This window comes from Amphiura filiformis, chromosome 13 (genome assembly GCF_039555335.1).
Source record: "Amphiura filiformis chromosome 13, Afil_fr2py, whole genome shotgun sequence".
Taxonomy (NCBI): Eukaryota; Metazoa; Echinodermata; class Ophiuroidea; order Amphilepidida; family Amphiuridae; genus Amphiura; species Amphiura filiformis.
This window is the reverse complement of record NC_092640.1, coordinates 21238577-21310665: the sequence shown is the minus strand read 5'-3', so window position 1 is coordinate 21310665 and position 72089 is coordinate 21238577. Positions and strand designations below refer to the sequence as shown.

At 37.1% G+C, this 72089-nt stretch overlaps 2 protein-coding genes and 1 long non-coding RNA gene across 3 annotated transcripts; 1 reads left to right on the top strand and 2 right to left on the bottom strand.

Moving 5' to 3' along the window:
• Positions 1–31443: 31443 nt before the first annotated feature.
• LOC140167479 (uncharacterized) lies at positions 31444–60425 on the bottom strand. The gene is made up of 4 exons (XM_072190785.1): positions 60323–60425; positions 59116–59218; positions 58255–58413; positions 31444–31777 (listed from the first exon to the last, which is right to left on the bottom strand). The coding sequence occupies exons 2-4, from the start codon at positions 59148–59150 to the stop codon at positions 31444–31446; spliced, it is 528 nt and encodes a 175-aa protein (XP_072046886.1). The 5' UTR covers positions 59151–59218; positions 60323–60425.
• LOC140168103 (uncharacterized) lies at positions 35507–40364 on the top strand. The gene is made up of 3 exons (XR_011861147.1): positions 35507–35624; positions 36861–36979; positions 40256–40364. It is a non-coding gene; the product is annotated as an uncharacterized lncRNA (long non-coding RNA).
• LOC140168695 (uncharacterized) lies at positions 43180–47524 on the bottom strand. Its single transcript, XM_072192106.1, has 5 exons — positions 47519–47524; positions 47106–47268; positions 46573–46698; positions 45870–46200; positions 43180–44153 (listed from the first exon to the last, which is right to left on the bottom strand). The coding sequence occupies exons 1-4, from the start codon at positions 47522–47524 to the stop codon at positions 46073–46075; spliced, it is 423 nt and encodes a 140-aa protein (XP_072048207.1). The 3' UTR covers positions 43180–44153; positions 45870–46072.
• Positions 60426–72089: the final 11664 nt, after the last annotated feature.

Below are 72089 nucleotides of genomic sequence, written 5' to 3'. Positions count from 1 at the left end.
TTTAGATTCTAAACATTCAACATGATTACTTTCATATTGTTCGGAAAGTAAATGCACATGTGTTTACTTTGTAAACATTCTGTGTGTTTACTTTCTAAACCATTTTGAAAGTAAACATGTTGAATGTTTAGAATCTAATTACTCTCATATGTTATCTCTTTGTGTTTATGTGTTTACTTTGGTGTTTATGTGTTTAGCTATCCTATTCCTTTACTGTGTAAATGAAAAAATAAACACCTTGCAGTGTTTGAAAAGTGTTACAGAAACCCTAAACACTTGGATTTACAGTGAAGAGAGCACCCTCTAAGACTCTGAAATAGGTTAATATAAACACTACATCATCTCGTTTCAATTACAATACCAAATATGCCATTTGTATAACCCGGTTCCAAGTCAACTGTAACAAAAGAAATGACGCGTATCTGAAACAAAACTACATAGATTTCTGTGACGAATTAAAGTTAACAATGTTTGGCTTCGTCTAATATGACTTCATTTATGTGCAATAAAACTGACTTCTACTCAAAGTGCATGTTTAGCATACTTATTATGAAAGTACAATCCGAGTACAGAATAATTCGTAATAGGAGGAATACGTTGCACTTGATAGCATCGATTCGTCCTCTGTTTTGCGATGCAAAACAATACTACTTAATACAGTGAAAGCGTACTTAGTGAGCAATTTAATACAGAATGCATGTTATTTAACCCAAATTTCAAGTCTTATCGTACACAGCCAAACTCCAAGCTGCTAAGTGCATTAAACCTTATCTTCGGTACACCATAGAAAATAATGATGCATCAGTTCCCAATTGGGATGTCACATCTGCATTACCACTGATACCATCTGCCCGCACTTTACTAATTATCACTGTGGGCGAGTGTTGAATCGTGAATGTGCAGCCAATGGGTTAGGTTTAAGGATAGGGTTAGGGTTATAGGTTAATGTTAGGGTTATGGTTAGGATTAGGGTTAGGGTTATGATTAAGGATATAGGGATAGGGTTAGAGTCAGGGTTAGTGTTAGGTTAGGATTAAAGATATAAACACAGGGTTAGAGTTAGGGTTAGGGTTAAGGTTAGGGTTAAATTAGGATATAGGGTTACACGATTCGACACTCAGCCACCCTCCCTCGGGGTTAGGGTTACACGATTCGACACTCAACCACTTATATGAGACATTAACTTTGAATAACAAATTTTAACGTTTGCAGTAATGGATGTACGCACTCAATACAGACCATACCAGTGTATGCAATAAACAAACCGGAATAGGCCTAGTATAACAATACGAAAATGACAGCCATGTTAGATCCTTTACAGTTAATAACTACAAGCATTTCAGATTGTCAATTAAATCACCTATTTGAGTCATATTTTATGTATTTTTTCTTTGTAATCCATCTTGGCGGACAATGCTTTGATGACCTAGAGTTGCATATAGTTTCTGTAGGCTGTATCACATTGTAATCTACTTAAAGTGCTGGTTGTTCTTTCCCATAGTGTACAGCATCCCAATGCTGTTTATCCGTAGAGAGAACACGGGAAACTATATTCTATTATCGTATGACTATATGATTTTAACTGTAATGCCGTAACAATCACATGTTTATTGCATTTTCTACAACCTATAGATTAGCTGTTTTTTTATTGCAGAGGTACACCGTAATTACTGTAACAATAAACTATATACAATATAGTATATTATTGAAACTTCACCGGTTTTCCCTACTCGGGCATTGGGTATTTTCAAGTCTCGGGCTTTGGTTATCATTGGCCAGACATTAGAAATCAGGACATTATAAAGCGTTATATTATACTAGAAAGGTGGAGAACCCTACCATGTAGTTAAGCGGTTTGTTACAAAGATCATGAAGATATGGCACAATAGATTTGGTAATAACAGTTTGCACAGGCGGTGCAGGATACGATTTGTACCAATGTTTAATTCGCCATTGGTTAACACACTTAACACATGTGACTTTGAAATAAAAAAAAAAGTCAACGAAAATCTATGAATGTGGGATGTTGTGACAAAATATTTTTCCATTTTTAATCCGCTGGAGGTTGTTTGATGGGAAGTCATACTATCAAATCCATTTTTTGTGTAAGTTTTTTTTTAATTATTGATAACCACCTATTTTGAAGTGGCTTTCAGCCTAGTAGTTTCGTCAGCCTCGTACATGTCGTAGGTTACGTGACATGTGTCCTGTACAGGAGCTTAGCTACGATGGGAACCCACGTGACTAAAACTAAAAACCGCAACTAAAATCAGGAACTTTGAAAGGCTCAGTGCACCACAAAGGTACTACTGATGTGCACCACTCTACTTCGGATATGAGTTTATCTTATCAAGGCATGTTTATACATGCATCTGTGACAGTCCCGTCTCTTGGAGGAGTTTGGCTGTGTAACACATCATGCCATTCCCTTATCATACCACACGGCAGCTTTGTATGAATATACAATATGAATCATGATTCAGTATAAGAATAACATTTACTGATGCTTCAGTCAAGGCGCGTCATAACGCCCCATGGTATGTCTATGAGGAAGATTCTCAACTTCATTTTGTCTCTTCAGTTTTACCAATGACATATAGACTCTATCATCTATTTGGCGTCTCTGTAATTCATCGTATACTTTACCCATAGGTACCCCTGTATACTTAGTGGTAGCAGGCATCTTGCGATATTTTAGAAACAAAACAACAACTAAAATGAAAAACACAAATGCCAATATAATTGTAGCAATGGTTGACACGATCCAAAATACGGCAGGTGATTTTAAGAATGTGCATTGTTTTTCGCAATTTGTAGTGTTAAAAGTAACTGCTACTACATCGGTGTTAATAATAACGTCATGAGGCATGGTTACAGTAGGGTAAATGCTACCGGCTGGATTGGGTAAGACAACCACAGGGCCTACATGACAAGTACGTGTCTTGCTTGGAAATGCTTTGCTGGAAATCTGACACACAAAAATAACGCGCGAATGTTGTAATGCTACTCTTAAATTCAACACAGAAGTTAGAATATCGCCCGTTACGACTTCCTTCACCGATGTTAAAATTTCTTTCGATTTACTGTCATGCCATTGAATATCAACAGGCGGATTACCAACGCGCGATGAGCAGTTCATTTTAAGTAGCGTTCCCGCGTAAACTTGACGTAAGTTTGTATTTACCGCGCCACAATTCGGATCCGATGGCGGGAAATATAACGTCTGTAACGTTATGGTACCAGCCGGTAATCTCGCGGTCCCGTCAGTATCCATAATCTTACACGTGTATTCCCCTTCGTCCTCTTGTTTTACATCCATGATTGACAGAAAATAAACAGTTGATCCACTCTCCATCTGTCTTAGCGCCAAAAATACACGATCCTGACGCAGGTGAAGAACTTCATCTAAGAATATCCTCTCTTTATCCGCGTTGCGGATCAAAGTGACCTCTTGACCAGGCTTGACATTCCACACCTGGCAGTGGAATGCGAAGATCGAGCCGCGTTCTACAGGATTGACAGGCGCTGTCAATTGCAGTCTTGTTTCAGATGAGGAGTCCACATTCCTGACATAGTTGAGTAACAATAAAGCACATGTGCAAAATGATGTTATGAAGTACATGTTGGCGTTGAATGATGACATCATATAAAAGAAATTGATGTGCCCATATGGAACGTCAGGACATTGACGTGTTAAGCTGTTGACGCAAGAATTTCAAAGTTTAAACATCAAGTTGATAGTTAAACTCGTCTACAAAAGGCATTTGAAGGCGATTTCGAAGCAAGATTTCGTTTTCTTAAAGTCAAATTGTTGTCGCACTCATGTCCAGAAGAGTTAGATTTCGACTCTATACCAAGTGCAGAAGACACACATGATCCTATAGTGACACAAATGACAAACACTCGGATGCAGTTACCTCTGATGTTGCTCGAATCATGGAAGTAGAAGAATGAACACACAGGATGTAAATTTCACAATTTATTTGGTACAAAACCAGGCCACATTGTTGTTAACACTTCCTAAATTCACACAAGCTCATCAAGCATGTCAAAGCACCATCAGAGCCAAAGCACAACTGATATTTAAGTGCACATATACCTCCCAGGTTCTATAGATCCAAGTCTTGAAATTGACACAAAAAATAAACGCGATGCAATTTCAACGTACATATGGGTTTTTTTTCCTACCGTATAGTTGTTGACTCGGATGAGACACTTAAGTTCATGAGTACACACGGCGTGACTCTTACAAAGAGCACGCCGCCTTCTGGTGGCCTTTGGGCGCATTAATATTGATAAATCTAAAAGGTACCCAGAAACGATGTTCCACATAAAATATATTCCTCCTTGCATACACACCACTCTGGTATTTATTAATTTTAGTATTCATCTAAAATAGCATAATGGTATATATTTCAAGAACATCTAACTCAAAACTAGGCATGTTTATGCATTTTCATATAGATTTGGTATAACATTTAAATATGAAAATTATGAAATTTTTATGAAATGAACCAGTTGGATTGTCTTTCAGCAGAGTAAGAGTTAATGCGTAGGTAGGTGGAGTTGTGGGTAAACAGAAACGTTTTATAAATAAGATACACGACGCAGCAAAAAATGAATTATTACTACAACTCGCATAATGACATCAAAAAGGGGATCAAATTATGTGTCAGAATCTGTGGAAAGATGATCTATTATGTACTTTTGATTCTGATGTTGTGTTTGAAGTTGTCGCTCTTTGAAATGCATTGGTATATTAATATGTAAGTGTCTGTAAATCATTGATTGATCATGTTGATTGCATAAAAGTGCTTTTATTCGCGTCTATAGTGTATTTATAAAGTGTGTTTTAACATAAAAGCTTTCACTACAGGTAATGCACTTTCTGTGACAAGATACGACTTGTGAATAAAATATACAATTGAAATTGAAGTATTATCTTATTTGTTTTAGTATTATTATTGTCGGAAAGAAAGTCAATTTGGAGGAGCCAAAAACAATGATGTTAATGTTAAACATGCAGTGACGTGTTTTGAAGGTAAAGGAATATTACGTTATGTTAAGAGATATGTGATACGGCGCGGCACGTCGCTCAAATTTGGACTCCGTTTTAATGATATTATCACTCGTGTTTTTTTTCATCATGGTTCACACAGATCCAGGGCAACCATCTGGTTCATTTCTTTTAGGTAGTACAAAATGGTAATAAACATGAATCAATGTACCATTTCGTTAATGCAGATCTATAATTTGACGTAAGCAATGTATTACTTCATCAATACACAGATCTACAGAAGACGTAAGCAATGCACTACTTCATCGATACACAGATCTACAGTAGACGTAAGCAATGCACTACTTCATCAATACACAGATCTACAGTAGACGTTCATCAATACACAGATCTTCCGTAGGTGTAAGCAATGCATTACTTTTTATACATGAAAATATAGCTATTATATCACTGATCAATAATATAACATTTCCCACTTTCAAAAGTTGCACGTTACTGTGTAATTTAGGAGTTATTTGGGGTTAAAAATGTGTTTTTCGTGATTTTTTTCCATTTTGCCCAAAAATGTCAAATATTAAAATAGCTGTAACTTTCAAAATAAATTGAGTAGAAATTTTATTTCTATTGTAGATGTTACATATTACATAGATGTCTAACACTGGTGAATAAAAATGTCACAGCACAACTCTAAAATATAAAAAAAATGGCAAAACCATATTTTTGTGCTATTTCGGCCATTTTGAGCTAAAAATGTAATTTTTGCATGGGGAAAAAATAAATATAAATTTTATTGATTTAAAAAATATGTCATTATGTCAACCTAGTTATTCTGAACAAAAAAGTTAATGATGGTGAATGTCTGTGACCTATAGTTTTTGATCTATGGCCCTTTCAAATTCATATATGGACTAAAAGAGCATGTTTTTGTTCAATATTTCCAATATTACGCCAAAATGGTCCTTTATGGCCATTTTAACCAACTTGTTAGTTTTTGGAAAGTGGGAACTTCACTTAATAATATGAACATGTAATTGTACTTTAATGTTAAGCTATTTCAAGATCCACTAGTATGCCCACTACCGTGGTAGCTGCAATTTTATCTACTTTCAATGCAGTAAAATGATGACTAAAATGATTTTGCTGCATTGAAAGTAGTAAAATTGACGATATAATTGCTTCTGCCATGGAAACCGAGCTACCAGTGGATCTACAACTAGCTTAAAATGAAAGTACTATAATATATCCATAATATATGTGAAGTTCCCACTTTCCAAACACTGAAAATTTTGTTAAAATTACAAAAAAGTACCATTTTCCGCCTAATATTGGAAAAATTGACAAAAACATGCTATTTTAGTCCATATGTGAATTTGAAAGGGCCATAGATCAAAAACTATAGGTCACAGACATTCACCATCATTAACTTTTTTGTTCAAAATAACTAGGTTGATATAATGACATATTTTTCAATTCAAGAAAATATATATATTTTTTTTTCCCATGCAAAACTTACATTTTTAGGTCAAAAATGGCCAAAATAGCACAAAAATATGGTTTTTGCCATTTTTTTTATATTTTAGAGTTGTGCTATGACATTTTTATTCACCAGTGTTGGAAATCCATATGACATGTAACATCTACAATAGAAATGAAATTTCTACTCAATTTATTTTTAAAGTTACAGCTATTTTAATATTTGACATTTTTTTTTTAAATGGAAAAAAATCACGAAAAACACATTTTTAACCCCAAATAACTCCTAAATGAGTAAAGTAAAACGTGGGAATTTTTTGGATATTAATTCAGACATATATTTACTCTTGATTTGTTATGTTTTTATGTTCTGCCCAAGAGTGGACTACGGAAGTGAAAGATAAATGCCCATGTCCCATAGTCTATAATAGGCGTAAGCAATGAACTACTTCATCAATACACAGATCTTCCGTAGGCGTAAGCAAATCACTACTTCATCAGTGCACAGATCTACAATAGGCGTATATAAAGCAATGCACTACTTTATCAATGCACATATCTAATGTACTATAGGCGTAACTTGGCAATGCACTACTTTAAAAAGCATAGATCTTCAAGAGGTGTAAGCAATGCATTACTTCGTCAATGCACATATCTGCAGTAGCTGTATAGCAAAGCACTACTTCATCAACACGCATATCTCCAGATGTTAGCAATGTACTACTTCATCAATACACAGATCTACAGTAGACGTAAGTATGTACTACTTCATCAATACACAGATCTACAATAGGCGTAAGCAACGCATACTTCATCAGTCATGTCAGTGCACTTTATCAACTTTATTACTTTATCAATGCACATATCTATAATGTACAATAGGCGTAAGCAATGCACTCCTTTAAAGCATAGATCTACAATAGATGTAAGCAATGTACTACTTCATCAACACGCAGATCTACAGTAGACGTAAGCAATTAATGCACTACTTCATCAACACACAGATCTACAGCAGATGTAAGCAATGTTACTACTTCATCATCCCCAGATCTACAGTAGATGTAAGCAATGCACTATTTCATCAATACACATATCTACAGAAGATGTAAGCAATGCACTACTTCATCAGTACACAGATCTACAGTATATGTAATCATTGCACTACTTCATCAATACAGATCTACAGTAGATGTAAGTATGGCACTACTTCATCAATGTACAGATCTACAGTAGACGTAAGCAATACACTACTTCATCAATACACATATCTACAGAAGATGTAAGCAATACACTACTTCATCAATACACAGATCTACAGTAGATGTAAGCATTGCACTACTTCATCAATACACAGATCTACAGTAGATGTAAGCAATGCACTACTTCATCAATACACATATCTACAGTAGACGTAAGCAATGCAATACTTCATCAATACACTGACCTATAGTAGACGTAAGCAATACACTACTTCATCAATGCACAGATCTACAGTAGACGTAAGCAATGCACTACTTCATCAATACACATATCTATAGTAGACGTAAGCAATGTACTACTTCATCAATACACAGATCTACAGTAGATGTAAGCAATGCACTACTTCACCAATACACAGATCTACAGTAGATGTAAGCAATGCACTACTTCATCAGTACACATATCTACAGAAGATGTACCGTAAGCAATGCACTACTGCCTCAATACACAGATCTACAGTAGATGTAAGCAATGCACTACTTCATCAATACACATATCTTCAGTAGACGTAAGCAATGCACTACTTCATCAATACACAGATCTACAGTAGACGTAAGCAATGCACTACTTCATCAATACACAGATCTACATTGGACGTAAGCAATGTACTACTGCATCAATACACAGATCTACATTGGACATAAGCAATGCACTACTTCATCAATACACAGACCTATAGTAGACGTAAGCAATCCACTACTTCATCAATGCACAGATAGACAGTATACGTAAGCAATGCACAACTTCATTAATACACATATCTACAGTAGACGTAAGCAATGCACTACTTCATCAATACACAGATCTACAGTAGATGTAAGCAATACACTATTTCATTAATACACATATCTACAGTAGACTAAGCAATGCACTACTTCATCAACACACAGATCTACAGTAGACGTACATCAATTATTGACTACTTCATCAATTCAAAGATCTACAGCAGGCGTGTAAGCAATGCACTATATTTCATCAATACACAGATCTACATTGTTACGTCTATGTATAATAATTAATAATAAATAATTTTTAATCATTTGCCATAAAATATGTATTATATCGCGAATTTCAAAAAATCAACATTACTTGATATCAGAAGGACATTCTTCGTATTCAGAATGCAATTTGATATGTCGGATGTGCTCTCATGTCCCACACAAATACTGTTCAAACGTTCATACCCCAGCCCTTAAATCAACGAATTACATGGCCAGTAATCATAAACAGCCAATCATCTTAAGGGTTCGGTGACCCACCTTTGCACATTACTTTTTATGGGAAATGAGAGCACAGACATACTAAATTGGATTCTGAATACCAGAAATGTCCTTATGATATCAAAAATAATGTTAATAGTATTTAAATGTCGGGTTATATAAAAGTCATGTAAACGTTTTTATAACATTTTCTCTACAAAAACAATAAAAATCAACAACAAACAAACAAAAAACAACAACAAAAACACTACAGCAACATTTTAAAACTGTTGTCAAAATGCTATTGTAAAATATTGTTTGGCAAACATTATTGCAAAAAAAATTGTCAACTCTTAAATAACATTATGTTAGAATGTTTTGCATCACGTTTTCAAAATGTCTTCGGAACATTATTAAAATATTTTAACATTATTATACTCTATTAACACCAATATCAACAGTATATAGCTACTTCATTAACACCCAAATCGGCAGCAGATAGCTACTTCATCAACACCAATATCAGCAGTAGATAGCTACTTCATCAACACCAATGTCAGCAGTAGATAACTACTTTATCAACACCAATATCAGCAGTAGATAGCTTCTTCATCAACACCAATATCAGCAGTATATAGCTATATATTTCAACAACAACCAATGTCAGCAGTAGATAACTACTTCATCAACACCAATGTCAGCAGTAGATAGCTACTTCATCAACAGCACCAATATCAGCAATAGATAGCTACTTCATCAACACCAATATCAGCAGTAGATAGCTACTTCATCAACACCAATATCAGCAGTAGATAGCTACTTCATCAACACCAATATCAGCAGTAGATAGCTACTTCATCAACACCAATATCAGCAGTAAATAGCTACTTCATCAACACCAATATCAGCAGTAGATAGCTACTTCATCAACACTAATATCAGCAGTAGATAGCTACTTCATCAACACCAATATCAGCAGTAAATAGCTACTTCATCAACACCAATATCAACAGTAGATAGCTACTTCATCAACACCAATATCAACAGTAGATAGCTACTTCATCAACACCAATATCAACAGTAGATAGCTACTTCATCAACACCATGATCAGCAGTTAGATAGCTACTTCATCAACACCATCATCAGCAGTAGATAGCTACCTCGACAACACCAGTGTCCGCAGTAGATAGCTACTTCATCAACGCCAATGTCAGCAGTAGATAGCTACTTCATCAATACCAATATCAGCAGTAGATAGCTACTTCATCAATATAACAGTAGAAAGTTACTTCATCGATACCAATATCAATTATATAGCTCCTTCATCAAAATTAGTATCAGCAGCAGAGACCTAATTAAGTAATACCGATATCAGCAGTACATAGCTTACTTCATCAACAATAAATCATCATCATCAACACCAATGACAACCTTCACAAACGTATTCATCAACAATAGAAAAGAGATGAATTAAAAAAATCAACAAGGGCCTAAAACAGTGGTTTTGCTTATTCATTTGTAATGTAAAGAGGGTGATATGGGCTCCCAGTCGCAATGTCGTAAATCAAAATACAGAGGAAGGAATCAAACGAACAAATACCACAACCATTAAACCTAATGTTAAATTGATTTCACGTGATAAATAAACTAATTACTGTTTACCCAATTACATGCTAAAAGGAATTGCAGTATAGGGGCGCGTAAACTTTAAACATGCGTCATTCAGACACACCAATGACACATCAAACTTTTCCATCATTGTCCTCCTCGGATTGGCACACAAGGTATAGGAGTTATTAATGCTCTGGGTGCTAGGCATAGGCTTTAACATAAGAAGTCCAAGAACGATCTCACGAACTATACTGAAGCAATACTAGGCTTGTTTGTAGCTCATTTTAATGCATTTTCATGCTGATTTCGAATATGGTAATGAAAACGAACAATTCTGAAGTTTTTGAATTTTTAAAAACAAATTTGAAACTTGTCGTCTGCAGTCGACACCCAGGTGGCGGGTGGAGAGAGTTTAAAACGCACAACTCCTTTCGAACTCGACTGCTAGCTTTACATGCGTGTTATCTGTACACAACTTATGTTCCGTCAAACAAAGGTGTGGGATATTGGGATATTCTATTTAAAATCCACACTATCACTGTGGAAGATTTAGCTAAAGACTTACACAGAGGGAGTATGAGTTTTGAATACAAGACCCATCGGGTAACTTCCATTTGATATACTCACTCCAGTTGTAGAAGATGTAGATAAAGCTATAACACAGGAGATGTGTTTCAAAATGATTAACCCAATTACATTTGAAAAACATACTCCCTCTGTTGAAGATGTTTTCAAAATCTTCCACAGGGGTAGTGTGTATTTCAACTGAAATAGCCCTCATAGGGAGAGTGGACATATGAGCCTAAATTTACGATAATGGCTCCATCAGGAATTGAATCGTACCATCATGAACGATTACTGTTGTCGAGTAGATTTTTCATTGTCGACAATCGTCAAATCTCAAGATCCGATGTCGACAAAGTAATACTTCAGTACAGTCAAAATATTAAGGTCAGAGACCACCTTGTGCATCGTTCATTTACACAGAAATTTTACCATATACCACATATACGCATCATCAGAATATTGGGATTGTAATGGAAAGATAATATATAATCAGTACCACTTACGAATGAAATAGAAGACTGATGCAGTTATTTCATGGCAAATAATGGCGATGTTAAGCATAGCTATCTTAAGCTTTTCTCTAAATATTTTGATGATCAGATTTTGTCGACATTTGGTCCATACTTGTCGACAATCGGGAAAATTGTATTATATATATATCGCGAATTAAAAAAAATCCAAACTATTTGATATCGGAAGGACATTCCTTGTATTCAGAATGCATATGTCTGATGTGCTCGCATGTCCCACAAAAAATATTGTACAAACAATGCTATCCGAACCCTAAATGAAGATAGCCTATTAAAAAGAACGACAGAATTGGAAAAAGAGTCAAATAATTGTAAATTTAGTAAAAATCTGAGGAACAATGCTGCCTTTGCTAGAAGCAAACGATGGGAGACAACTCCTCCCCTCCTGTCTTGATATTAAGTGGACAACAATTTACATCAATATGATATCAACTGTTTTTCCACCACCCAAAGGGCAACTTCCAATTAGGCAAGACAACCTACCACAACACACCAATATCCACATGCACCAACAAGGATTGCATAAAAATGATAATTTGTGACTAAATATACATTTTTATTGATTCTTACAATATCAAACGCAAACCCGAGGTGCATTGGGCTATTCCATTTAAAATCTACACTACCCCTGTGGAATATTTTGGAAATATCTACAGCAGAGGGAGAATTAATTTCAAATAGAATGATCACTTAGCAGCTCCATTTGAAACTCACCCTCTCTCAGTGGAAGATTCAAGTTGAATCTTTCTCATAGGGTGTATGGAATTCAAATGGAGCTGCCTAATGTGTTCATTACATTTGAAATTCATCCTCCCCCTGTGGATGATATTTCCAAATTCTTCCACAGGGGTAGTGTGGATTTTAAATGGAATAGCCCATTGAGGCTATTGAACTTACTGACCAATGTGAGTGTCACTGAGGCTGAAGTAATAATAACGCTCTGCACTATGCCAATGGGGATGGGCGGTACACACGGCCATTACTTTTCGCCAGCCCATAGGGCTGGTATCTAATACTGAGATGGGATTTGTGTACACTAAAGATTAGCTAAGATTATAGCCTTCTTCTATTGGTATGAATTATTTTTTTTACTTCTTGTGGTGGAAATGTTTTTGATGTCTGCTAATTCGATTTGCAAGGAAAAGAAGGTATATTTTGCCGTTTCAACGAACGAAAACGATTGAGTATTGCCAAAGTTATGTTTGAATTAATTATGACTTAAAAAGTTATCATAGGTTAGGCCTACACATATAAACATAAACTTGTTCAGCAATCAGCATATCAAAAAAATGACATGGTCAACAATTAGTAATTAGCGGGGAATGATCACTGGAACAAGGTCATATCAGTGGACTACTGAGCATAGCATGATGTTTGGTTGCCTGTGAGTGCATAATTGATGTTGATAACAGATCTAATAATGTTGTAGAATCAAAATCTTCATTATATGGACCACATTGAAGTCAAAGTAATTATCTATCCTATCCTGTATCGTTTTATGGATAAAATTGACTCAAAATGTTATTGATGATATTATTGCTATCTTTAACATTAGTTTTGTCTTTTCAACGGGAAAAATCCGATGGAAAATAAAGTTTTTAGGTGTTAGCTATAATATTGAACAATATATCCCATATTTTGGCATGCACTTATAGAAAATAAATAAATTATTGTCTTACTTTATAAATTATAAATACTGTAAAATGACACATAACTAAAGTGAGGCCACTTTCTATCTTTTTTATTTGATTCATAAAATTACATTCAACAAAATGATTGAAGACTGAGAAAACACACAATGCAGACTATTACAGAATGGAGTAGGTAAGATGCCATGTCCATAGCTTTGCAGGAGTTTCGGACTAACAATTAACACATTCAAAAAATACAGTTTAAATGTGAAGATTGTAGTGAATGATCAGTCCTTTTATCATGTGCTTGCCACTATCTACTTTATAGTAAACTATACATTGCGAAATAATATAAAATCATTTTAAAATAAAATGTGCATGTAAGTTGAGTTTACATAGCGAATTAACTAACAACTGCAGTGTATTTCTTGATTTTAATAATAAGCATGGGTAAAAAGCAGTAAAGACAAAAATACAGAACAATTTGGAGTAATGAATTAAAGAGTTGACAGGAGTTATAGGAGTTAATGCTTTTTGCTGTTTCAGTGTGCATGTTCTCAGCATTGATGGTTTGGTGAACTGTCATGTAACATGGATGTAAGCGTGATCCTAAAAATGCCTTTCACGGTGACCCAAACTATTTACAAGACCTCTTCTGCATTGAGGCTGGCCTTCCCTTTTAAAGGGAATTTTTATTCAAAACTATTCAAATTTGCATGGCTATAATTATATCAAGAACCACTGCACCAATACGTGTCATGATTGTCCTCATCTGAATGCATTTCTTATAATGAAATCAAATATGGTTGTAAAAATGTGGATTTCTAAAATTGTTGACAAAATATTACAAAGGTGACCCACATTTTAATAACCTCACTTAGATAGCTACATGTATATTGCACGGATCGGGGCTGAAGGCTTCAAGGCTCAGGTGGTTGAAATAAGTGCGTTGCCTAAAGACATCTCAAAATGTTCCTGCTTGCCTTAATTAATTTATACAATATTAGTTATTTATTTGCTCAGTGTCTTAAGAAAGTACAATGGCTAACTGTACGATCATAATATAACAGGTTTGTCTGCTTGACATTATGAACGCTCGCGACCGGGAATGCAATTAATATGATATAGGCCTAAAATAATAAATGGTTCTTTTGAAAACTGTTTTCATCATGTCATGAAGCGACGGCTGTTCATTTGATATCAAATTACTTTCTGCAGAGGATTTAAGGGAAGGGGTATGGACGTTTGGACAGTATTTATTGTGGAACATTAGAGCACATCAGACATATCGAATTGCATTCGGAATACGAAGAATGTCCTTCTGATATCAAATAATTTTGATTTTTGAAATTCGCAATGTAATACACATTTTATGGCAAATCATTAAAATTGATATTTTTGATATTTAACAGTACTCGAAGTAAACTTTATAAATCTGATGATTTATATTTGAAGTGTATGTAGGTGGGATGAAAAGCCGACGATCAATTGAAAATCTTAACCTTTCGTATTGAAGATATGGATTTTTTTCCCAAAACACCAAAAAAAAATTAGGTCTTTTTGGGAAAAAATCCATATCTTCAATATGAAAGGCCAAAATTTTCAATTGATCGTCGGCTTTTCCTCTCCCAGCTACATACACTTTAAGAATATATCATTAAATTTATAAAATTTACTTCGAGGACTGTTATATATCAAAAATGTGAAAAATATCAAATTTTAATAATTTATCATAAAATTTGTATTATATCGTGAATTTCATAAAATGAAAATTATTTGATATCAGAAAGACATTCTTCGTATTCAGAATGCAATTCGATAGGTTTGATGTGCTCTTATGTCCCACAAAAAAACACTGTCGAAACGTTCAAAACGCTCATTCCAGTTCCCTTAATGCGTCTATACAAATAAAGGGTTCAAAAGAAATACCCCCCCCCCTTAAAATTACAAAACATTTCTTTGCATAACTTGACATACATTTGGTTGATTTGAAAAAACTTGTGAATAGAGGAATCATTTTGCTACCCTCCCAATTTTCTTCTTTTTTGAAAATCATTTTTGTTAGTCAAAAATTATCACATTTTCCAAAAATGATGCTTTCAGAAAAAGTTGCACTTTTCAACATCCTATTCATGTAGTGTACAAATCAACGTGATCAATGTTTTCAATGATTTAATTGTAAGGTTTATTTTCTTAAATTTTATGTATCCAATTACTCAGTCACCCATGCAATCACCATTCAGTATAAAACAATGATTCATTGACATGAATTTTGATATGAATGGGATTTTCAGTCGGTGTTTCAAAATTGGTAAAATCACTATAGGAGTAGAAATAAGGTTTGTAGTGTGATGCTTATTTCTTTCGTTAGCTAGAAGAGATGAAAAATTTACTTGTAAATGGCAGACTGAAACAGTTGCGAAGATCTATAGCAACGGCTCTCTTGAATAAAGGCGTACATGAAAAGAAGAAATGGCCAACATAAATTGGAGGTAGAAAGTCAGTATCCAGCCAAGTAACAGCCAATCTCTTGTGGCCACATCAGGAGTGTTACACATTTATCCACGAAAGCAGTCATTTTAAATCAAAATGTAAGATGGTTCAACCAACCCAATACAGGTAAATGTTCACCCTTTTGGTCAAATGTATGAGCGGAGAGCTCATTTCTCTTTCCTAGTGATTTGAACATTTTTGAAACAACTGCTGATTAAAAACTTCAAAGAAAATCGCATTTTACGTCAAAATTAAGTTCAACAAATCTTTGTTTTGCACTGAATTATGGTTGCATGGGTGCCTGAAGGATCAGAGACAGAAAGGTTAAGGAAAAAACCAAGAATTAAATCAACCTTAACATTAATATCGCAAATGTTTTGCACATAATTTCGTAAAGTGCAACTTTTTCTGAAAGCATCATTTTTGGAAATATGATTATTTTTGACCAAAAATATTGTTTTTGCAAATGAAACAACTCTTGGAGGGTTGCAAAACGATTCCTCTATTCACAGCTTTTTGAATTTTTCAAATCAACAAAATATATGTCAAGTTATGCAAAGAAATGTTTTGTTATTTTAGGGGGGAGTTATTTCTTTTGAAGAATACATTTAAAGGTGGGTAACCTGGTTGACAGCCTCATCCCCCACTTTACCCCATCAAAATGCAGATTTTGGTATCAAGTAAAAGCTCAATTTTGAGAGAAAAGAAATCAGGACTCAGCGGGAATTGAACCCCGGTCGCTGGAATACCGGTGCAGAGTCTAACCACTGCACTACCTGAGTTCACAGTGGGCACTCAACTTAAGTCCCCGGGATAACTCTCTCGTTGTGGCTGAGACACAACGAGAGAGTTATCAGTAGATATCAAAACTCGCATGCTCTATTATAAGTTATCTTCAGAAGCTATCAAGATTCGCACGCCCTTCACATTAATTTCTTAGTTTACTGTTTAAGATTTTTTTTTTAAAGGAAGGGGTAAATTTTAATGATTAGTTATCAATTATTTAATTTAAATATATTGCAATTATGGTTGATTTTATACAATGATAATAATGCAAAGGTGTTCTTTGTTTGTTCAGCATCATAGTTTGGATGATCAAAGTAAGAAAGTAGCAAATAAATGTAATTAAAATGTCATTTAACAAAGAAAATGTCAATTAAAAATATCAAATAATTAAATATTTTGCAATTCTCTATTTTGGATGCGTCCGAAACAGTAAACTCAAAAACAATTGTGAAGGGCCTTATAAGCTATCTTCATTCATGGACCCATGGTTAATTGAGCCACAATCTATGGCTAAAAAAGCTTCAGAAGATTTCATATCAAATGGAACATTTTCACATTTCCAATTTAACTGTCAATAAAATATACCACATTATCTGACCGACACCGTCGTCAAACATTTATACAATTATTTGATTTCTGTGCCCTCTATTTTATTTTCACGTTTAGTTGATACTATACTTTGTAGTTGTAAATCTCGCAAATATACCACGATGGCGTTTTTCATTCAATTGTATTACACAGCAGAGGAGAGAAGGGAAGTACGAGACGCAGCAGATTGAATAGGCCTACTATAATAGTAAGACAGTGGTGTGTCAGATCTTTGGAACTGTCGGGATTCTAGAATTCTGACGGGTGTCAGAATTCTGGAATTTCGATAGCTGTCAAAAAGTTGGAATTATTTTGTAACATCGGGTTCATGCTATTTTCTTTATCCACGTTAAAGTGATATTCTGAAGGGGAAAACCCCCGATTTAGTTGTATAAAATGTTAGAGGCGCACTAAGCTACCGTTTGGATTCGGGCAGCTAGGGTTGCAGGATGGTGGGGTGGGAGAGGGCGGCCTTCCCAGCTAGTGCCGTACGGAACATCATTGAAACGGATATGAGAACCACATAGGCCTAGGCCTAAAAGTGAATGACTGCCGCCCAGTGGCGTAACCAGCGGGGGGGGGGCTGGAGCCCCATTTTGAACCCTTGCCCCTGTTTGCCCCCCCCAAATGAAAAAGTTAAAGTAGGCCTACTTCTGAGAGTTATTAATTAACCTCATATCTGGTCATTTTAACCTTAAAAACACAAATTTTTGCACGCGAAGCGCATTTATTCCACTTTTTTACCATATGTCACCAGTTTAGCTTCAATATGCCAAAAATTTTCGCGCGCATTTGTACCATACACTTCTTTTGTCGCCAAAAGGTGCTGGATTCCTGCCCCCTCATTTATTATGTTTGCCCCCGCTTGCCCCCCCAAATGAAAATGTCTAGTTACGCCACTGCTGCCGCCTACAGTTTAATAATGTAGAGGGAGGGAAAGTAGGGGAGACCGGGGATGGACGATACAAAATTTACATTTTGCCCCATATAATTCCAATGAAAGAACTCAAACACTCCATCTTGGGTCTGTGGTTAGCACGTTATGTTTACTAAACCTTGGGGCATACAAAACATGAAAACATCAAACAACTAATTAACTACTAATTAACTAATGAAGGTAATTTTTTGTAACAACTTACCCCGCATACCGGGTAAGTTGTTACACCATGCGGGGTAAGTTGTTACAATGTTACAAAATTTTATGGACCTTTTATAGGCCTTTAGAATCATTTAGGTCATTTTTATTCTATAATAAGTTCATTTATATTAAACTATGATGCTCTTATATTATGGTCAGCCGCTGCAACTAGCAAAGAATCACCATATTCCAACACACGTTGGGCAGCAGCTTCCATTACATTAAGAGGTATCCCCCCCCCCCCCTCTCTCTCTTCCTTTTCCAGGTTCTTGGCATCATTAACAGTAGAGCAATTGCAGCTCTAGGTAAAGCAAATACACAGGAAACATATGAAATATTTAAACCTGAAAATTGAAACAAAATTTAGTTCAACACATGTAAAATGTAATTGGGGTAGGTTGTTACATGGGGTAGGTTATTACAGTGTAACAACTATCCCCAAAGGGAGTTTTGCACACATACGCCATTATAACACAACACTGAAGCAGAATTACAGATCATGACTCGGGGATATATTAGTGACCTATACACATACTATATTTACCATAACAAGCTAGCATTATGCACCACCTGTCGTTAGAGCTATTACAATATTACAGTTTTGTCAGAAAGTTACTAGGCAAGGACAAAAAGTTTTTTGACTGAACTTTTAGTAGAACAATGGAGAAAGCTCGCGATTGGCAGTATACCCCAGTGATGTGTAGGCAACATATGGATGTCAGTTAGCCTGCCCTCTCTTATTCCAGCTTGGCACACTGAGAGGTGTAACAACGTCCCCGTGTAACTTCCATCCCCGGTCTCCCCTATACTGGAATTTAGTCAATTGTTTTTTGTATGTTGTTAAAAAAACTATAGAACGATTTCGTCCATTGTTTAATTCAGTATTATGAACGTATGTTGAATATGTTTTACAATGCTTCCTCTGCATCAGATTCTTGGAATTTTGACAATTCCAAGATTCTGACGCAGCCTGTCAAAAACTTGGAATTGTCAAAATTCCAGAATTTCGATAGTTCAGGTTTCCGACGCAGCCTGTCAAAAACTTGGAATTGTCAGAATTCTAGAATTGCGACAGCGCCCCCTGTTGTAATTCTGGAATTTCGACAATTCCAAGTTTTTGACAGGCTGCGTCAGAACAACCTCTTGTCACACTTTCACGATATCTGACGGGTAGGCCTACCTGTTCAAGCGCTACGAAGCGTGCCTCTTCACACCTTACGAAATGCTTACTAGCGTTGCCTTGTGCTGCGTTCCATTGGAGGAGTTACTTAGGCTATTATTTCCTCTTATTTAATAAAAAGAAACGAAACAAGTTAGATTTTAAATTCTACCAAGGATCCACCGGGGTTCGAACCAGCAACCTTTCGATCCATAGTCGAGGCACTACACACTATGCTATAAAAGTAGTTGTGCTAGAAAGCCGTCTATTTATCATACTTATTGTTTACGGAATAAAGCGCGTGCACACGGTATACTAGTATAATGCCAATGAATAACCCTAACCCTAACCCTAACCCTAATCCTAACCCTAACCCTAACCCTAATCCTAACCCTAATCCTAGTCCTAGTGCTCGGATGCGGCGGGCAAAATAGGTAAGGCGGGCAAAACAGGCACCTGCTAAACGCTTGCAAGCGGGTTAGCCAGTGCCTTTTATAGCGTTTATATACACACTTAAAACTACGGGGTCAAAAAATGACCCAAACGGGGTCATTTTTGACCCCAGCATAGTTATCAACTAAACACCATACCACTAACGGGGTCATTTTGACCCCATTGGTCGGGGTCATTGCAATGACTACGTATTTGGGTCAAATAGTAACCCCATTGGGGTCAAAATATTACCACATTTCGGGGTCAAATGAAATGACCCCTTCAAAAGGGTTGCCTTATTGGGTTACTTAATGACCTCATTTCGGGGTCAAATGAAATGACCCATTTGAAAGGGTTGTTTTATAGGGTTACTCAATAACCACATTTAGGGGTTGTTTGGATTTTTTAGTAGGCCTATGGTCATGCTGGTCCCACCAGGACATAAGTGTGTTTCTGCACAGAGAAAGCATTACATAAACAGCAAACTGCAAAATGCATCTGTGTATCACACTCACACACAGTCAGTCACCGCCTATGACAGTTCACGTATTATAAGCTTAGGGGAAGGTGGGGCATAACGGACCCCCGGGGCAAAACGGAACCACCTGGAAAAATAGGCCTTCGCAATACTGCCGTCTTTGCAAATTATATTGAGGAACACAAGTATGGCTACGAGGATTTACAACAAAAATTTTATCTGAAACAATCCACTGACATTCGAGCAAGATCGAGTCAAAAAATTACTACCCGTCTGGTGTAAGATATGTAGATGTTTAATGCGCTGAAATTTTACTTCATTAATATCGGATTCCCAAATAATTGTGTATATTGTAAACACGAAGGTACTAGCCATGAGCTGTATTAAGTGCATGGCCTATATGCTACGATGTATTATACATGCAACCTATTTCTAAAAAATCGGGTATGGGGCAAAACGGAACCCTAGGTGTGAGCTGGTGTGGGGCATTGCCCCGGGCGTTTTGTCCCACAGATGGGTTCCGTTTTGCCCCAATTGGACATAACTTGTCTTCACTCAAGGAAATGTAGGCGTTATCTAGGGGCCTACTCGAACATGGTAAACACTTCGCTGAAACATAGACATATAACTAGACCTACAGATAGAATTAATGATTAAAAGTTAACCACTTACTCCACAGAGATGGTAGGCCTACTGAATATTTCTTTCTGATCAAATATTGGTCATACATATTATAGGCCTACTAGTCCTATAAGAAGTTAACCACTCACTCCACAGAGATGGTAGGCCTACTTAATATTGTAACTGAATATAGGCCATTAAGGACGTTTAGCTTATTTGCATAAAAACTAAAGAAGATATGCCCACAAGAGATTGTTATGATGAACAACCTGTCCTTTAAGATTAATAAAACAGGCAATGTTACCTTGTTTTTATGTTTGTTTGGACGCTATGACGTCAAAATGACGTCATCGTCAAATAGTGTCCCATATTACCTGCATGTGCAGGTAATATGGGACACTATGTTATCTCTATGGTGAAAATCAAAAAGTTCAGAAAATCACTCTTTTGTTCTAAAAACATTTTTGTTACATGATTTTGAATGTTAAATGCAAATTTCTACAAGAAAATTCAATTTTCTAAATAGTTTTGCTTTTCGCATTGACAATGCACACAATTTCCTATGTGTCCCATATTACCTGCACCCATTCAGTTGAAAATCAGAGAAAATAATCATTTATAAAGGAAAGTGCCACTTGTCAGTGGAATTTTACCTGCTGATAAGCTTAACCCATCACCTAAAGATCATAAAAATGACAAATGCCCCCTCAGTACCAGAGTTTTTGGATACACAATCATAAAATGTGACGTCATTGATTTTATATCAGGCCAAAAAAACGACATAATTTTTTGGGCAATTTCACTCTTTTTGGCATTGATTTCCAAGAGTTTGATACACAGACTCCAAAACTGCATTTCTAGAAGCACAATTGATGTCTCTAAAGACTTAACAAATCAACTTAAAGTGTTTACCTTCTCTAAGCTACTTTTTGTTAAAAATGAAAACAGGTGTCCCATATTACCTGCTGTCCCATATTACCTGCACATACCCTACATATAACTAGGCCTAGGGCCTACAGATGGAACAACTGATATAAGTTTACACCCAGGGTGCCGTTTTGCCCCATAGGGGGGTTCCGTTTTGCCCCGATAGTGGGGCAATGTGCTTATTTTATAAAAAATTGTAAGATTCAAGTTATATTGGTTAATGGTATATTAAAGGTAAATACAAACTTCAACTGAACATATAATTTTTACAGTCATATTACTTATGGTGACGTCACAGAGCATCCTCAAAGTTAAGTGTTCCGTTATGCCCCACCTTCCCCTACATGATATAAGCTTATAACAACTGCAGCCAAGACGCCAGCCACGACAGCATGAAATTGGAATAAATCTGCGTGCATAGACAAGGGTCTATGCATCCTTGCAGTCTCACTTTTCAATTAACTTTTCATATTCCATCATGCAGACAAGCACCCACGACAATCCGCTGAGCTGCACAATCAGAACAAATATGGCGCTGATGTGACCATGTGAGCCGATGCACACCGTGTGTGCAAATAGTTCCGAAATGCAAGTCATTATAAAGTTGACAAATTGGGTAACTTCGGTCAAAAAATTAGTTTTATTTATTAATCAACAAACATTAATTGCAGCTCATGTTTAAACTCATTTATGAATTGAGATTTTCAAAGCGGAAGATTGAAACTGATATCAATGCGCGACGGTATCGGCAAAATGACCACTAAGTTTTTTGACCACGTTCGTCGTGGCTAAAATGACCTCGTGAAAGTGGTCAAATTAAAACAGTACAACCCCCTTGAAGGGTCAAAACAACCCCAAACGTGGTCAATTCAAAATGACCCCGGAAAATATAACCCCGTAGTTGTTAGTGTGTAGACAAATCCAACGAGCCAAGTCATGGTCATGATGGTCCCCGCAACACCAAAAAGCCGCTTAAAAATCGATGTTAGATTCTTTTGTGTTGTAAACTGTCATCATTCTTTTGTCTACGTGTAACACGGGTGATAAAATGCAGTTTAAATATCCTCCAAGGCACATTTTAGGTAAGATTGAGCCGACGGGGACCCAACTTTGGCAGCCATTGAGATATAGGATAGGAATGTGTGAAACTGGATTCGTCTATAAGCGATAAAAAAAAAGTGTGACAACGGGGTGGTCAGAAACCTGGAACTGTCAGAATTCTGGAATTTTGAGAGAGGGCGCTGTCAATATCTTGGAATGGTGCCTATTCGTGTCATTTGACACGAAACAGGAACAAGTGACCTCCGTGCTGTTTGTGTAAATGCCAGTTAGAAGGACACTGATTGGTCCATGCTGCCAGACCGTGCTTGTCATAAATGATGTAGGATAAGTTCTTCTAATTATAAAAAGTACGCAAATAAACCTTATTCCTGCTATTCCTTCCTACCGATTCCTAAAATTTGACAGATGTTTTGAAATTTTGAAAATTGGTCAAATATTTGGGACAATTTTTAAATAGGCTTACTATTAAAATAAGTGACATTAAAATGCATCCTACTAATACTTACAATATATATATCCACTGTCAAATATTAGGAATTCCAGAATTCTGACAATATTCTCACTGTCAAAAATTAGGGATTGAAAATTTAGAACACTGAAATAAATAATAGAATATCTGTAGATAAATAAGTTAGGAGTTTTATTTATTTGTTTATTTATTTATTTATTATTTAATTAATTATTATTATTATTATTATATTATTTAATTAATTATTGTTTTATTTATTAACTTAATTATTGTATCTATTCATTTTATCACTTTTAAGTTGGAATTGTAAAATGTTTGGAATTTTGACAATAAAAGCTGTAAAATTCCTGAAATTTGACAGCTAATTAATTTTCTGCAACAAAGTAGAAATAAAACATCAAGACATTTCTGTGGCGCGTCACCAACACCAACTCAACTGAGTGCGGCTGCGTAGGATAAACGTTATAATATTATAATGAGGGATTTCAGTATTATCGATAAAATGATTTAAAGGGGGATTCTGCATGGCAATTTAAGTATCAGAAGCATGTAAAGAACCCTTTTCTTTAGGTGATCCAAGTATTTTACATGTTCAGCTTCTTCCACACTGTACATAGACCCCCACCAGCATATCCCTTTAAACGTTGATTAAGTAAATAGCATGAACCCGACGTTACAAAATTATTCCAACTTTTTGACAGCTGTCGGAATTCCAGAATTCTGACACCCGTCGGAATTCTTATAGAATTCCGACACTTCCAAAGATCTGACACGCCAATACTTTAGTGGTTCTAATCCCACAGGTGTTCTGATGCATGAGTTATCACAAATGAATGGAGAGATTGTTGATTTCAAAAGTCGCAAAAATGAGTATCCTTTTACAGGAGGATGGTCAAGCAGAATCGGGCACTTATAACCAGGTATCAGGAAAACTTGCATTAATCGGGCACCCAGTATTAGCAAGTACACTTGGATTATAATCGAGCACCCGGTATCATGAAAACGTGCATTATAATCGAGTACTTGATATTAACTTTTGCAACTTTTGAATTAGTGAACTTTTTCATTGAATGTGTGCTCATTCAAGCATGAAGTCAACTACAGATATGAAATCGGTGTCTTTGATGATATGAGTCTGGTCTCATGCATGCCATAAATTCGTTTTTAAATTCAATTGAAAACATGATTTTGAAAATATAGAAACCAATCCAACTGGGTAGTTATTTTTGTTTTACTCTTTATTTTTATCCCGGGATTTTTTATGGAAACTTTTCTGCAGGTAAATGGTGATGTTACTTTAAATGAAAAATGATACATGGCGTGTTGTAGGGTTAATAATCACATCACTTCCGACTCCATGTCGAAATTGTGTCGCGTGTCCTGATAATATACGGTTTTATACACACATTTTTAGTGACGTTTCACTACTACACTATAGTGGTTTTATGACTGGACTGTTTCCCCGGGATTGTTTCCTTTATTTGGGTCGCATGTCCTGTTAATATAGGTCTTTGTGTTTTCCAAGATAAATGACGGTTTTAGACTCACATATTTAGTGACGTTTCATTACATTACTACTCCCCATTCCAGAAAAATTCAGCACTAATTGTTTGGAATAAAAAAAAATATGATCTTGTTTTGCCAAATGAAACATAGCTAAATCCTAATCCTTAGTTAGTCTTATATAACTGGCAATAAAATTTAAATTCACTATTTGGCCAAATTTATGAATTAAGGGCCATAAGCATGCATTTTTAGGGTGTTTTTCACGTGCTGTGACAATTAAATCTAAAGATTTGTACAAAGTCTAATAATTTTAATTTACGTATTCTAATATAGGAAAAGACATGTTTCATTTTTATAACCAATCATTTAATTAAAATAACACAAAAAGGGACAGTTTGAGCAAAATGATGATGAATGCTTAGACTTATTGCAAGTATTTGCTTTTTGTGAATCAATATTCAGAAAACATGCCGAAAATGCATGTTTTTGTGGCTCTTTTTGCAGGACATTAGTAAAATAGTGAACTATTTCATTTATCTCCAGTTAGTACTAAATGAATGATTATGATTGAGCTATGTTTCATTTGGCAGCACTCGATAATATTTTCCCAAAAAATTATTGCTGTATTTTTCTGGAATAGGTAGTTGTTTCATCAGACTGGACTGTTTCCTGGGACTGTTTCCTTTCACAGGCAACAGGAATCGCCGTAAAAGCTGTATCGAAATGATTGGTACCCATCCGTTTCTGTAATTATGGACAAAACTATCATGACTACCACTTCAGCTACCTTATTTATAGGCCTACGTCGGAGTAGATGAATGTTATCTGAGGTCATAAAACTATAAATTCTGAGCATTCAAGAGCATCCAATCCTACTCATTACATTTCATGAGTATACAAATACGATATTTACTTCGCACGTCGAGTCGTGCGGACGATTCTTTTCGTGCTCATTCAACGCCCCTAATAGTTGAGAGCGGATTTCTCATAGCTAAGCGGGACGGGTGGGAAAAGAGCTTTATTAACGAATAACCGGCAACGGTCGCACAAAATGCATGTAACAAACGAACCTCAACATTGTTACTTCAATCCCTACTTTTCGCAAGTACTCATATCTGTACCAGAGGATGATTTAAACACTACCCAACACCCCATGCACTGGGTTAAGTGTGCAGCAGGTCAGCAGCATGAGTAACATGACACCACTGCTATGCTGCATAGAAGTGCATGGTTAAATTTGAATTTGTACAGTTATATTTACATTTAAAAAGCTATGAACATGCTGGTCGATTTCACATTTTATGTTATCTACAGAAGGTGTGAATTATCCTTTAAACACACGTCATTTTTAATCTGAAATCGACCAAGTAATAATGACACACACACAATTTTAAAACAACATCTTTTGCACAGAATTCAATGGGATTTGAAAAGTAAAGTGGCAGTTGAAACTCAAGTGATAATACTTTTGCAGTGCACGATGGGGCTTCCTTAAATCATCCTCTGTATCTGTACGTATTTCAAGTAGGCCTATATTTTTAAGCTTCGTTTAGCTTCATATATACAGTGGTTACGATTGTGAAATAAATATCACTTGAAATTATATAATAATCAATTAATCAGTTCAAGGAACCTCATGAATTAATAATTATAACAATAATGATATTTAATATTAGGCCAAATAAAATAAAAAACATGTTTCACGTCCGGATTTTTGAAATAAAGGAGGAGTATAGATTTCTTTTTGACACGTATGGATGTGGTTGAAAAAGTATCAGTGAATCCAGTACCTTTTGGCGACAGAATAAGTCTATTTTACAAATGCGCGCGAAGCGTGCGAAAAATTATGCAATTTTGAAGCTAAACTGATTAAATATGGTACAAAAGTTGAATAAGTGCGCGCGAAATTTGCACTTTTGGGGCTAAAATGGACAAATATGAGGTTAATTTGGTCAGAAACCCACATACAGGCGTCAACATTGGGGGGGATGATTATGTGGACCATCCTCCCTGGCAAAATATTGGGGGATTTACCCCCCATCCCCCCAGATCTACGCCTATGCCAGTAAGTTTCCTTTTCTGCCCTGTTTTCTGTTTCTCTTTTCGCCCCGTTTTATTTTTCCTCCCATTTGTTCTTTTTATCCGCTCTCATTTTTTCCCTTTTCTTTCTCCATTCCCGTATTTTCTTCTTTCGCCCTTTTTTTGCGCCCCTCTGCGTTTGCCGCCCCAGGCGACCGCCTTACCTGGCCTAATGGTCGGAACGGAACTGGGTGTCCATCACATAATGTAAGTGCCCCCCCCTGGGATTTAGAGTCAAATATTTGGAAGGTTATTTCGGAGTCATCCGAGGTCACCCAGTGGTCATCTGAGGTCAAATTACTAAAAACTGTCGTATGGGCATGAAACTTGGTGGGTATACAGTCAACATTTGGAGCCAAATTTTTGGAAGGTCATTTCGGGGTCATCCGAGGTCACCCAGGGGTCATCTGAGGTCAAATGACTAAAACCTGGCGTATGGGCATGAAACTAGGTGGGTACAGTCAACATTTAGAGCCATATTTATGGAAGGTCATTCAGGGGTCAGCTGAGGTCAAATTACTAAAAACTGTCGTATGGGCATGAAACTTGGTGGGTATAGTCACCATCAGCCAGGTAATCGCGCCCAGCCGAAAACCGCCAAATACGGGAATAACCCATACTGCAGTTACTGTCCGTTTTCCTATACACAATACACAGTGCTCTCACCATTGAGCTGTGACCTGTACAAATCGTGCCATGTTAGAAGAATAGGCATTTGTCTAGTTAACGTCAATGTGTGAAAAATAACCGGCCAATATTAAAAGTACTCTCAAAAACTTCTAGCAAATATATTCCTCTAACATGACCTAAAATTACAGCTAGGTTAGATGCTCAGAAATATTCGTACTTTGGTAAAATAGTGAGTGAGGGCAAGACATAGCTAGCCAACGTCCCGTGTTAATTGAATGGAGATTTGACCGAAAATTTTGGTAAACGGACCGCTCACTTCTGAAGAATGCCACACGAAAACGGTACAAGCTACATTTAAAGTACTCTCTGTTCGATCATCATGATGAGTTTCTTACATAGTATGCCGAAATTGGGTACTGTAGGTGGTTGAAAAAGGGTCGTACTTCGCTGATGAGTAAGTGACAGTGAACATGAAATTCAGCGCCCATAACCCAAGTTAGTAGCTAGTTAGTGGAGGCCGTCACGGACTGATTATTGATTATTGAAGTGCCTTATTAATAGATACGCACGATTTAGGGCAAGACAAAAAACCCGGGACACTTTTGGAGACATCATCATCATCATCATCATCATCATCATCATCATCATCATCATCATCATCATCATCATCATCACTTTCTACATTTTTCTAAACAACATAGGCCTACTGTTTTAATAAGATTTTTTTCTTAAAATGCATTTAACTATAATTATTGTTTAGAGCGTGGTGAAATAAAACATCACGATTTTCATCACAAAACAAATATAATGCATAAGAAATCGTTTGTTTTAGAGCGTGATGATGAAATAAAACATCACGGTTCATCATAAGAAATCAATTTTTCGTGAGTGATGAAATAAAACATGATTTTCATCACGAAACAAAGTAATACATAAGAAATCGTTTGTTTTAGAGCGTGATGAAATAAAACATCACGATTTTCATCACAAAACAAAGTAATAGGCCTACAAAAGAAATACTTTTTTCGAGAGTGATTAAATAAAACATCACGATTTTCATCACGGAACAAAGTAATACATAAGACATCGTTTGTTTGATTGCAATCAACCGCGACAGTTCGTCTCACACACATAACAATGCACTGCGATCAAATAGGTTGATGACAACATTTTAGTTAATGGACTGCACTGCGACATGATTACGGTGCACCGGTTCAAATCCTTTGTTTGGAGCCAATCAATAATTTCACGTACAGCCTCTATGCAAATTAGAGTTTACACACGCTGCAGCTGCCGGTAATCGACCGAAGCTGGTTGTCGTTAGTGATCGAATGCATGAGCTTATTTGCTTTACTGAATCGATTTACTGGATTAATCCCGGGGATTAATATCCTGTTAACTGGGTTTAATGCCACAAAGGTCGAATCGGGCTTCCCATGGACCATAAGTGCATCATGCACCAAGCAAACCAAAATACACCAGAGCACAAGAAGTGGTACCAGGAACTTTTGTTTTTCAGATGGAATGGGGGAGGAGTGGTGTAATTTGGGATGGAAGGACAAGAAATGGAAATTCGCCTAAAATGTATGCAATGTATGCCCAAAATAGAGGGATTTTCAGTGATTTGTGTCCTGACTGGGGGACAACATGGATGGAGTAGGGGTGCAAATCCAAGAATTTACCTGCCACTTGTATATCCCATGGAGACGGGGGGGGGGGGGGGAACTAGTGTACCCCTGGATATTTGACCATGCATCAAGCAAACTTTGATTTAAAGTGTGTTGCACTGTGGCAGAAAACTAAAGCTTATAGTAACGTGAAACCAAGCTACATCAAAGATTGTCATAGTCTATGTTGATCCCCATGTATTACATTCCAATATGGCTGATTTACCATACAATTACACAGGGTGCAATTTTGAGTCAAGACTCTCTAATCCAACCTCTTTGAAGTACACTATATTGGCCCCTCATTGTGACAATCCGATATGGCTGATTTATCATAGCAATACACAAGGTAGGGCCTACAATTTTGAGTCCAGACTCTCTAATCCAACCTCTTTGAAGTACACTATATTGCCCCCCCCCCCCCATTGTAACAATCCAATATGGCTGATTTACCATATCATTATACACAGGGTTCAATTTTGAGTTCAGACACTCTAATCCAACCTCTTTGAAGTACACAATATTGGTCCCCCATTGTGACAATCCTATATAGCTGATTTACCATATCATTACACAGGGTGCAATTTTGAGTCCAGACTCTCTAATCCAACCTCTTTGAAGTACACAATATTGGTCCCCCATTGTGACAATCCTATATAGCTGATTTACCATATGTAGCATTACACAGGGTGCAATTTTGAGTCCAGACTTTCTAATCCAACCTCTTTGAAGTACACAATATTGGTCCCCCATTGTGACAATACTATATAGCTGATTTACCATAGCATTACACAGGGTTCAATTTTGAATCCAGACTCTCTAATCCAAGGTCTTTGAAGATTTCTGATTTACCATAGCATTGCACAAGGTAAATTTTTGATTTCAGACTCTAATCCGACTTCTTTGAAGTACAAAAAAGACTGCAGCAATCAAAATACAGCTGTGATACAATTGTTTTAATTATAATATCAGAATGGCATCATCAGAGACGTACACATCCAAATTGTGTAACAATATTTGATGAAATTAGGGGCTAGAAATTCTTTTACAAATCTCCGCAAAAATGGTTTAAAGGAAAAAATCACATTGACAAGATGAGAAGAGTAAATTACGTGCATTTACATACAAGCAAAGCAATTCAAAATATGGGCGGCTTCAAAACTCGCCCGTTGGTTGACCGGCGGTTGAACCGCGTTACATTGTTTAGAACAATAGAAACCGGCGGTCAACGGCGGTCGAGTTTTGAAGCCGTCCTTAATAATTGCGGTGTAGCCAAACAGGGGGTGGGGTGGAACACTTACATTAAATGCTGGTGACATTGCCCCGAATCATTGTTTAAAAAAATACTTGCAAAAGTAAAATGAATGTTTGAGACTTTATTTAATTCAGTGTAAAAGCCTTTTATACTCATATTATTTTGGAAAGCAAAAACTGTTAAAATTAATTTGATTTTAGGACCCTGGGTTTGGGACCATCCTTTTTCTAAAATCATTTTTCAGCCATCAGGACAATTTTAATTATGTGCCCCCCCCTGTCTCAAAATGATGGCTACGCTACTGTTAAAGATTATTATGTACATACAAGGTGATTCAAAAAGAAGTAAACACTTGTTTGTGGCGCTTTTGTACGAAATCTAAAATAATCTGCTGTAATGAAAATATCATTGAAAAGAGCAGATTCCGAACGCCTAAATTAAAAAATAATATTGTTGTATTTGCTTACATCAAACCCGAGTTTGAATGAAACCACCCATTTTTGTAGCGCACTTTATATAGTATGTATGGATCAAAGAAGTTTGAAACCATTTGAAAAGAAAAATGCATTTTAACCATCTCGTGATATCCTGCGTGTATCACCATCTTTTAGTATTCAAAAACAGGTAGCAGTCTGAAAAGTTAATAATAATAAAAATCCCGACTTTATACAATTTTTATGTTACGCCAATAAAACAATAATTTTAGGCATTAGTGGCCACATAAGTCTTCTTCTGAACTTAGTTCAGACGAGACAATAAAATAACACTAAAACCCAAACTGTCTTGTAAATAGTCATTAACTTCTGAGTCTTCAGATTTGATTAATATATACAATTCATATGATAAAAATTAGTGCGCAAAATATCAGTACACCTCCAGGTAGTACGGTTTGTCCTTGTCATCTACGGTTTCATACTCCATATTGTCATGGGGTATTATTTCCGTATCGTCATATTCTTCCTCCTCTGGATTATCCGATTCTTCCACCGTGTCTGGTACATAAGTCGAATATGAGGAGATGCCTGTTTTATGATATTCTTCCTGCTCTGGATTATCTTCCACCGCGTCTGGTACATAAGTTGAATATGAGGAGATGCCTGTTTTAGGATACTGTTGCTCCTCTGTGTTATTTGAATCGTCAGTCGTGTCTTGTAGATAAGTCGCGTAAGGGGAGATTACTTGCTCTGTGTTCTTGTTCCTGAAATAATTATATACAATTTATGTAAACACATTATATAATTAGATTTTGGGAAAATGTGGAATTGCGATTCTTCTCTTTGTTAAATTCATATTACGCGTGAATTTTCATGCGCATATTTGGGTCGCCCCCCCGGTTTTTAAAAAGCAGGTGCGGCTAAAAGGAAGGGCGGCGAAAAGAGAGTTATTGAAAAAAGGGCGGAAAATTGTAAAAAAAAATGTTTAAAAAGCTTTGTTTTTAGGTTGCTAGCGCTTATTATCCCTTTTTTTCTCTCTTCAATTTTTCAACCCATGGGAAAACAAATTGGGTCAGGCCTTTTCGGGATGTTGAAGGGCAGGGCGGCAAAATTGCACTTTTTCTTCAGCCACTCGGGTATGAGCGGCCACGGAACGCCACTGATTTTCTTGAATTACAGGGCAGGGATCAGACTGTAGAGACCCAGGACACCTTATCAATTATTTATTAGAGTCACGCGGTAGCCGTGACCAGCAAGTTTTTAAAAAAAAGACTGTTAAAGAAGACTAATAAGATGCTCCCGCGAGACTATATTTACACCTAACATTAAAACACTTGACTTCTATTGTTCTATGATATTTTTCGCTGGGTACAAAGTGTATCTAAAACCATGTTTAATGTTATTTAGAGTCCCAAATGTAATATCTTGACAACTCATTAATTCAAAAAGGGACACCAATCCTACAGTCAACCATTGTTTAATAATAAACAAACACTTTTGCTTCATTTCACCCGGTATTTCATAGCGAAAATTAGTGGAAAATAATGCTGATCCAGAATTTTTGGACAAGGCTACAGCACTAGCGGGCAATCACCTACACACTACTTTTTCAGATTTACTTCCAATTATACCCTAGCATTTTCTGAGATACCCTACATAAAAATTCTGAGCCCCATTCGCCAAAAAATCAAGTTTTTCACAATTCTTTTGTTCTTTCCGGACGATGCACCCATTCATAAAATAAATAATGTACTTCGACACAGCAATTTATATCAGAGTCCCGCAGCTCAATGGTTTCGGCGTTCGACTCCGGATCCGGGGATCCGAGTTCGAAACCCGATGACCAACTGTTTTTTCAATATTGTATTAAATTAGGGGTTCATTCATAGGATTGAGGGCATGATCGTTGTTTATGCCCGAGGCGCCAGCCAAGGGCATAAACAACGATCATGCCCTCAATCCTATGAATGAACCCCTTTCATACATACCCAACATTCTATTTATTCAAAAATATTATTAATATTTGTCAAATATTTGCTGAAAATTAAAATGAAAATAAAATGCAGTGAAAATAAGACTCGAAACATCTTTTACATTGGCAAGATGCGAGATGAGCATGTACTTCTACGTCACAGCCATAATCGATTAATTGGGTCAATAGATTATTCGTAAAGGGGGGAAATGATGAGTCATTGAAAATTGGTTAAAATGAGATCGCAGATTTTGCACTAAGGATTATTAGTTTTCTTTTCTATTAAAACACAATTCTTATGATTTTTAAAACACAATATTTATATTTTTTATTTAAGTTTACTATTTTTAATGATTTTACAAACTTTTACAAACTACCCCTCTTACAAAAATGAATGATTCCTATTAACATACGTCGATTTGAAACTCGGAACTTCGAAAGTGGTAAACAACAACAGGACATGGCCATGAACGGTTCGCGGGTTGAGTGCGTTTGTCTGTCTGCAGTTTGTGTAGTAAAATGTAGACTAGAAAAGGTACAATAAACTGTCTGTTGACACGAAGAAAATTAAGAGAAAATTATGATTTATTTGTTCTCATGTCAACACTGCTTTGATACTCAAGTTTGGCAGTGGAGAGACATGAACTTGGCTCTCTCAACTCAGCTGTTTCAACACGTGAAATGCAACAACATCATGCATGTGCATCAGTGTGAATATAATACAAAGTGAAGATCAAAATTCAACGGATTAAGACTCTTAATAAGAGTACGATCATGAAGCTTAAAATGTAACTTTTTAAGGTAAGCTTGTTACTATATTGGATAATGTTAATTAGATTGATATATTTGATTAATTTTAGTTCTTGTTGATATTTATGACAACTGACCCAGAAAACGTGCACCCACTGAACAGTGCAGAGAATTCAGTACTCATGTTACTTGCACTCGATACAGAAGTTTGACTTTGACTTTGAGCTGCAGGAGTTGATCTACATGATATGGACATACTACGTGTAGTACTAACATGACTGCTGTTGGGGTTTGATACAATCTGGTTGGTAACTTGTCTCAATGGTCTGGGGCTAGGCGGGGCTCTTGAAATTGTGTGTGCCTGGGATGTCATGGATGTGGAACTGGAAGGAAAATTTCCAATTGAATTTGAGCTTGATAAATGTGGGCCTACAGAGATCGCAGTGTCATGTCCCATGGCCTCTTGCAGCAGATGTGATGCAGCTCTTTTCTGTTGTCCACTGGGTTGGGCATAGCTGTCGAGGCTTGCGTCACACCTGTGGCCACTGAGCGATCGCACTTCACTTCTGGATATGCCGGCATGAAGGAGAGTGGCAATACACGTTGCCCTGAGACAATGATTGGTGTACCGTTTGCTCAACTCCGCTTCTTCAGATATAGCTGCCATGAAGTTGCCCAAATAATTTTTACCAATGGGGCATTTTCATACCATGTAGGATCACAGTATCTGACTTTGTGCAAGGGTTTGCATCTCTGATAGAAGGCTTTTTGTTTTGGATGTAGCTTACTAAGATAAAAGCGCAGAGTAGCTACTGGGCACTTTTCACCTCCGGTTGCGTACATGCGGCGCTCATTGTTATTATCCGGATCGTTAACCAGATCCCCAGGATGGTTTTTGGTTGCCTCCAGGTGAGCCATTGTGACATACTCTATGCCTTGGTCATCTTGTTTGAAATCAAACGACAACTTGGTCAGCTCATGGAGGCCTTCCCGACCACGTCTGCAAAAGTGCAGTGCTATGTATACGAAAACTAACCGTTGTAACCCAACTGGATTAGAGGGTTCCAGTGCTTCAGAATCCATCATCTTGCGTAGATCTCCTTCCGCAATGTTGCCTTTGTGCTTTGGTGGGCGGCCACCTTCCTCTTTATCAACTTCAGCTTGCCAGTATATACTTTATTTGCCGGGTTGAATCTGGCGTCAGACATTATATTGAAAGTACGATTGTACGGTGCGCTTTTCAGATGACGCTGTATAGCAGCCCTCATGCATCTCATGGAAGAGGCAGAATATGGTGTGTTGTCCTGCCGTCTCACCCACACCACCTCAATGCCTTCGGTAAAATATTTCCCTAAGTTCAGGTGTGCCATTTGCGCATGCGCGAAAGTAGTTTGATTGACAGATTTCACCTCTGACCTCGATCAGCTGTTTTTGCGACAGTCATAACACTGACAGAAGTATCCAGTTGCGAAAATCGAATTATTTGCCTCATTTTAGCGACGTGCTTGGACTAGTTTGCAATAGTAATATTAGTATTCAATTCACTGAATATTTAGAGAAGCAAATGACATGATGGATAAGGACAGTTTAAGGCCACGGACATCGAATATACCACGAAAACTAGCTCGTTCACGTAGCGTTTTCGTTGTCCCACTGGCCTACTACACGTAGATTGCCTGGCGATCGGAGTGTTATCGTCAGAGCACCCTCGGACTACACGAAAACATGACGAGATTTGTCCCATTCACCACTGCATCACACAGATCATGTTCATGCACTGTCATGACTGTACATTCATGATCATTGCAATACAGTGTATGTCGTGTATGTGTATACCGTTCTCCTGGCTGAGTATGTTGGGTGTGTTGTTTGTACCTCGACTCTGCAAGGTGAGTTTCTTTTTAGGGACCAATCGTTATTTACGGCAGGGGGGGGAATGGGTGTTTTGGCAAAAATATCGACAAAAATTTCGCGTTCCCCTCGCGTCCGCTCAAAATTTTCGCGTTCCCCTTGTTTTCCCAATTTTCTCCATTTAAAATTTAACAATCCCCCTCCTGGTTCAACTAAAATTTCAGGTTCCCCCTCAAGACCACAAAAAATTTCGTGTTCCCCCTAAATTTACCCATTCCCCCCTGCCATAAATAACGATCGCTCCCTTATAACTCATTAATTTTTTTAATGCACAAGTAAAACTAAACGACACAACATTAATTTTAACTGGCAGTGAGGATTCGCTCTAGTATAGACGAATCCAACGAGCCAAGTCATGGTCAGGATTTGGTCGGCCATTAGGCCAAGTAAAATAAAAAACATGTTTCACGTCCGGGTTTTCGAAAAAAAAGGAGGAAGAGGGGTCTTTTTATTTTCTATTTTTATCACAAAATTGGTGTAAATAGCCATACTTAGAGCTCAGTGTTTTAGCGTATACAATAATGCCTGGAAAAAGGAGGAGAGTTACACCCCTCAAATGATCACAAAACCTTCCTAACATGTTTCTTGTATCTTAACAAGGCTATAGAAAGCATCCTAACTTCCTAGACATATATTTTGAAAAGTTATAACAGAATTTCAAAAAATAAAAATATATTTGAAGAAACCTCAAAAAGGAAGCGGGAGGGACGTGAAACATGTTTATTTTTTTATTTGGCCTTATTAGGGTCCATGCATGCACCAAACAGGTGTTGTGAGTGCCCAATTGGGTGGATTAAACCCGCTTAAAATTTGATGTGAGATTCTTTTGTGTTGTAAACTGTCATCATTCTTTTGTCTGCGTGTAACACGGGTGGTAGAATGCAGTTTAAAATATCCTTCAAGGGCGCATCATTTCACATTTTAGGTGAGATAGTTTGGTCCTTGTCGCGGCTATGGCCGCCATTGAGGTGCAGGAATGCGTGAAATTTGATTCGTCTATAGGAAAATATGATTTTGACTTCATCTTCAGTCTCAATCCCAACCCACAGCAAGTGAGCAAACATAAAGTCTTGATTTTTGCAGAGTATGTAGGCCTACTATATGTTTACAAAGCAATCGTGTAAAAACAGAATTTTGAAAAATATTCAGCGCTTTCCCCTTAGCAAATGTTACAATGGCTTTAATTACAATGTCATACTGTATTGTCTTTCCAGAAACTGGCACACGAAAGGTCCATTCTGCAAGGCATATCTTCCAAAAATCTGAACTATAAACACACGCTGAAGCAAAGCACCTGCAACCGAACAGCACAGCTTTCCTTATTGAGGAGGATGTAAGTAATTTCATTTACAAAGTTGTAGCCAAGGGGGTGCAGCACACCACACAAAATGCCAATACCTTATTCCTATGTGTTCCTATATTTAATTCTCAGGCACGACAGGTATATATGAAATGAAAGTGCCCCTCTGACAAAAAATAAAAGAGAAAATCAGAAGGGCAAAAGAAAAGAAAAGGGACAAGGAACCCTTTTCTACCGAAATTAACCTGATCATGACCGAAAATAGTGTAAAATACGAAATTTTTGCGTGCTACGTCCCAATAAAGCCTTTTTAGAAGCTCAAAGACATACAACCTCTCTATGTATAATTGTATGATGCAACTTTTTTTGCAATGCAGAGTTTTTTTGTGTACCACCTAAGTTTTATTTTGCCCTCCTTACTAAAAAAGATGGCTATGCCCATGAAACTATGCACGACTAGTAGACTTAGTAAATTACAGATTAGTGCTTTAAATCTGTCTCCGCTCTCACAGTTCATAAAAAATAAAAATTCCTTTAAAAAAGGAATGGGGCGCCCAAATTATGTGAGCTTGGACGTGATATGGTGAATTCCATGGCATGGTGTTTAGATTTGGTCCCGGGGATTTGGTATCATAATGATTTTTTCTAGGGAAGAGTAGAAGATGATCAAATGCAAGACAAATGTGTTTGATTGGGGAAGGTGTATCACAGGACCGTTTTGGATGAAATAAATTGAATTGGAATGAAGCTGTCGTGTCAATTTGCGATTATGTGGGGTGGGGAGTTCAATTTTGGGGCATATTGTAGTGATGATATTGCTTTGGATATTGAATATTGTTGAATTTCGTTATGCAGGGGGTATATGATGGATAGTATAGAAGAGGATCTACCCTATGTTGACCAAAAGAAAAGTTTTATGAATGTATAACGTCTGTGATACATATACATCATAACGTCTGTGATACATATACATCATCTACTTGCTAATACACTGAAAATCTAATAGAGATGAAGGATAAAAGACAATTACAGAACATTCATTCTTCAAAAGTAGCTATATGGGTATACAATGTTTACAAGATAAGAACGTTAATGTTTTGTACATGAACGTAACATCTTTGATACATAGTTGTTAACACACTGAAAATCTGACTAGAGATTTACAATTTGATGATATCCAAAAGAATACTTACTAACTTAGCATTGAAGAATTAAAATAATTACAGAACTTTCATTTGTTAACATACACGTAGCAATGATTAACAATGTTGAAAACACAAACGTAACGTTTTGTTCATAAACATAACATCCTCGACACATCTAGGATCCGCATAATTTGTTGATTAATGTCATAAACAGTCACAAAAGATTTATGGTCTGATCATTTTATCATTTTAAGGGGACCTGATATTGCATTTGGAAGAACCAGGCTTTTCAATTACTATCAAAACTGCTGGGTACCAAACTTTTGATACAGCTTGTATAGTAATTTGTTCTAATTTCCATGCAAAAGGAGCCAGTTGTTTCATCCTTAAAACAAATAGGCTACACCATAATTTCCAATTACCCCATGCAGATAGATAAGACCTTGGTAAGATAAGCGTGTTAATTGTTATGTCACTATCACTATCTTGATCTTGATAAGATGCCTGACTTTGAAACTTTGGGTACAAAAACTCATACTCTGCAAGTTAGGTCAAATTTTGCACTATGATTGTTTATTTGAGCTTATTGGACTATGCCATTCAGATTAGGCTATTGTAATCCAAAGTGTTGGTCACCGTCTATCGGGTTCTAAGAGGCGGTAAACTGGTTACAAAGGTCAAAGTGGTTACAAAGGTCAAAGGTCTCGATTTATTTGGTGTTTTTACAAATCCATTAATTTTGTCTTTTAAACAAAGAATATACGCACACCATTTTATCCTGTGCATAACAGAAAACAATAATAAAATAAAATCCAAGCATATTGTGGATTTATTTCTGAGCAAGGGCATAATTTTAGCAAAATAGCACAACAATTGCGGAGTAAATCTAGTAAGACTGAAATTAGAAGCTACTCACAAGTACATGCCAATATTGTGGGACGCCTCCGTAGAGGGCGCCCCAAAAATTAAAATTGCAAAATGATTGCAAGTGACTACTTTTGACTTTATGACCTTTGACCTCACACCTATTGAAATAGCATATCATGACTCTGCTACAATAATTTATCATTTTGGAAGGAAAATCTAAAAATTTAAAAAGATAGTACATTAACCCTAACACTGACCCATGCTTTTTGGTATCGGAAGTCAGAGAAGATCCGAATTTTCAAGAAGAAGAAGAATTTTGACTTGGCACCCCTGGGATTCGAACCTTTGACCCCTCGCATGGCAAGCGAAGGATCGCGGACTGGTAGCTGCTCGGGTTATTGCTGCCCGGCCAGCAATTCCGTGAGCATATCACACTTCGGTTGATTGCGTCATCGCAGACCCTGGGATGCATGCATGTTATGAATTTTTCATCGTGGTATTTTGTGGTTTTTACTGGTGTTAGGGGTAGAGGACACTCTAATCTGGAAAAATACATCTTTTTTAACCCTAACATTGACCCATGCTTTTTGGTATCGGCAGTCAGAGAAGATCCGAATTTTTCAAGAAGAAGAAGAATTTTGACTTGGCACCCCGGGATTCGAACCTTTGACCCCTCGCATGCCAAGCGAACGATCGCGGACCGGTAGCTGCTCGGGTTATTGCTGCCCGGCCAGCAATTCCGTGAGCATATCACACTTCGGTTGATTGCGTCATCGCAGACCCTGGGATGCATGCATGTTATGAATTTTTCATCGTGGTATTTTGTGGTTTTTACTGGTGTTAGGGTTAAGGCTTTAAGGGAGTACTACACCCCTGGCCAATTTTGTGCTTATTTTTGCATTTTTCGCAAAAATTATAGCACATTGGTGACAAGTAAGATATGTATAGGGGCAAGGACTCCCAACTACTGTACTGAAAATTCAGCAACTCAAAGCAAGTAGTTATTGATTTTTTGATCAAATATTGGTTTTCTCTCATTTTTGACTGTAACTCCACAACTGTTGTCTGTGCTGATATAAAATTTCCAGTGCAGTAGTTGTAGTCCTTGCCCCTATAATATACATATCTTACTTGTCCCCAATGCCCTATAATTTTTGAGAAAAATGCACAAATAGGCACAAAATTGGGCAGGGTGTAGTACCCCTTAAGGCACACAAACAGCCTAGATACCATAATCCTGATAATAATGTGTAATAATTAATCATTGGCTATTATTTTATTTTATTCCAATTTCCAGGTGCAGCAGTACTACTGAGGATACTGGTTTCGTGAAAGACAAAGAGGATGATGGTTTGGAAGTCAACAGCTGGCATCTGTTATCTGTCGCATCACTCGCTAGCCGTAGGGGAGAGCGGGGAGTGTTCGCCCTATTTTTTTCTGAAAAGCCTAGCGATGTCAATTTTAAGGTTAGGGATGACCTGATTAGCCCATGTGAAAGCCCTATGTCTTAGCTATATACGGCCACAATCCCAGAACTATAGGGCTTACAATAGCAACAGGATAGAGCAAACAAAAAGTTTTGCAAAGTGGCGAACTTGCCCCATATTGGGGCAGGTTCGCCCATATGGTGGGGTAAGTTCACCCTAATCCCCAAAAAAGGTTTAAACATTGCATAACAATAACATATTCAATGCAAACATTTAGCAAGGGTATACAGGGCATTCATTCTCTTCTGGGGAGTCACTAAATTTGTTGCAGGGGTCGGGTCAGGGTAAAATGTAGGGGTCCAAAGTGAGTTTAAACGTATCATGTTTACAACTTCGGGGAGATTATGGATTAGGTGGTATGAGCAATACTGATACCAGATAACTTTAAAAAACATGCTTTTCAGTTGTTTTACCTTGTTTAATGGTATAATTATCAATCTTTTGCATAATACGCGGATGGGGCAGGTCCGCCCTCCAGTTTGGGGTAAGTCCGCCCGGGGAAGATATAGGGCGAACATGCCCCATCCTCAAAGGGCGAACGTGCCCTTGTGCACATTTTTGTATTTTCTTAAGGGTATGCAAAATACAAATCGAATAAGGAGTTTATAACTGCATTTAATCTTTGATAAATCCCACATGTTCCCAATACAGATTTCCATTAAAACCATCTGTATTTATGTATCAATGATAATACAACATTATTAATGCAAGAAAAAGTTACGTTTTGGTGTAAATTTTTTGTTTTGGCTGCAGTTCGATGAACACGTCCCTATATGTCACGTAGCTAATATGAGAAGTTTATAATGACATATGTCACCTAATTTTGCCATCACCAAATTCCCCGATAGCCGTAGTGCTGAGAAACAAGGGGTGGGCGAACCTACCCCTAGGGCGAACACTCCCCGCTCTCCCCTACTATAGGGCTTTTTAAACACACTATATCCGAGAACTGCTAAAACCCACTAACCGCTCCACCCAAAAGGGGGAATTAGCAGTCTGGGTTTAGCAGTTCTCTGGATATAGCCAGGTTTTACGATATAGCATGGTTTTGGACCACCACAGTCAAAAGGCCGTAGTAGGGCTATCACTCGCATGCATTGAAAACTTTCCCAACATTATGTCAACAATTAAATTTTTTGAAGAAAATCTTTTCTGGAGGGTGAACATTTGATGAGAACTTAAATACTTGCATAGTAATTTATGTGGTGCATAAACTAACTAGTAAATGTTTGCTCCAATTATTAAAATAATAAGGACCTCAACAAATGACTCTGACATCATGTGATGTAATCGTAATGCATAGTTCCTTACAGGCTGTAAAAGTTGCATGGAATTATTGGAAATGTTCTAGGCACTTTTCTTTGGTTTGCCTCAAATTCAGCAGTGACGTCAATGTCTTTTCATGGCTGCGCCACACGAACCACCCTTTTTTTTACACAATTAACTATACGCACACGATTCAATACGGCGCCCACTAAAATATGCACCTACGTCACTACTGAACTTGAGGGGAACCAATGTATAGCCAAGGTTCCCTAGTCCAAAAATACGGATCGCTAGTCCGAAAAAATAGGAAATGGTTCACAAGTCCAAAAATAAATAAGGTTTACAAGACCTTAGCAATGGAAAATCTGCAGCCATTAGGACTAGCAACCATTTTTTTCTTGGACTAGTGACATTTATGACTAGCGCACCTTAGGATTAGCGGATGCAGGATAGAGTAATTGTAGACCAAATTGTTTAGTAGCTGCTACTGGTTTACCTTCATCCCCGTAAATATGATGAGTATCCAGTCCACTAATCAAGGGTTTAGGACCAGAAGGCCTAACTGCAATAGCTGCCCCATAGACATTTTGATAATTTATCTAAAATATGACACTTGGCAGCTATTGCAGATAAGGCCTCGTTAATGTCTGTTATTTATTAAATAAATAAAAGAAGACCCTACATGTAAACCCTTAACATAAAACTAAAATAAAAGAAGGTCCTACATGTAAACCCTTGACTTATAAATGCTTTTAAAGGAGTGTAAGTGTTCATAGTTTATTATTGGCAGACACCGTTTCTTTCATGAAAGCTGTGACTGTGCATCAATGCATTCACACCCAAAGCCTTCAGGAAAGACTAGCCGATGTCAGTCAATGCTACAATGTAGTCTTTTGTGAAGGCACCATATTAACACACAAGCTGGACTCGAATTTCAGTCAGGGCCATTGCCTGCAGTTTTTCAGTTTTGGCCTTTGTGCCCCTGATCTTTGTTAACTTCAAGGTGTTCTTCATTCCTCTTGACAAGTGGTGCCAAATGGCCTTGACAAAGGGGCCCCCCCCCCAATGAAGGTCTGAACAAAAGCCTTCTCAAAAGACTAGTGGCTGCCAATAGACTGTAAATAAATGGTCTTTTTGCACTCATTATCTCATACTTCATTACTAAATGTATTTTTACACCTATTTCTCTGGTACATAATTATTAGAAAGACAAGAGTTCATGAAATAAACAAAAATGCATGGTGAATATGTAGCTTTGATCATTGTTTTAATTTATTTTGAGATCTGTAAGGAAGTGAAAAATAAAAGCACTATTTTTTTTTTTTTTAAAAGTATGAAGAAGGAAGTCCAACAAACCAAAACAGTTGAACACACCTACTTAATAGATAATAAATGATGGGGATTTTTTTACTACATGTATCCTCTATTGTGTGATGGAAGATATCCAATAAAAGTCTGCACAAAAAAGTAACACAGCTGAAATATGCCTATAAGTTCAGAACTAGTAATCGTTTCCACAATATTTCTACATAGAAAGAAGGATGATTTATTTACGCTCATTTTGATACCCCATTTGTGAAATGTCGTTCAATACTGATAACACAGTACATAGTGCTTTTAAAGAAAAACCACAAATTTAAAAGTTGCCATTTACAGCAATCAATGGTTTCAATCAATGACTTCATATCAATACAAATAACCGCAACTTTCAATTCGGGTATTTTTATTTAAAAACACTGCTGTGTTGTTATTATTGAACGAGATTGGACTAATGGGGTATCAAAATGCGCGTAAATAAATCATCCTTCTTTCTATGTTGAAATATTGTGAACACAATTATTAGTTCAAACGCTACAGGCATGTTTATAACAGCTGCGTTACTTTTTGTGCAGTCTTTATTTTTATAATACAATTAATTCAGCATATTCCCTCTAAGTGATTGTGATCTGGGACAAATCCAAAATTGGATCTAATCTATTAGAAATATTCAATCTAGAATTCAATCTTATTTGATTTTTAATCTAAAAACATTTGGATGGATTTTTAAAAATCTAATTTGAATACATCTAATTTGATTTTAATCTAAGGGGTTAAAAATCAATCTAAGCAATTTTAATCCCATATATTAAAATTGAATTAGATTGAATTCTAATCTATTGGATTGAATATTTCTAATAGATCTTAATAAATTTTCACACATTCTGTTACACCTAATTTATGAGTCCCGACTTTCAACACAAGTATTGTTCTTCAATTAGTGAGATTGAAGTGCGTTTCTGAATGCGGTCATTATTTCAGTCCTTTTTAATATTTCATTTGTTCCATGACTTCCATCTGCCTCCGCTGCAAAATGTGACATGAAATGGCTCACAGTGGCATTGGTTAATGGTGTCTGGCAGTTGGTTGTTACTTGTACAGTGTAGCTCTGACCTTTTAGTAGGCCTGAAAAAGAAAAAAAGAGGATTTTAGAAAATTTGTCAGGGTAAAGCTGGGACAGTGGCACAATCCCCGCATGGGGCTGTTACAGCGGCTTGGTTTGAAATCCTTGCCCCCCCCCTTCCCCCCAATGAGCACATGCATCTGTATTCCCCCGCCCCCCCCCTTGGCGGTGGTGGCAGATTTACCCCCAGCTAGCTGTTCCCTTGATTGCAATGAAAGTGTAGTTTTGCCACTGGTGCCCCCAATCCCCCCTCCACCATCGGTTGCACACCACAGGGTTCATTTATGTGCCATATTAGGGGCTGTGTAATAATTATCGGGGGTAATAAAATGTCCGAACGACCCACCAAAAATAGCTTGCCCCCCTCTCAGCCTGCAAAATAATCGCTTTCCTCCCTCTTTTGGCCTGCCAAAATCTTTGCCCCAACACATGCCAAATTTTTTTTTTTTTTTTTTTGCAAACCTTAAAAGGTCTAGATATGTTGCGAGCACAGCGAGCATGAAAATTTGCACATTTCAGCGTTTCCATACTGTTTTCCTAAGCCTTTTTAGAGCATTTTATTTAAAAGGCACCCCATGAATGTGTGCCAAAATTGCTTGCCCCCCTCGGATCGCTTGCTTGCCCCCCAATTTTACCCTCCTTCCAGGGCTCATAATTATTGCACAGCTGAGCCCCTTATAGGTATAAGGGGGCTATCATTTTCTTCAGAAGGGGGGTCATGAATATACTGGGGGGGGCATAGAATTTTAAGACCAAAAATAGGGGGGTTATAATTTTTGTAGCAATCAAAATAGGGGGGTTATAGAATTATTAAGGGCTGGCAACTGGTGTAACTTTTCTTACACTTTTTTTGAACAAAATGTGCACACAATCTTTATACAATGCAAGATTTTTGCGCTCTCCGTGCGCCTTCTTTACGCTTATGGTCAAAAATTTTAACGCGTTTCGTGTACTCCGCTCTAAAATTTTGACAGAAGGGGGGGTCCTAAAATTTGTTGACCCACGATAGGGGGGTCGTAAAAATTTTAGCCCGCGATCCGCGATGGAGGGGGTCATAAAAAATTGACTTCAGTCACCGACATATTCATGACCCCCTGCCGAAGAAAATTACATCCCCCTGAAAGGTGAATTCAGTCAAATTTTGCCATCAAACACTGCATCATTTTATATCAAATTAAACTCCTTGATTATAAAGAAAGCCAACACTGAAAATCGTTTTGTCATAGCACTTTCCGTAGCAAAATTACATCTTGTTACAGATTGACTTGTGCGATTCTTTCATGATATCATCAAAAACATTCAGCCAACATTAGAAGCTTCAATTGGCAAAACAAATCAGGATCTAGGCTCATGATGGAATTTCCGGCTCATGACAGAGCAGCTTTTCTACGGTGCGGAACTGCTATCAAAATCCTCTAAAATTCCATGTGCGATTCTCTCATTACAAAAATAAATCATATATTTGGGTCAAGTGAAGTATTGACAACATATTCATATAGGTTTCCTTGACCGATCTTTTCTTTACGAGGAAAATTTACAAAATATTGTTGTATTTTAGCCTAGTCGTAAGAGATTCCCATTGAGTTTACATGTACGAACCTGTTATTCCCACCTAGACCATGCCAAAAACATGCCCACATTTCAACTCGATTATCTACCAAACTGGTCATAGATCTCCTACAATTTTTTGATATGACATAAATGAAAGTGTTACTTACCTAATGTATCCATTTTTAGTCGAGATCTATGACTGGAATTCCTGTAATTCGTTGCCAAATATTGGTATTTTCCTCATTTTGCACCACACAAACCAATGGAAAAAGTTACTTCCGGGTTGCCGAGAAGGCAGGGAAAGTAGGCGGGGCTTGTGAGAAAAACTTCTAGAATCGTTTGAGTCGGGACGGTAGAAACACCGAGTGCATTAAAATATACGAACCCAATGTGGTGGTGTGCGTCTCACCTCTGCGTAGAATCTTCGAAGCAATTGACACAGTTCATCGGGGTCAAGGAGTTCAAACTTGGGGTCTACACTTCTTGCAACACACCAGTCTGAAATGAGATGGGAAAAATTAAATTGAGTGAGCCTGCACATTTTTTCCCATCTCAATTCTCATATCAAAGTATAATTAAGCAGAATTTATACTCCATCGCTGAGCGACGAACAATCGGTATTTGGCCAATGAGGTACCTCATTGGCTAGGAACGAATCAATCGCTCATCGCCCAGCGATGGAATATAAATTCAGCTTTGCTTTGGCATTATTTTTTACCATTTTAAAATTTATTTGTTTATTTTATTTGTGATTTTGTCCATTATTTTATCTACTTATGAAATTTCTTTCATATGTTTATTGGACCATTTATCTTTACTTTAGCACTTTTTTCACTCTTGTACTGCTTAAATTTAGCCAAGGTATATTACCTTTGAGTATCTTTATGTATACTTTAGTTTGCATGTCTGTTGCTCTTTCATTCCTGGCATTTTCTATCTCCAAAACCTCATCTGGAGTTAGTTCCAGGAACCGTTCTGATGGTGGAGTCAGTGCTCCTGTAACATAAGAAATAAGGGAGAAATTTGTAGTTTTGGGGCTTTGCAACACATGACACATCATCATGACATCGTCGAGAAGTTCATTTTTTGTTTGTTTAATAACAACAACTAACTTTTAGTTGCCTTTTTATATTCTTTTTCCCCTCAATGATCAGAACAGTTTGGTTGCATGAAAAATATACACACAAAAATAAGGCTCGAAAATACACATCGTACATATGCACTACAATGTACATTGTACATGTACCATTTCGATTGCATACACTGCACTGGGGGCCGAGAGTCGCAGGGTTCATGAATGATAACCATGGTTTAAAGGGTCGGGCTTGTGGTTTTCTTATCTTTCAAGGTTACTCATAATTTATGTTATTTATATTTTTATAAATTTAATGACTGTAATTTACCTGGTCCTTCCTGCTTCACAGCGGCGGCCGGTGTTGGTGGCCGGGGCCGTATGCTGCGGGCAGTGCCACTGCTGGTACCGGCAGTGGGCCGAGTCTCCGTAGCAGGAGCCGGCCGCACAAATCGCGGTGTTGCTTGGTTAAATCGCGTGTGCGATTCCGGTAGCTGTAAAAGACAGAAAACAGAAATGACAGAAATGACAGAAAAGACAGAAAAGTTTGGAGTTATGAATTAGAGAGTAGTTATGAGTCGAAATGAATCAGTTTGACCATACACTCTATGTGGTCCTTAAATGTAACACTGTCACAAAAGTCTGGACTGTGCCTCAAAGCATGTTTGAAATGGTCTATGCTCTGGCAGAAAGCCTTGACCAGCTGCAGGACCTGCTGCTACACAGCAAGTTCGTTTTGCATACCTGCATATTTTTAGAGTTTCTTAGTGGCGCAGTGAGTATATTAAAGCTACTTTATTTGATGTGCATGTGATGTTGGCGAGAACTTTGTGGTGGTGGAGTACATGGAGAGGGGTGGATGCTGATCCCCACAAATCATCACAATTAGATTTTATTAATAGCTTTTACTATTTATATGGCACAACAAATTGTGATAAAGCAGGAGACACAATTGAAGACTCTATATCCATTCCAAAAATAAGCAAAGTTCACAAGTGAACCCACAATTAGATGAAAACAATTTAATAAAAAAGTCTAGGCCGGCTAAAAAGCTGCCCCCTTTCCCCTGACGCCCCCCCCCCCCATTGGCCATGCCACTGTTTATCTGAGTGCATGAAATGATGAAAGTAATCCGTGCACGGACATGGCAGGTAAGGAGGCATTCATGAAGTTGAAAATAAGGGTGGCACTGTTAAGGTGCCTGTAGCTCAAAAATGTGTTTAATTACAGAAACTAAATTTTGTCACATTCACCAAGTTTAATGGCAATCCAACAATCTATACTCGGATGACCTTTACCATTATCGGCACCCGGTGGTAGTCGCATCCACCAAGTTTGATGGCAATCTATACTGGGATGACCTTGACATGACCTTGACAATTTTCGGCACCCGATGGTAGTCGCATCCACCAAGTTTGATGGCAAGGATGGCAATCCAGCAAACTATCAATTAATGGAACATGCACCTTTAAACATTAACTCCCAACATTTTAACTCCCACAGCTTCCTGACAACTCTCTAATTCATAACTCCAAACTTTTCTGTCTTTTCTGTCATTTATGTCATTTCTGTTTTCTGTCTTTTACAGCTACCGTGTGCGATTCGGATATTTTGATTGTAGCTGGTGTCCCTGGCATAATTTGGGACAAACCGAGGTTAAAACACGGAAAATCCGGTTGTTGAAACATCTTTGTTTTGTTTACTTCCGTGTTTACTACAAGCAGACGACGGCGACCTTTTGGCCTTGAACTGTAGTACAGCTCATGAATATCGATTAATCGGTTGTTCTCTCGACGAATCAGAGCTCTTCTTGCATAGCTGGTCATAAACGGTATTCATGACCGGTTCATTCATGCTCTCAACCAATCACGCGCGCTGTTACATTATAGGTATGTATGAACAATAATTTTATTGTCATTAATCAAGGATAACACAATTTTAATCATCCAGTGCTATTGTGATATTATTTTTTTTATCAAAGCAAGATGTTTGATTCTCAGGTTTATTATCTTAATACTAATTATGGTGTGTCCGTCCGTCCGTCCTCTGTCCGCGAGCTATCGCGTGCGCGCGGCTCACTAACGCGTGCTCGCGGTGCGCATCGCAAGCGTCCGCGCGGCATCGCGAGCGTCCGCGCGGTGCGCTATCACGTAGTTCGCAGAGTACCAACGGGCGCAGTGCGAGCATCAGAAAGCATTACAGTGTGGCTAATCGTGCAGGTGCATCTGATCGGGTCAATAGGCCTATTTTCAACACACACGTGCAGAGGCCTATTACTCAGAACATGGCTATTTCCAGGGTATTCTTTTGGGGGGGGGGCTCATATGTGGTAGCAGGACAGGGCTTGGAAGAGGCGAACGATGGGTTTCCAGATTACGGCCAAGTAAACGTCACAGCTACAACTTGAACTACTTAGTTGATTATTGTGTCAAATTGAGTCTTCATCATTGAGAGACGTATATCATAGTTAGTTTAAAAGGTCAGGGCAGGTAGGCCTATGGGTAACGGGTGTTGCGTGAGAAAGTCCTATCACGAGAACCACCCAACCCGAGAACCACCCAATCCGAGAACCGCGAAATCTATTTATTATATTAAGGGCCTATTTAAAAAAAAACATATAGTGCAGCCGCTAGCAGAACAAATAATAAAAGAAATCTCTTTATTACTTTATTTATTTATTTAAATCTGAACAACACAACAATCTGAATAACACAAGAAACTAGATCAGGTTACCAATATTTTCTCATTTAAATAAAGTTCTGTCCTACCACGGGGCGATTCGCATGATAATAGGACAATAAAACATGTAATATGTATGAATGGTTGTTGAATCGATCTAGAGACATGTCCCTCTGTCATCTTCAGCTATCGTAGAACTGTATTCCTACATGTTATACCGTTCCGGTTGGTTTGTTGCATATACACTCTATAGGTGTGAAAAAATGTTCCACTAATATGGAAGGCCAGCAGGGACAAAAACGTATCCAAAAAGAGACAACCAAATATGGAAGGCCATTAAAGTCATACGTAAAGACAAATTAGCAAAGCGGCAAAAATACACAAAGGCCTATTGAAAGGAGAGACTGTCCCCACCACAGACACACAGAACAACTTGGCACAGCCTATAGGAATGTGCAACAAGATTTTCCACAGGGCTGCAAAGAACCACAAGACGCGAAATTTTGATAGCCAACAAGCTTAAGCTATTTAATTAACCTTCGATAGAGAGCAGGGCTTGAAGAATGAGCGAAATTAAAATCACAAACTCCGCGAAAGACCGCCAACAACCGCCGCTCAATAGGGATGTCAAACTAGATTGCCCCACATGGTTACAAAGAACCACAAACCGCGAATTTTGGATATCCACCTAAATTGCTCCGCGGGGTTACAAAGAAGTATGGTTATCCAACAAGCTTAAGCTATAAATTACCCCCCCCCCCCCTAGAGACTGCAGGGCTTGAAGAATGAGGGAAATTAAAACCACAAATCGCGAAAGACCGCCAACAACCGCCGCTCAATAGGGATGTCAACCCGTATTGCCCCGCAGGGCTACAAAGAACCACAAACCGCAAAATATGGATATCCAACCAGTTTAAAAGACAAATTAGCCACCGATAGAGGCCAGGGCCTGAACAAGTAGAGAAATTAAAACCACAAACCGCGAAAGAACGCCAAAAACCGCCGCTCACCAGGGATATCCAACTAGATTGGCCCGCAGGGCTACAAAGAACCACAAATCGCGAAATTTGGCTATCCAACAAATTAAAACCACAAACCGCGAAAGACAACCAACAACCGCCGCTCAATAGAGACATCCAGCTATATTGCCCCGCAGGGCTTCAAAAACCACACACTGTGAAGTATAGTTATCCAACAAGCTTAAGGGGTATAATCCACGCGTCTAGTACGCACTCGTTTCTAACTGAAATTTCTGTGAAATCTTGTCCGCGCAGTTCTTGGCGCCACGCGCGCGTCAAACTAAAAACTGCGTGGAGTGTGCGCCAGGCGCTGGTAAGAAGTTCAGCTACGCGAGAGTACCATGTTTTTATCGCCATTTACTGGTACCAGTGATTTTTGTAAAAGAAAGAAAGATAAACAAAGAAGGAAAGAAAGAAATCAAGAAAGGAAAAGTTCAGGAGTGAAAGAAAGAAAGAAAGAAAGAAAGAAAGAAAACTAATAAAAGGAAGAAAGAAAGAAAAGAGAAGGAATAAAAGGAAGATAAAAAAGAAAGACAAAGTGAAATAAAAGAAAATTTAAGAATAAAGGAAACTGAAAAAATTAATGTAATCAATCAAATAAATAACAACGACAGAAAGAAGTGAGAAAGAATAATAAGAAGAAAGGAAACGAAAACAAAACAAAGACAGAAGAAAGAAAGGTAAGAAAGAAGGAAGACAGATTTAAATAATGAGGGAAAATAAAGATAAAATAATAACCAAGATAACAAAATATATAGACCTAGGCCTAATTAGACTAGGGCGAGCCCATTTCAGAAATCCAAAAAAATGCATTTTTCATGGAAAATAAAATTATGATGTAATTAAATGGTATTAGCGTTACACATCTCTCATTTGGTTACCTATAAAGTGTAACTTCGTAATGTAATGTAACACAATTTAACTCAATTTTGGTAACGGCTGGGCAAGTGGAAATCAATAATACGTAAATATAATATAGGCTATAGGTATATATAATTATTATAAAACTAGGTTTATATTTTTTTCTTATGCATACTGTCCATTTAAACAGGCACAGTAGGCCTACGAAAAAATATATAAAAGGGGTGATATCAAACGGCCTTTTTATTTGTCTTATTAACTAGTATTATATAACTTATTTATTATAAAGTAGTTTCTTATTTTACTGATTATTAATATAATGAAATTATTTCAATAGTATTTTAAGGTTAAATTCTGTAATTTGAAATATATATCACATGAAGTCAATTTAATTTCTTTCATAAAATGGCTATTTTCACATCTGACTTACTTTGCGTGCAACTGACTTTATAACTTAATGATAAAACGAGAATGAGAAGTAGATCGAACCAAGTTGTCCCAACAAACACAAAAAACGTTAAAACGTTTTAAACATTTGGGTTTTGATTTAAGTAAATTAAATGTCGGGTTATATAAAGGTTATGAAAACGAAATACGTTTTGTATGAAAACACACTACAATAATATTTCTAAATTATTGTTTTCAAAGTGTTATTGTAAAAAATATGTTTTGCAAATAGTTTTTGCCAAATATTTTGTCAACACTAAAATAACATTATGTTAGAATGTTTGCAGTATAACGTTTTTGAGTGTTTTAAAAACGTTTTATACCCTTTATAACCCTTTAAATAACACGACATTTAAACGTTTGCAACCTTTTCTAACCTTTGCGTATGATGTCGAAAATGTTTTGTGTTTGCTGGTAAAATAAGATGATATTTGAGTAATATTATTATCATTCTAAACATGATAAATAACGGGATCCGCTAATATTTAAGTTAATAATTAAAGGCCTATTCAGTGATAGCCTGCATGCAAAAAATTAACATTGTTTATAAATTGCATAGGAGTGAAGAATAAGTCATTAAAGTTGTCATAGGTAGGCCTACAAGTATTTTTGCTATGCAAAACAACGAGAAAAAACGGCAGCATTGACAAAGTTCAAATTCAATTCAATTTGAAATTACAGATTTATGTAAAATATCTCATTTTGTTTGTTGGCGCATGGCTTAACCACGTTTGGTTTTCGATTTATAAAGAACTGTTGAATCAAGAGGGTTAATAAAACCGAAGAAAATCACCCCACTGTCATGTTGCAGGTGTTTGCGATATCACCTGCAATCGCGGACAATTTAACGCGTATGAGCTGCGACAAGTTTTTTGCGAGTGACGCGCTATGATATCGGACTGGTATTTTGAACCAAAAAATATGCCATTTCTGCTCAAATTGCGAAAAAAAGTAACTCCGTGACCCCTATTTTTTATTAGCTTTAATGAAATATCCTATCAGTGCGCATATTATATCAAAAAATAAGCAAAATTGTTCGGGTAGATTTTTTGTTATAATCGAAAACATGTCTAAAATTGCCATTTTCCCATAGACGCCTGTACTAATTTTCCCCCAAAACAGCATTTTTAAAATGGTTATTTCTCGAAAACTAACTCCGTGACCCCTCTTTTTTATTTTAGATATTCGAAGTATATCGATGAAATTTAATTGGTACGAAATTTAAGAAAAATCGTTCGGCGGGATCTTGTATGGACTATACCCCTTAAATTAACCCCCGATAGAGCGTAGGGCATAACGAATGAGGGAAATCAAAACCACAAACCGCGAAAGACCGCCAACAACCGCCGCTTAATAGGGAAATCCAACTAGATCTATAAATCTAAATAACTATCAACTGCGAAATTTGGATATCCAACTAGATTGCCCCGCAGGGCTACAAAGAACCACACACCGCGAAGTATAGTTACCCAACAAGCTTAAACTATAAATTAACCCCCGATTGAGGGTAGGGCATGAAGAATGAGGGAAATTAAAACTACAAACCGCGAAAGACCGCCAACAACCGCCGCTTAATAGGAAATCCAACTAGATTGCCCCGCAGGTCTACAAAGAACTATCAACCGCGAAATTTGGATATCCAACTAGATTGCCCCGCAGGGCTACAAAAACCACAATCATTAAAACATAATTATCTTGCTAAGTCGTGGCACTTAGACGCTTCCGTAGTATAAGCCTTGCTACATAGTTTCAATTTGAAGTAAATCGGACTGACTCTATGTCTCGCTGGCATCGTCAACATTGGGTATGTGTTGTTCATATTTACATTTTCGTAGTTGCCTTGAATAATTAAAGTATATTAAAATGTATATGTATCCCTATTAATATTACAGTCACGCGGTAGCAGTGACCACCAAGTTTTCAAAATAAACGGCTGATAAAGTTTCATTAAATTATTTACTGTCATAAATCAAGGATAACATAATTTCAAACATCTATTTTTCGTTTTATTCGTTTTATGGAGTAACCCGATGACTTTCCAAACTTAGAGCTGCTTGGCTACATTCATAAAAAGAAAGAAAATCCACCAAAAAAACATTGACAACGTAAAGAAAGCAGCAAGTTTAAAAAGCCCCCACCTCGGCTCACTTTTTGAAACTTGGTCCCATTTTGAATATCAACAGCAAATCGGTGTTTTAAACATTTAAACAATAGCATCATTGCCATTAACATGCCTTCTTGTTATTCGTTTAATTCAATCATTGGTCATGAACTTAATAATTATTATAAAACAAAACATATATAGGATATTGGCCAAGAACAACATAATAACCTTTCTGATCGTTCCAGAATGCCAACAACTTAATATCGCATCGGCGCATTAACATGATTAAAGATACATCTACCAAAAAAACGTTGACAACGTAAAGAAATCAGCAAGTTTTAAAAAACCCACCTCGGCTCACTTTTTGAAACTTGGTCCCATTTGTAAAAGGTATTGATTTAAACTTTATCATATTTATATAAATTTAAAACATTTCCAGAAGTGTAGTAGGCTTGTAATCTTGTTGGAAACGCTGTATTCTGTTGAAATAAAATAAAAACACTGATTTGTTGTTGGTATTCAAAATGGGACCAAGTTTCAAAAAGTGAGCCGAGGTGGGTTTTTTAAAACTTGCTGATTTCTTTACGTTGTCAACGTTTTTTTGGTAGATTTCTTTTCTTTTTATGAATGTAGCCAAGCAGCTCCAAGCTTGGAAAGTCATCAGATTACAAAGTGCTCCATAAAACGAAAAATAGATGTTTGAAGTTGCTGTTCTTGATTTATGACAATAAATAATTAAACAAAACTTTATCAGTCGTTTATTTTTAAAACTTGCTCGTCACGCGTGACTGAGGCGTACACAATGATCAATATATATTTTAATATACTTTAATTATTCAAGGCAACGTAAATATGTAAAGAAAATGTAAATATGAACAACACACACCCAATGTTGACAATGCCTGAGAGATACGGAGAGTAAGTCCGATTTACTTCCAAGTTGGAACTGGTAAATGCGCATGTATTTAAGCCTATACTACGGAAGCGTCTAAATGCCCTGACTGGGCAAGATAATCGTGTTTGAATGTTTGTGGTTCTTTATAGCCCTGCGGGGCAATCTACTTGGCTATCCAAATTTCGCGGTTTGTGGTTCTTTGTAGCCCTGCGGGCCAACCTAGTTGGATATGCCTAGTAAGCGGCGGTTATCTGCGATCTTTCGTGGTTTGTAGTTTTAATTTCCCTTATCAAACCCTGCCCTCTATCGGGAGCTAATTTATAGTTTAAGCTTGTTGGATATCCATATTTCGTGGTTTGTGGTTCTTTGTAGCCCGGTGGGGCAATCTAGTTGCATATCCAAATTTCGCGGTTTGTGGCTCTTCATTTCATTTTATCGCGGTTTGTGGTCTTAATTTGTTGGATATCAATATTTCGCGGTTTTTGGTTCTTTGTAGCCCTGCGGGGCAATCTAGTTGGATATCCCTATTAAGCGGAGGTTGTCGGCGATCTTTCGCGGTTTGTGATTTTAATTTCCCTTATCAAGCCCTCTATCGGCAGTTAATTTATAGTTTAAGCTTGTTGATATCCATACTTCGTGGTGTGTGATTCTTTATAGGTCTGCGGGGCAATCTAGTTGGATATCCAAATTTCGCGGTTTGTGGTTCTTTATAGCCCTGCGAGGCAATATAGTTGGATATCAATATTGAGCGGCAGTTGTTGGCGATCTTTCGCGGTTTGTGGTCTTAATTTGTTGGATATCCATATTTCGCGGTTTGTGGTTCTTTATAATCGATAAGCCTGCGGGCAATCTTGTTGGATATGCAAATTTCGCGGTTTGTGGTTCTGTGTAGCCCTGCGGGGCAATCTAGTTGGATATCCCTATTAAGCGGCGGTTGTCAGCGATCTTTCGCGGTTTGTGATTTTAATTTCCCTTATCAGGACCTGCCCTCTATCGGGAGCTAATTTATAGTTTAAGCCTGTTGGATATCCATATTTCGTGGTGTGTGATTCTTTGTAGCCCTGCTGGGCTATCTAGTTGGATATCCAAATGTCGCGGTTTGTGGTTCTTTATAGCCCTGCGGTGAAATCTAGTTGGATATCAATATTCAGCGGCAGTTGTTGGCGCTCTTTCGCGGTTTGTGATTTTAATTTGTGACAATTTATAATATTTATTGGAAATATAATTTCAGATTGAGCTGTGAACAGAGCCAATGATAAATGTGTTTTAAATGACGAAGATGTCATGATAGTCAGGCATGGTGAAAGCATCTGGATGGTGAAAGTATGCCTAGGCCTAAATGTGAATAAAAAATCAAACATGTTTGTTTGATGAAAAAAAATATAATATCATAATAGCAATGGATGTTCGAGATGGTGTTATTCTTGATTTATGACAATAAATTGGTTAATAAAACATTAAGAAAAAAAAGTGGTGGGAAGTTTCGAACTTGAGCAAAAATTCATAAATGGATTAGAAGTCCAGGACCTTAACCGCTTCGCCACGGGGACGACCCGATATAACGACGTGTGAAAGTGGAGTATTTATTAATATGAATGTATGCTGTGGTCCGGAAAGAATAAAAGAATTGCGAAAAACTTGATTTTTTGGCGAATGGGATCCAGAATTTGTATGTAGGGTATCCAGGAAAATGCTAGGGTATATTTGAAAGTGAATCTGAAAAGGTAGTGCGACAGTGACAGCCATGTATGGCTGTAGCAGTGACGAAAGATTGTGGATATCAGTATGATTAGGTATGATTTTCCACTAATTTTGGCTATGAAATACCGCGTGAAATAAAGCAAGAATGTTTATTTATTATCAAACAATCGGATTGACTGTATGATTGGTGTAACTTTTTGAATTAATGAGTTATTAAAATATTACACTTTGGATAGTAAATAAGATTTAGCATGGTTTTAGATATATTTTGTACCCAGCGAAAAATATCATAGAACAATAGCGTTTTGTTTCGTGTAAATATAGTCCCGCGGTGCATCTTCTTATTCTTCTTTATCAGTCGTTTTTTTTAAAACCTGCTGGTCAAGCTACCGCGTGACTCTAATAACACTTCTGGAAATGTTTTAAGTTGATAATTATGACAAAGATTAAATCAGTATATTTTACAAATGGGACCAAGTTTCAAAAAGTGAGCCGAGGTGGGGGCTTTTTAAACTTGCTGCTTTCTTTACGTTGTCAATGTTTTTTTGGTGGATAATCATTAACAGTGATTCAGACAGTGCCGGGCCGTCTGATCCCTGATCTATAATTAATAAAAATCCCTTTAAAAAGGGATGGACAGGACAATGACGATTCCATGTGCAGTGTAACTGATGCATTTGATATATGGTATTTTATATTTTGTGGATACTACAGGTCATAATTTTTTTAATTAAGCCCTGGTGTGAAATTATATTTGTGACATGTAGGCCTATATGAAGAGGTTTGTTGCAAACGCCCTTACATCCACTTTTGTATTTCAAGAAAAACAACGTCTTTTAATTGTGCAAGTATTACTTGTTCGGTTTGATTCAATTTGGGTTTGGATAACGTGTTGATAAAAAGAAACTAACAACAAAGGTTTATTCATACATAACATAAATTTTAAAAAGTTTTTTTTCAAACTTTTTGACATCCTAAAATGTTTTTTAAACAGTTGCTTCACACTTCTAAACTGTTTTAAAAACATGAATGAAGTAGCATACAGTAGAGATATATACCAATTGCTATTTGTTAAGCTAATTAGGCATGTTTTGGCTAGTTTTGGCTAACATGTTTTGGCTAGTATGACCTTTAAGGGGGTACTACACCCCTGCCCAACTTTGTGCCTATTTTTGCATTTTTCTCAAAAATTATAGCGCATTGGTAACAAGTAAGATATGTATAGATATAGGGGCAAGGACTACAACTGCTGCACTGGAATTTTTTTTTCAGCACAGACAACAGTTGTGGAGTTACAGTCAAAAATGAGGGAAACCAGTATTTGATCAATAAATCAATAACTACTTGCCTTGAGTTGCTGAATTTTCAGTGCAATAGTTATAGTCCTTGCCCCTATAATATACATATCCTACCTGTCACCAATGCGTTATAATTTTTGAGAAAAATGCAAAAATATGCATAAAAATTGGCCAGGGGTGTAGTACCCCCTTAAGCTATTTTTTTAATTCGGCCTAACGACCCCAACCCTTGGAAGGGATCTATGGACAATCAAACATTTTTTGGCAGTATTTCATTAGTATTCGTATTTGCATTAGTATTATTATTAGTATTGGTATTATTATTAGTATTCTCTCTCTCTCCCTCTCCCTCTCTCTCTCCCTCTTCCTCCCTCTCTCCCTCTCTCTCTCTCTCTCTCTCTCTCTCTCTCTCTCTCTCTCCCTCTCCCCCCTCTCTCTCTCTGTTAAGTGCAAAATATGTAGAAATATCTACGTACAGCTCCTGGTAGTTTGGCATATCTCTGTCAGCTCCTAGGCTTTGATATCCCGTATTGTCAAGAGGTATTTCACATCCTGTATCTTGTTGGTCCTCAACTTGATTATCTGGCGGTGGTACCGAATAGTACACAGATAATCGTTGTTCTGGTGTCTTCTTCCTAAAATATAAATATAAATATAAATATAAATATAAATATAAATATAAATATAAATTAAAATAAATTAAATAAATAAATAAATAAATAAATAAATAAATAAATAAATAAATAAATAAATAAATAAATAAATAAATAAATAAATAAATAAATAAATAAATAAATAAATAATAATTACATGACACGTAAGATGACACGCAGGATCACTCAAAGTGGAAAATATTAGACATTGTTTTGTATTGTGATAGGAACATAAAAGTATACATTTTTAGAAAGGAAATGATACAAGGTATCCAGCTAGCACGGCAGATTTCTGCAAAGATGAGTAGTTTTTGAGAAAAGCGCCTAATTTGATTTTCCCCTCCCAAATTTTTTCCTCCACCATATCCAAAACCATGACAATTGAATATTTATGTTCTAAAGACACAAACTTAAAAACAGGTTTCTCAAATATTTCAAATATGACCTTAAGCTGTTCTTGCACCTTAAAATAGCCCCAATTTTGGTCAAAATAGGAACAAAGTCAGATTTTGATCCTTTTTTTACCCATATTTTTAAAATGAAAACAAAATCTCATATTTGCTTGCAAACATCGGGGAGCATTCTGTAAAGATCTGTTAAAATGGTATATTGGAAAATACTGAGAATGATAAAACATAAATATTGTCGATAAATATGCCATCTTTGAAAATATGTTTTTCATACCTTTTACAGTACGCCCCAATGACTACTGCAATCATTATGTTCACCAGAACTCCAACTGTAATTATAATGATAATAGTCGCTGAAGTGCTTGTCGAAGAATTGCCTAAGAATGGTAAAAAGTAATTAATACATTATGTACAATAAGAAATTACGAAATCCCTTTGTAGAAAGGAATTAAGGGGGTACTACACCCCTGGCAAATTTTGTGCATATTTTTGCATTTTTCTCAAAAATTATAGAGCATTGATGACAAGTAAGATATTTATATTATAGGGGCAAGGACTACAACTACTGCACTGGAAATTTTATTTCAGCACAAACAACAGTTGTGGAGTTACAGTCAAAAATGAGGGAAAACCATTATTTGATCAATAAATCAATAACTACTTGCCTTGCGTTGCTGAATTTTCAGTGCAGTAGTTGTAGTCCTTGCCCCAATAATATACATATCTTACTTGTCACCAATGCGCTATAATTTTTGAGAAAAATGTAAAAACAGGCACAAAATTTGCCAGGGGTGTAGTACCCCCTTAACAAAATTTAAAGTAAATAGGAATTGAAATAATGATAGACGTAGCATTTTAATGGTAATGTGAACGAATATATACTACACTGCAAAAACAGCAGAGCAACACTTAAGGCCCATGAAAGTCAATTCCGAGTTTATCGTCCCTTTTTTTTCCCAGGTTGGTGAGGTGACTTTTTCATTTTTCATTTTTCATTATTTGATCAGATTTCATTATTGACCTAAAGTGCGTGTTGATTTAAAGCCACACTCATACATGTTATTCATAAACATGTTTTTATATGGGTAGGGACTAGAAAAGTTAGAAAAGAGCCTGGTTTTGGTTCCAAGTTATAAATTTATATGTTTTACAAACAAAAATATATGTTTCCAATTGCTAAAACTGGTGAAAACACTGATACTTTGAAAATAATGAATTATTTTGGCATTTTTGAAAATTTGACGCGGGTGTTTTTGGTGTCCAAAAAGTGACGCGGGCGGGGGACGATAAACTCGGAATCGACTTTCACGCGCCTAATATACACTTGAACCCTTAATAAACACTTGTTTGTATAATGTACAGTGAAGGTATGGGGCGTTAGTTTATAAACACTAAAATAACACTAAAACAAGTTTAAAAATATGAAGATGTTTTTGTTTTTAACACAAGACAGTGTTAAAAGTAAATAAACAAACAAATACCTGGGAATGTAGATGTTTCTTGTGACGAAACTCCATAATCATATGTTGTTTCTTCATTGCGTGTTGGTTCTCTAGTTGATGTTAATTTATCTGAAACATTATGTTATTAGATGCATTTCTTATTATCAATATCTATTAGTAACGAATGTAACTGCAAATGATGCAGTATTGTGGTATTAAAATATGAATAGTTGGCATGTGCTGCACATAATTTGATACATTAATGCAGTATGCAGACTTTTTATTATACGTAAAATATTGTATGTAACATATCTACGTTATTTAATCTATTGCCATTCTATATATTTCTGATAAGATAAGATAAGATATTATAAATTATGTATCAAATTTTCGTCATCAAACATTCGTTAGAACTTAAACATTACTGGAAATAGAATGGCAATAGATTAAATAACGTAGATATGTTACATACAATATTATACGTCTAATACTGGGAGTCTGCATACGACTTAAGGTTAAATACGAGGTATTGTTGGTCAAAGCAGCCAAAAAAAAAAAATCGATTTTCATTATCTGAATCAATATTTTGTTTATTTATTTATTCGAACATATATACGCTTTTACATCAGCGGCACACGCCTACCCGACGGTGCGTTCATACAAAACATAGAATAAGCAAAATTAACATGAATTAAAAAAACAAAAAAACGTTTAATACATCCCCACACATAATGTATAGGTTGGGTATTTAACATAAAAAGTAGAATTAATGATTTCAACACAGAGCACTAAAACAAATAGTTACTACAAATCCCAAATATGCACAAGAGGGAGATGACAAGAGGGCGCACACTAAAATGCCGCTTAACAGGGGGAAGGAGGATTATGGCCTGTTGACTAACTGAATACTACTATCGCGGATTCAGGGAAATATGATTGCCCAAATACGCAAATTAACGTGGTGTAGGGATTTTTTGAGCACCATCGTTAGAAATATAAAAACAAAGAGAAACATAGACATTCATTTGATCTTCCCCATTTCATTACATTCTGAAATGACTCTAAATTAATACCATAGGAAGAAAAAAATACAATCTAAATTTTAGCCATATATATTCCAGTATCTATGGGCCGTTTTCTAGAAAATTTAGCTTTTGTAATAACCTCATGGCGTCAAAGTTCACTCACAGGTCCGGTCAATGTTGCTATGTAAGCGATCCGTTGAGTCTGTTACTGAGACTGTAAATTGTGTCGATATCGATTACCCAGGCAGCAGACGACGTTCGCAGGAACCTCAATCTCGACCTACTCCCCTAAAATCTTTATCACGTAATGAATACGGAATAAATCAAACATTAGGGGACTGGATCGGGTTGGAGGTTATTGCGGATCCTTCATCAGTTTCGGCTGTGATAGTCATGTAGTAGGGCCCCTCATAATTAGGCCTATTATAAAATATAAATCATATTACATTACTTTTTAGGGGAGTTCTTGAATTCTATCTTATTTATTTATTATTTATTTTATTCATAATCCAGGGTAGCACAATTCAACCAAATAGCTGGTCTAACGGGGGCCCTGCGATACATTTACACAACAATTATCAACATGCAATTTATATAGAATAGGCCTGTACAGTACGCCTACAACTATTTAGGCGGTAGGCCCTATACAAAATTAAAATACAGAAATGCAAATACACTTTTCAAAGTAAATAAAAACACATCATTAACAACTCCATGCTCAGAATCTTGGATTCTATGCGATACCTCCAAATCAGTAGGCCTAGGCCTACTCCCTGTAGAAGTATTAACTGGATGGTGGAGGGGGGGGGGGTATGATGGGCCATGAATAGGCCTAGGCCTATATAGGGGTCATAAAAATATGGGGTGGGAAGAAGCGCTACTAGGTCATAACATTCATGATGATAGGCCTATAGCCTATTTGGGATTGGGACTAGGCCTATAATTGGCATAGGCCTAAATATTGTTTGAAAAACTAGTTGATTTACAATCAATAGGCCTACAAAACTTTCGCGCGCTTTCCAAATGGAGGGAACTAACCAGACCAGTAGGCCTATTATAGTTCAGGTGTTTAATTATAGGCCTATAAGCCTAGGAATATAATTAAACACCTGAACTTTGTGGAATCTAGGTCTAATAGGCCTATAGGGGCCTAATAATTAAACGGGAATTAAACACCTGAACTTTGTGGAATCATTTGTGCACGGAAGGGGTGTCATAACAATTTTCAAACCCGAGATAGGGAGTTTCATGGGGCCGTAATTTGTTTTAACCCGTGCGGGTCATTGCCTCTGGTCACTGACACATTTTGGGACTTTTTTCTAAAATTGGGCAAATTCCGCCCAAAATGGTGCGATTTGCTCAGGGCCATTGCATTGTATTTGAACAATTTATAAAAAATAATCTAAGCCTACCACTCATGTCCCTCCGAGGCTCTCCCGGTGTGGATGAAAAACTGATAATCTAAATCTCAAAATATGGGGGCCGAGCAAAACATAGGCCTATTTCAAATTTGAACGTTTCCGTACTGTTTGATAGGTGTCGTGCCCCATAAATGTGTGCCAAAAGTTTTTCCCCTCAATTCAACCTGCAAATAAATTTTGCCCCCCCTTCAAATCCCCCCTCCATTTTATCCTCCCCAGGGCTCATAATAGCATAGCCCTAACCATTTGTATGTTATTTCTAATTCAAATTGGAGCGATGTATAGAGCCCGGGATAAGTTTTGCCGAGAATAAGTTTGGTATATTATATAATGTTCTGCTTGAAACAGCAGAGTGTAGGGAAAGCCCCCCAAATGGATTCATTCAGCGAAACCTAGCAAGTTTTGGGTTAAACAGGAGCCTCAATAAATTGAGTAAAATTTTGGGAAAATTCAGTGAGGGAAAATTGCACAACTCTGGTTGACTCAAAAGGATAATTTGGTGAGAGCAATTATCTAACATTAGTTCAAAAATATTTGGATAACAGCAAACAAAGAGGGTCGGTCATTGGGTGAACATTAATTGAAAAATGTCGGCCACACATCACCATCACCCATTTTTCAGTGAGGTGCCCGCATAACAGTGATTGTCCCCCGCATTGTTCTACAAAACATTAAAGCGGCTCGTGCATTGATTTGAAAGTCCTACAACAAAACCATATCTAGTGATTAACCTCTAACATCAACATGTCTAATTTTGGAGACTAGTACATGTATTGAGTTCTACTAGCCATGAGACAATTACTATTAAAGATCTGTAACACGTGCTTTGTTTTATTAATATTATTTATTGTTCACATTGTAGCTTTTCATCATTTTTACAAATATCAATATTATGACAATATTAAGTATAACATATTTTATTTAATATTGTACACTAGAAAAAATTTAATAATGATAAAACCAGATTCGAATTAATTATTCTTAACAGACCGAAAATTGAATTAAAAAATTGAAATGTCGGATAAAAAACAGATCCAAATAATTTGTAGATTAACTGCCATAAAAAGTCATGAACTATACATTCTGGAGATTTCAAGAGTTTCCAATGTTGCATTTGGAAAAGGCAGGCTTTTCAATAAACATGCAAATTGACGGGAGCCTGTAGTGTGGGCCCTGTTCTCACCAATGGTCAAATCATCAACATTACTTCCAAACTTCTGTAGAGTTTGGAACATCCAAAGCATCATCATTGATCACTAATCTTGCCGTAAAATGGAATGAACAGGACCAATGACATTGCCTTGAGGAACACCTTACACCACCATTAAGTAAGAGCAAGTCTTAATATGAAGTTAAATTTTTTTTATTTATACACTAGGATTTGCCCTCCAACATTTTGTAAATAGCTGTTTTTGCTGTTTGTTTTGCAACAGACTTGTAGTTGAGTCACTAAACCTGAGTTTCGAGTCATCTTGAGGTTGAGACAAGTCTCAAGTTTGGTCTGAAAGTTGAGAAGAATCATAACATATTTAATAGTGATAGAATGTCCTGAATGCACATTTTCCAAACTTGGACTTTTCAACAAAAATAAAATTTACATTCAAATGCACATTTATTGTAAATTACAAACATTTATATTTTCATAATTGAAAACATTTCTCAACCACATCGACTTACAGGTTTAATTTTAATTATTGGTACATAATTATTAGACCATTTTTTGTACCTGAGTCCACTTCATTCAAGACTGAGCCGAGCCCAGTCCATTTATATTTGAGTCCGAGCCAAATTCAGGTCCCAAAAAACTATGACCCACCGCACAGTTGACACTTCAAAAACTCAACCTAACAACAATACAAACAACAACTAATTGTACAAAACAACCATGATAATTAGTAGAGAGGCCACTTCGGTCTATCTGCTCTAGTTAAGATTTTTGTGCATTATTATTAGACAAAGGTGCCAGCTAGGTTAGAATTAACCATTAGGCGACGAAAAAAAGAAACTCTGTTTTTTTAAATGACCCAAAAAAAGCACCAAACTTTCAAGTTTAAATAATTTGCAATTTGAGAAAATACAAAAACAAACTTTGTTTCTGAAATTTCCGAAATTTGGGTCGGGATTCATTTGTACATGGAAAAAGTTTTCCCAAATTTGTTCAAAATCTTGGTCAGTCGGGCCAGTAGAACAGGGTTTTCTTTTTTCGTTGCCTTTATAGAGACTCATCTTTCTGTTTAACCCAGCTGGCATTTTCAAATGAGCTGAGATATTTGGGTAGAAAAATGCAGTTTGTGAATTTGTTATTTTCAATATTTGTTAAAACCATGCATCTTTATATGATATCTTGATGCAATATTTTGGGAGAAATGCATTATTTTGATGATTTTGCTCAATTTTGAACAAAGAAAGTTAATTTTATCTACAGACTACATGGTAAAAAATGAAATTTAATTTTTTTAAAGATATTTGAAATAAAAAGTATACCAATACACTGGTATGAATGTGTACATCAAAAAAGTCAATCATGGCAACTTCCTGAAACCAAAGTTTTTGACCTATGACCTCTTGAAAATCAAATGTCAACATAAAATAGTTTTTGGCAGTTTTGCCATCAAAATCAACTGAAAAATGGTGGGAAACATAGTTGCTATGGTAGCTGAACAACCTGTGACTTCTGCAAATATCCTGAAATTGTGGTACCATTTAACATCAAGAACATCAATTGTAGTTAAAGCTTTTGTATAAATTGTAGGCCTATAGCAACAAAACAAATCCCCATTTAAACCAAAATTTCAAATTTGTACCCAAAAATTGCATCGGCAATTTACAGCCCAAAACAAGCATTTTATGCTGACCTTTGATTTTCAAGAGGTCATAGGTCAAAAACATTTGGTTTTAGAAAGTTGCAATGATTGACTTTTTTGTTTTCTGATGTACACATTCATATCAATACAGGTATACTCTTTATTCCAAATATCTTTAATTTTGTTTTTCCATTATTTACCATTGTTAACTTTTTCGGTCAAAATTGTACAAAATCACCAAAATAATGTATATCCTCCAACTATTTCATCAAGATAATAAGAGATGCAATTTTTTCGTTAACAAATATTGAATATATGTGTAGGGATGCAGCTACAGTGGGCGGTAGTGGGTGGCACTGTGGCAGAGCCCACCACTCAGTTTTGGAGCCCACCAGTCAGCTGCAACTTTAGCACTGGAGCCCACCACTCAGAGGCCCAAATTGCACAATTTTATTGGATTAGTCAAGAATTTGGCCCATTTTGGCAAAAAATTGCCAAATATGCAAGATTTTCATTAAATGTTGCCCACAACAAAAACTATCCTAGCTACAACCCTGTACATATGACATGTATAATTCTCCACAGCAAATATGAATTATGAAGTTCATACTTAATGTAGTTTCAAAGTTATAGCTATTTTAATATTCACATTTTGGTAAAAATTGTACTCACAAAACTGCATTTCAACACACATGTCACTTTTCAGAAATAACAACCGGGTAAAATGATATGATCGGAATGTGTAGATAAATTTTAACACCATTTAGAAGCACAAAAACCTCAAAATCACTGGCCTCTCTAAATCTTAAATCATAGGACCTGTTATTGTGGCATCTCCGCTATTATAAGCCTATGTAAAAGTGTTTAAAAAAATCCAAATAAATATGTATGCTGAAATGGCCTCTGGTTTTTGGAGGTCATGGGTCAAAAACTGAGGGTCACAAAAATGTCACTGAACTTTTTCAATTCAAATATCCACCTCAATACATACACTTCTTGATATACATTTCTTGTCAAACAAATAAATTTTTCTCCCCCCCCAAAAAAAAGCATAAAAATGGGAATTTTTTGTAAAAATGATAAAAATCATGAAGTAAACATGTTTTAACCCAAATTTTGCCTCAATAATATGGTATGGTGGAATCTGTTTGTTCACAGATATAATATTCGATATTCACATTACCTCTATTTTTCAGGGCAAAAATTAAGGTTGCATTCAACTTTCTTTAATTATGGCTAATTTCAATTAATATTTTGACATTTTTGGGGAAAAATTGGAAAAAAAGTCACAAAACACATTTTTGAGCCAAAATATCTCAGTTCACTTTTCACAGGTTAAACAGTTAGAGGAGACTCTAACGATTAATTCTAACCCGGCTGGCACCTTTGTCATAAACTGTTGCACGGGACCCTATGTAGCCACAAAAGGACCAGTTTCTCGAAGCTAGTGGTCAGGCTTCCTAACCAGCAGGCTAGCCCTAATAATGTGGATCCATTTTATTGATTTATTTTTCTAGGTGATGTACAATGTGAAATTGTAAGCACTGGTATAGGACTATTAAATTAGGCTAAGCCTGGTGGCTTAGGAAGCCTGACCATGTGCCATGTTTCGAGAAACCGGCCCAAAGTGGTCTCTCTTTACTAAATAGCTTGACACGTACAAAAATGATGTGAAACCATAAGCCTTATACTAGGCTACTACAGTCATGATAATAATAATAATTAATATTGATATGTATAAACTCACAGATAGACCTATGCAACCAGGCCTACATTAGGTTGTGCACATGAAAGGTAATGTATTCAGAGGGGACTAAATTAAATAAAAAAAGAAGAAAGTAATAATACCGTAACCACTCGGGTATAAGCCCACCCCCTAGATGGTCAATTTCACTTTAAAAAATTCCAAAAATGCAGGGGGGGCACTCAAATAAATGGTCTGTACGCATGCGTGACCAAAAAAACAAAGAAAAGGGGTGTTTTTTTTAGCCAAGGCAAGTTACGCGAATGACGCATTTAGGGTCTAAAAAACACTGATTTTCAAGAATAAGGGTAGTTTTCTGAAACTGTACAACTTGTTTAGGGTACCTTTACAAATTTTTGGTACTAGCCAAAAAACCCATTAGCAGGCATGGGACTACGCATTTATGAAAAAGTCTGGAAAAGCACGTAAAATTGGCCAAAAACACCTGAAAAAGGGTTGAAAATTAATAAAATTGCGGAAATTTTGACATCACAAAAGTCTGGTTCCAGTGTTTCCACTGGAAAATCCCATACCTGCATTAGGGGGTATATTTTATATTAACTTACCTAATTTAGGCTTAAATTTCTTGGTATGGTAAAACTCGTTTAGGGGGTGTTTAAAGAAGATTTGGTCACACATGTGTACACTATCATACTGAAGTGGCCCCCCGGGCAAAAATGGGGGTGGGCTTATAACCTGGGAGGGGCTAGTAGTTGAATTTAAAAATAAGAAAAATCTTCCCCATTTGTATATGCCCAATGTATCAGTAATTTCTATCATCTTTGTCAATTTTTTTAAAGTTTTAAGTATGGAATGTTAATTTTAAACAATATTTTTAAAATATTTGTTCTTAAGGGGGTACTACACCCCTCAATAAATTTGTGTCTATTTTTGCATTTTTCTCAAAAACTAATAACACAGTGGTAACAAAAGTATATTATAGGGGCAAGGAATCCAATTACTACACTGGAATTTCAGTGACCCAAGACAAGCAGTTTGTTATTTATGATAAGAAATAAGGTACCGCTAGGATGTACCTTGTTTCCTATCATATATACTGAACCGCTTATCTTGAGTCACTGAAATTTTAGTGTAGTAATTGGATTCCTTGCCCCAATAATATACATAACTTTTATTACCAGTGTGTTATTATTTTTTGAGAAAAATGCAAAAAATAGTCACAAATTTACCACAGGGGTGTAGTACCCCCTTAAATGCGAAAGAAAAGCATTGATTAGAGGTTAATGACTGTGCATCAGTTGTATTGAGGGTATTGTGAAACAGGGTCTTAGGCAGGATTTGAAGTTTGGGTGTAAATTCAAAAAACTGGGTGTGTAAATTTAAGATTGTTTAGATATTTCACAATACCTGAAAAATAACTGATGCAAAGTCACTAACCTCATTCATAACCGTCACTTTTTCAATTTTTTAAAAATTCAATTAACGTTACATTTTTTTTTTTTTTTTTGAAAACAGAACACAATTTTAACTTTATCTATCTCCATGAGGGCCAAAGGAGGCATTTTTGAAAATTGAGTTACTATAATTATTACCTTGTAGTAACATTATGCTATCATATACCAAAAACACAAAGGTCTAGCATACTTGGTTCTAAAGTTATGAGGTATTGTGATGTACATTTTCTTTTGTGTTTTATTGTCTTTTACTCCATACATGTATGTTTGCCTTTATCTCAATTTCATGTTTGCCGCCTTTGGCCCCCATGGACCAGATCGTGTCACATATATATACATGCATCACAGCACTACCAGTGCTGTGCCCTAATAAGTGTACATAGCTCATCAGAATTAAACCATTAAAACCATGCATTTATAGATGTGGAAATAATGTTACATTATGAAATGGAGCTGAATTAGAGCCACTGAATACAACTTGGGTCAGGGGCGGATTTAGAGGGGGGGCACCCGGTGCGTGCCCACTGCCCCTATAATTTTTGCAGAGCGGCGCCTGACTTTATGTATTTTTACAGATCGGCACTTGACATGGCTCTCCCTCTTTTGAAAATTCCTGAATCCACCCCTGAGTCGGGTCAAATGGTCTTAGAGTCAAGTCCGAGTCACCAGAGTCTCAAGTGAAATCATTGAAGTCTCGAGGCAAGTCATTTGGATTCGAGACTCAAGTCCTAAAGCTTGAGTTCAAGTCATTATTTTCAGACTCGAGTCGTGTCTGGAGTCCTAAAATGTCGAGTCGAATCCAACTCAACTCGAATGACTCGACTTGTTACAAGTCTTTTTTAGCAGTGCTCGTTCCGATTCAAAACAAACAAAGTTTAATGTTTAGGAAAGAGAACCATAATCTTTATACTGATTTCCAATTGTAGATCAAACTTAGCGTGGTGGGTTGACTTGATCTTGGGCAACTATGTCATAGGTGACTTCCACTCTGGTACGAAATCCAATTGCCATCAGGAGCTACTTTCAAGTAGATGATGCTGGGGGGGGGGGGCACAAGTTTTCCGGGCCATCCGTCTCTGGTATTTGTTTGTTGCTGTAGACCAGTTTCATGCGCGTATTTTGCGGGGGGCTTTGGGGGCGCCAGCCCCCCGGGGGTAAAAAAGGGGCGGCGAAAAAGAGAAAAAGAAAAAGAAAAAAGGGAAAGAAGGAAGAAGAAAAAGAAAGAAAGAAAAGGAAAGAAAGAAAGAAAGAAAGAAAGAAAGAAAGAAAGAAAGAAAAAGAAAGAAAGAAAGAGAAAAAAAAAAGAAAGAAAGAAAGAAAGAAAAAGAGGAAAGAAAGAAAGAAGAAAAAAAAAAAAAAAAAAGTTATGGGTGGGGCGGCACATACAAGGAGGCTCCTTGTAATCAGCACTGAGAAGAAAAGATGAGGGATAGGGGCGGCTTGTAGGGCGCACATATCAAGTACGAGATGTAACCAGTCAGGAGAAAAGGGAGATAGAGCAGCTTGTAGCCAACCAACCATGATGGAGAGATAGAGGGGCGGCACATACCAGGAATGCAGATAGAGGGCGGCTTGTAGCCAACCAACCATGATAGAGAGGGAGAGGGGCGGCACAGACCAGGAATGCAGAGAGAGGGCGGCTTGTAACCAACCAACCATGATAGAGAGATAGAGGGGCGGGCACATACCAGGAATGCAGATAGAGGGCGGCTTGTAGCCAACCAACCTTGATAGAGAGATATAGGGGCGGCACATACCAGGAATGCAGAGAGAGAGGGGCGGCTTGCAGCCAACCAACCATGATAGAGAGATAGAGGGGCGGCACATACCAGGAATGCAGACTGAGGGTGGCTTGTAGCCAACCAACCATGATAGAGAGATAGAGGGGCGGTACATGCCAGGAATGCAGATAGAGGGCGGCTTGTAGCCAAGCAACCATGATAGAGAGATAGAGGGCGACACATACCAAGAATGCAGCAGACAGAGGGCGAGGCGGCTTGTAGCCAACCAACCATGATAGAGAGATAGAGGGGCGGTACATAGGCCCCTACCAGGAATACAGATAGAGGGCGGCTTGTAGCCAACCGACCATGATAGAGAGATAGAGGGGCGGCACATACCAGGAATGCAGAGAGATGGCGGCTTGTAGCCAACCAACCAAGATAGAGCGATAGAGGGGCGACACATACCAGGAATGCAGATAGAGGGCGGCTTGTAGCCAACCAACCATGATAGAGAGATAGAGAGGCGACACATACCAGGAATGCAGATAGAGGGCGGCTTGTAGCCAATCAACCATGATAGAGAGATAGAGGGGCGACACATGCCAAGAATGCAGACAGAGGGCGAGGCGGCTTGTAGCCAACCAACCATGATAGAGAGATAGAGGGGCGGCACATACCAGGAATGCAGATAGAGGGCGGCTTGTAGCCAACCAACCAGGATAGAGAGATAGAGGGGCGGCACATACCAGGAATGCAGATAGAGGGCGGCTTGTAGCCAACCAACCATGATAGAGAGATAGAGGGGCGGTACATACCAGGAATGCAGATAGAGGGCGGCTTGTAGCCAACCAACCATGATAGAGAGATAGAGGGGCGACACATACCAGGAATGCAGATAGAGGCGGCTTGTAGCCAACCAACTATGACAGAGAGATAGAGGGCGGCACATACCAGGAATGCAGATAGAGGGCGGCTTGTAGCCAACCAACCATGATAGAAAGATAGAGGGACGGCACATACCAGGAATGCAGACAGAGGGCGGCTTGTAGCCAACCAACTATGATAGAGAGATAGAGGGGCGGCACATACCAGGAATGCAGATAGAGGGCCGCGGCTTGTAGCCAACCAACCATGATAGAGAGATAGAGGGGCGGTACATACCAAGAATGCAGATAGAGGCGGCTTGTAGCCAACCAACCATGATAGAGAGATAGAGCGGCGACACATACCAGGAATGCAGATAGAGGCGGCTTGTAGCCAACCAACTATGATAGAGAGATAGAGGGGCGGCACATACCAGGAATGCAGATAGAGGGCGGCTTGTAGCCAGCCAACCATGATAGAGAGATAAATGGGCGGCACATAACTGGAACGCAGATATAGGGCGGCTTGTAGGGCGGCAGATAGAGAGAAGTGGCTTGTAGGGCGGTACAAACCAGAAGGATGGTTTGTAAGTGAGACACACTCCAGGAGGACCAGTCAGGAGAGAAGAGAGAGATAGAGGGGCGGCACATACCACAACTGCAGCTTCTAAAAGACGGGGGATATATATATAGAGAGGAGGCTTGTAGGGCGGCATAAACCAGGAGGGTGACTTGTAACCAGCCAGGAGAAAAATAGATAGATAGAGCCCGGGAGATAGAGGGGCGATTGAAAGGTGGCATAATTATATA

Coding starts and splice junctions, on each gene's coding strand:
- LOC140168695 (XM_072192106.1), bottom strand. Junction 46,699..47,105: donor TGTGAAGCAGGAAGGACCAG/GTAAATTACAGT, acceptor CTTATGTTACAG/GAGCACTGACTCCACCATCA. Junction 46,201..46,572: donor ATACATAAAGATACTCAAAG/GTAATATACCTT, acceptor ATCTCATTTCAG/ACTGGTGTGTTGCAAGAAGT.
- LOC140167479 (XM_072190785.1), bottom strand. CDS start 59,150: ATGATTGCAGTAGTCATTGGGGCGTACTGTAAAAG. Junction 58,414..59,115: donor ATTGGGGCGTACTGTAAAAG/GTATGAAAAACA, acceptor TTTATATTTTAG/GAAGAAGACACCAGAACAAC. Junction 31,778..58,254: donor ATGCCAAACTACCAGGAGCT/GTACGTAGATAT, acceptor TAATTATTTCAG/GAACAAGAACACAGAGCAAG.